The sequence below is a fragment of the Apodemus sylvaticus genome, chromosome 5 (genome assembly GCF_947179515.1).
Source record: "Apodemus sylvaticus chromosome 5, mApoSyl1.1, whole genome shotgun sequence".
NCBI lineage: Eukaryota > Metazoa > Chordata > Mammalia > Rodentia > Muridae > Apodemus > Apodemus sylvaticus.
Window position 1 is genome coordinate 158,093,171 of NC_067476.1, and position 64,060 is coordinate 158,157,230.

General features: G+C 51.1%; 3 protein-coding genes across 4 annotated transcripts; 2 read left to right on the plus strand and 1 right to left on the minus strand.

Annotated features, from left to right (window-relative positions):
* The first annotated feature begins 444 nt into the window (after positions 1-444).
* Positions 445-31,971, plus strand: Rtf2 (replication termination factor 2). Of its 2 annotated transcripts, none has more exons than XM_052184429.1 (9): positions 445-663; positions 4,663-4,757; positions 5,328-5,421; positions 6,396-6,535; positions 6,811-6,889; positions 23,925-24,038; positions 27,512-27,563; positions 27,663-27,755; positions 30,658-31,971. In XM_052184429.1, the coding sequence occupies exons 1-9, from the start codon at positions 595-597 to the stop codon at positions 30,834-30,836; spliced, it is 915 nt and encodes a 304-aa protein (XP_052040389.1). In that variant the 5' UTR covers positions 445-594; the 3' UTR covers positions 30,837-31,971. The 2 variants fall into 2 exon arrangements, with proteins under 2 accessions (XP_052040389.1, XP_052040390.1); XM_052184430.1 differs by having other exon boundaries at positions 30,661-31,971.
* Positions 10,534-15,237, minus strand: LOC127686323 (beta-1,3-galactosyl-O-glycosyl-glycoprotein beta-1,6-N-acetylglucosaminyltransferase 7-like). The gene is made up of 3 exons (XM_052184431.1): positions 14,268-15,237; positions 13,244-13,339; positions 10,534-10,757 (listed from the first exon to the last, which is right to left on the minus strand). Exons 1-3 carry the CDS (start codon positions 15,235-15,237, stop codon positions 10,534-10,536), a joined length of 1,290 nt encoding a protein of 429 aa, XP_052040391.1.
* A 2,544-nt stretch (positions 31,972-34,515) lies between the features above and the next one.
* Positions 34,516-36,119, plus strand: LOC127684715 (protein FAM209-like). The gene is made up of 2 exons (XM_052181583.1): positions 34,516-34,764; positions 35,856-36,119. Exons 1-2 carry the CDS (start codon positions 34,516-34,518, stop codon positions 36,117-36,119), a joined length of 513 nt encoding a protein of 170 aa, XP_052037543.1.
* The last annotated feature ends 27,941 nt before the right edge of the window (positions 36,120-64,060 follow it).

Consider the following 64,060-nt stretch of genomic DNA (forward strand, 5'->3'; position numbering starts at 1 on the left):
AGCAGCTCACAACCATATACAATTCCAGCCCCAGGGAGACCCAAAACGCTTTTCTGGCTTCAACAGGCATCTGCATTCACGCAGGGCACAAGCAGGCCCACCCACCCCACGTCTTCTCTTTTTTAAGTCCGGATTTAAAATACAGGAGAAGTAGCTGAAATGACAGGTTCTGTCCATCTCAGACTTACAGCAAAGCTTGCCCTGGTCTGCAAGAATGCCAGGGACGCAGACACAACATATGTTTTACACTCCTCCCTCAAGCCCAAGCTTACGGACCCAGGGGAAAAAAAAAAGAAGGGACCGCCCACGACCGGAAGTGGACGCACTCCAAAGACGCTCCAGCAAGTCGCCGTGAAGCCACGCCCAACTCCCCCACTACTGTGCCTTGCGCAGTGACTCCGCCCCCTTGCCGCTCCCTTTGGTGCGTCATCAAAGAGCACCGGAAGTAGGTAGAGTTTTGCCCGAGACCCCGGAAGCGACGGCTTCTAGTGTTTGCTAAGGCTTCTGGGTTTTTTTTGTTTTGTTTTGTTTTGTTTTGTTCTGTTTTTTTTTGTTTTTTTTGTTGTTGTTGCGGCTTCTGACTCCGGCTTTGGGATGGGTTGCGACGGAGGCACAATCCCCAAGAGGCACGAGCTGGTGAAGGGGCCGAAGAAGGTCGAGAAGGTGAGTGGGGATTGCGGGCTGCGAGGCTCGGCGTGCACACTGTTCTCCGGCGCTTATGGAGGGTTTACTGTTTGCAGTCACTGAACTGTACCATTAGACTGGGGATCCTCCCAACAGACGCTGTATTGATATGTAAACATTAACGCTAAAAAGGACGGAGACTGGAGAGCTAGTTAGTGGTCTAGCCAGGACTGGGACTTATCTGTATTTAGCAACGATCACAATGATAGATGCTATTTATGGACTTTTGTGTGTTTTGTTTTTTGAGAAAGGCTCTATGTGGCCCTGACTAGCTGGAACTCCCACCTCTGCCTGCTGAGTACTGGGATTAAGGGTGTGGGCCACCAAGCCTTGGTATTTGAATAATACTTTAATTTTTTTAATGTCATATATATACTTGAGTGTGGTATCTAAGGAGGCCAGAAGAAAGTATCGGATCCCCGGGAGCTAGAGGGACAGGTTTTTGTGAACCATCAAACTTGGCTGTTAGACCCAAACTCGGGTTCTTTGGAAGAGCAGTACACAGGCTTAACCACTGAGCCATCTCTCCAGCCTAAAGTTAGTGTATTAAAGTCTCCCCAAACCGTTCCCTTTTGTGAAGTCAGACCCTTATTAAACTCTGTCAGCACTTTACACTCTGAATTGGTGGTTGATCCCAGCTGATGCCCACGTGACTGCAAGCTCCCGCTGTGCGAGTTGGTTTTTCTTCCAGAACTAGCATAGTTCCTGGCACAGTAAATATTTTTGAATAAATGAGTGAACAGTCTGTAAATCTTACAAGACATTGAGCAAATTGTATAGTTCCACACTAATGTAATGGTAGGGAAATTGAGTACCTGAAAGTTAGTTAACACCACTAAAGTGATATGGCCTAGAGTTGTGAACCACTGTTCCCATCCACTTATGTGCATTTCAAAGCTAGTGCTGATGCTGACTGTTTAACAGCATAAGGCACAGGATGCCCTGATAGAGTTCCCGGCAGGGGAGGATTGTGTTTTCTGATCCAGCATTCAGAGAACTTTGGGTGGGAGGTGAATCCCATCCAGTATTGTACTTAAGACGCTGCATGACTTCCTGATACGTCCCTAATAAACTCCATTGGGTCCTGTGTGAACAAAGCTCTGCTTGTCTCTCTGCCCTCCTCTTCTGCCCCTCTTTAGCGCCTTCACACTCTGTTCTCAATACCGTAGACCTTGCCCCAGCGTCCTGAACATTCCTCCTCATAGTGACATCATTACTTTTTCCATTCAGTCCTTACTTGGGGGGAGGGGCCGCTTAAGGCAAGGTTTTGCTGTTGGGTCGCCCAAGCTTGCCTCAGCCACCCGAGTGCTGGGTTACAGTGTGTGCTGCTCTGCTCGCCCTCATCTCTCGGCTCTCCCCACAGGCAGCTGCAGTCTCCAGGCTCACCCCCTCTGCTGCTTTTCTTTTTCTTTTTCTCTATGCTCCCTGCCTCTGTGACTATTGACTATGTATCTCTCTCCCATGTGCCCTGGGGTCCTTGCATGTCTTAGCTCTGCAGTCTCTAAGATGTTTCTGCACATAATAGACATCCACTGAACATGTGTTGAAAGTCTGAGGACAGAGTGCCCTCAGACCATGCCAACATGTCACATTCAAGTGTGCATAAAGTATTCATCTTACTGTCGTTGTCTTGTGCCCAGGGCTGACAAGGAGTAATGGAAGAGTTGACAAAAAACAATCACCCCAAACAAATAAAAACAAAAAACCCTGATCTTAGAAAGAATGATCAGGAAGCATGGTTCTTATTAACCCATTTGTCCAAGTGCTTATTAGATGCTTGTTGTATATACTACTCTAGGCCCCAATGACAAATTATCCCTTCTAGAGCTTCCATTTGTTTTTTTTTGTTTTGTTTTTTTTTTGTTTGTTTGTTTGTTTTCTGAGACAGGGCTTCTCTATGGAGTCCTGGATGTCCTGGAACTCACTCTGTAGACCAGGCTAGCCTCAAACTCAGAAATCTGCCTGCCTCTGCCTCCCAAGTGCTGGGATTAAAGGCATGCGCCACCACGCCCGACTGATAGAGCTTCCATTTGAAATGCCTGTTATGAAGTAATCATATAGATAAGGCAGTGGGAATCTGCCTCTGCCTTGGCACACAGCTCCTAAGTCCCATGGAAATATCACTTGTCCTAAGAGAGATGTGTGGTGACTTTTTTTCTTGAAATACAGTGTCACTATGTAGTTCTGGCTAGCCTGGAACTCTCTATGTAGATCAGGCTAGGCTCATACCAATAGAGATCCATCTGCCTCTGCCTCAAATGCTGGGATTAGAGGCGTGCACAGCCACGTCAGCTCATGGGCACCAGAGAAGCTCCTGGCTGGGGACCGGTCACCAGAAAGACACAATCATGATCAGAGGTTGACACTTGTTTTTCCATTTCTGCTCTTTGTTTTATTGTATTTATTTATGTGCACGTGTGTATGCAGGAACCCAAGGGGGCAGAAAAGGGCATGGGAGCCCCTGAAACTGGAATTGTGAGTCACCTAGCATTGTGAGCTACCTGGTATGATTATTCGTAACCCAAACTGGGTCCTCTGCTAGAGCAGTAAATGTTCTCAAACACTGAGCCGTTTCTCCAGCCCTGAAACTTGGCACGTTTATACCCACTTCATATTCCAGGAAGATGTTGCATAAGGTGTTACCAGGAAGAAGTTATGTTGTATAAGGTGTTAATTTACTGCAAAAGTATGGACATTAATGTTGGTACTGGTGCTGAGATAGATCAGGTAGAGGACCTCTTGGTGTGTGCAGAGTGGTTCGCTCCCTGCCCCCCATTCTGTGTTTTATAAAGCTTGCACACACAGTTTAGTGATGGGTATAAACTTGCTTTGTGTGTGTTGGGTGTTGGTAGGCCTTTATTTAACATAATGCTAATTTAAAACCGTTTACAAGTGCATGTTATGTGCTGCATATGTGGGAGTCAGAGAACAACTTTTCGAGTCTGGTTCTTTCCACTGTGGGTCCCAGTGGTCACATTGAACTTGGGCTGTTCTGTTCTGTTCTGTTTTTTCAGCTCTGAGCCATCTCACATGCTCTAATTTCTTAAAACGTAAAGTTCCAAGTTCATATGCACTATTATGTTTCTTTATTATCAACTTACTTATTACACTGGAGATGGAGCCTCATGTGTGCTAGGCAGATGTCCTGCCCTGGAGCCACGTTCCCTACATCCCAGCCATTTACATGGTTTCTTTTATAATTTTTAAAATATGTTAATTTATTTAGTTGGGAGGGTAAGTGACAGACATGTAGAGGTCAGACAGAGGTCAGTTTGCAGGAGTCAGTTCTCTCCTTTACCATACGGGTCCCAGGGACAAACTCAGGTCATTCTGCATAGAGGCAAGCCCCAGTGCCTGCGGGCTATCACCGGAGGCAAGCCCCAGTGTCTGCTGGGCTATCACCGGCAAGCCCCAGTGCCTGCTGGCTATCACCGGCTCCATTGTTTTCTTTTAGAAGCAGCATCTTGTTGGGCTACCCAGGCTGTCCTCAGAATTTATCCTCCTGCCTCAGACTCTGGTTTTGTGGTCACCACTGCTCTTGGGTGTGGATCATTATCCTGATTTTAAAATTAAACACCACAGTATGTGTATTAGTTGCTGTAATGCTGCTGTAATAAAACACCATGACCAAAACAGCATCTGGAAAAGTTGATTTTGAATTATGCATCTCGAGGCAGCGTCCATGGCGGCAGCTGGCGAGAGGCAGCTGCTGATCCATTTTCATCCCCTCGCAGGAAGCAGACAGAGGGAAGGGTTAGCAGGGAGAGCCTATAACCCCCAAGCCCACCCTCAGGCGGGCTTCCTCCCGCAAGACTCCACCTCTGAGGTCTCATCAACTCCCCAAACACTACCACTGGAACCACATGTTCACAAGGGTGGGCTTGGGAAGGACATTTCTCACTCAGCCACCAAAAGCAGGATTAGACATGTACACATGGCCGACTGAGCTGGAGTGACTGTGTGTGTTTTCTTTCTTAGGTTGACAAAGATGCTGAACTGGTAGCCAGGTGGAACTACTGTACTCTGAGTCAGGAGATCCTGAGGCGCCCAATAGTTGCCTGTGAGCTTGGCAGGTATGGCCCCTTCACATAACCAAGATGCATTTGTTGTGTTGGTTTTGAAGAGAATACTGAAGTACTTGATTGATAGGAGCTGTCCCAAGCAGACTAGTGGGGAAGATGAGACCGCCTTGGACACAGCCTGGACCTTCTTCCTCAGTTGGTTTTCCACTCAGGAGTGAATGCTGAGCTATAAACCCAGAGCACAAAGTGGCCATGAGTGCTGTGGAAAGCAGGGGGAGGCGGAGTGGACAGGGATGACCTGCCTAAAGGGTGGGGGGTGGGGGCTGCTACTCAGCTCCAGCCAGTTTTTACAGCGAAGAATGTGGGCCTAGTGGTTGTAAATCTTCTGATCTTTACTTTGTGAAGGACAGGTGGAAATAAGGACTTACACAGTCTTAAAGTCCTCCACCCTGGCTTTAAGCCGCTGCTTTGTGTGTTGGGGAACAGTTGAAACAGAATGATATCTGCTTTTAGCAGCGCAGAAAGTCAGCCAGGGCGTGCAGCTTTGGGGTCATGTTCCGGTCTCCTCCCGTTTCTCATCCAAAATCATCACCGCAATAGTCAACTAATGCTCTCTTGCAGACTGTACAACAAAGACGCTGTCATCGAGTTTCTGTTGGACAAGTCTGCTGAGAAGGCCCTAGGGAAGGCGGCATCGCACATCAGAAGCATCAAGGTAGGACACAGGGCGTGGCTGAGCTCCAGGGGCCTCTGAGGGAGGTTCCTCTAATAGGATCTGTGTCTTAGCTAGGGTTTTACTGCTGTGAACAGACACCATGACCAAGGCAACTCTTATAAGGACAACATTTAATTGGGGCTGGCTTACAGGTTCACAGGTTCAGTCCATTATCATCAAGGTGGGAGCATGGCAGCCTCCAGGCAGGCGTGGTGCAGGAGGAGCTGAGAGTTCTATATCTTTTATTCAGAGTCAAACAAGAGATAACTGGCTTCTAGGCAGCTAGGATGGGGTTATTAAAACCCACACTCACAGTGTCACACCTGCTCCAACAAGGCCAGACCTCCAAATAGTGCCACTCCCAGGCTAGGCATATTCAAACCTCCACAATCTGTATACATTAGAGACTGAATTCAGCATGAGCAAGACAGCTCAGTGGGTGAAGCACCTGACGGTGCAAACCTGTAACCTGATCCCCTGGGATCTCGGCACTGGAGCTGGAGAGGAGCACCTCTGCGGCTCACTGTCATGCTGAACTGTTGGGCTCCAGTTCACTTAGACTCTCAGAGAGTGAGATGAAGAGAGGTAGAGGACACCCGAGCTGATTGCAATGGCTCATGCCAGGAGCGTATGCTGAAGGACTGGAGACAGGAGAATCACAAGGAAGATACCTGACATTGCCCTGGCCAGAGGCCGGGGCACACACATGGGAGTGCACACACAGGAGGACACACACACACACATACATGTGTACACAAATACATGTACTAAGATTCTGTGCCGAGTGTTGAAGTGGCCTCTGTCTTCGATTGGGTCGGCTTACAGTTCTTTCCCTTCTGGTGCTGCTGAAGTGATGGGCGTTCCATGACAGTGAGTCCTTCTCCCAGGCCAGCATGGCCGTGCTGCCACCTGAGAGCTCTGTGGGCAGGTCCCTGTGCTCATTTCACGTCAGCATTATTAATGCCTCTCCACAGAACGTGACAGAGCTCAGGCTTTCCGACAACCCCGCCTGGGAAGGAGACAAAGGGAACACCAAGGGTGACAAGCATGACGACCTGCAGCGCGCGCGCTTCATCTGCCCTGTGGTGGGCCTAGAGATGAACGGCCGGCACAGGTGAGGGGCGCGGGGGACGGGGGACGGGACTCGGGACGGTCGTGCTCCATGGCTCTGTGTTGTCTTGGGGATGTAGTAGGGCCTGGTGGGAAACAGGACCAGGCGTGGTGGGCTCCTTCCCCAGCGGTCGCCTCTGCACCTAACTGCCCACCCTGCTCAGCTCACTCAGAACAGTGGCCCCGCTCTGCCCGAGGCCCCGCTCTGCCCCGAGGCCCCGCTCTGCACCACGGTTGGGTACTGCTAGCTCAAGCTGCTCTCCCCTGGTCCCTCTCCAGGTTTTGCTTCCTCCGATGCTGCGGATGTGTGTTTTCTGAACGCGCCTTGAAGGAGATAAAAGCTGAAGTTTGCCACACAGTGAGTTTCCACCACACTTCATTTCTTCCTTCTTGGCAGCTGAGGGAGTCACATCAGTGTCTTTCCCTCTGATATTTAAATCCCAAACTTCTTCTGAAAGCATTTAATAGGCCACCTCTTCTGCAGAGGCGCCTCACCGCTGTGGGACATAGTTAAGCACACGCAGGCAATCCGTGGTCACTCTCTCCAGGGCTGAGTTCTTTCTCCCCCACACTGGCAGCCTGGAGCGCCCTGCTCTCCTCAGCCTCACCTGCGCTCCTTCTTTATCTCTGTTGGGGACCTCGTTACCCATCTGATCTCGTCACAAAATTGTGGCATTTAGTGTAGTGGTTAGACAGGAGCCATGGCTGACTATTCAGTGAGTAAGTGTGCTTAGACCTGTCCTGGGTAGTGCCCTCTGCTGATGACCTTTAGTGGGCACCTGTCCTGGCAGCTCCTGTCCTGGCCCTTCCTGGTGGACTGTCCTGAAGGAAAAAATCCACCAGAGTTCTGCTCTCATGCGTGCCCTTTGCACTGGGGAGGCCCGCCCACAAGTATTGATCACTGTGGCATGTGAAGGGAGATCACAAGGATGTGTAGGTGAGGGGGGCGTCGACCTTAGCAGTGGGCAACAAAGGTAACTTGAAGCTTGAGTTCAGAGCTGGAGGGCACAAGGCACCAGCAAAGCCTGGGCAGTCGCAGGGTGCAGCAGCAGGCGTGGCATGGTGACAAAGCCTAGACCAGTTGTAGACAGTCACCTCACATGGAGGGCTGAGGCGACCACCTTGGTGTCCGTGGATTTTCGTCTAAGCCAGCGTGCGGTGGCTCTAGATGCCCTTCACATTAAAGCCCCCTCGGCTCTATGGCATGATCTCAGGAAGCTGATGGATGATGACATCAGTATGGGGTGCTGGGCCAGTGACTGACAAGTCTCCATAGCATGTGCAAGTGTCATGTCAGGCTCTCTTCTTTAAAGAGGTGCCCTTGGGAGGTCAGCTCCATGCAGCTGTGGCATGTAGGAGCCTCCAGGTGAAGGTGTAACAGTGGTGCTACAAGGGAATTGAGGTCTGCGTGACTGACGGTGCCTGGAGAAGGCCCTGCCCTGTGTCAGGTGGTTCCCACTTAGATTCAACCGTGGGGCAGGCCCTGTTTTATCTGCAAGACTGCAAGAGTCAGAGCGCCACCGGACCCAGGACGGCCACGGTGTGAGCAGGGATCTCCCAGTCGTTCACTTATCCCCTACCATCCTAGTCTTCCTGACAGACACTGACTACTGTGACCTGGCTGTTATAGAGAAGGGAAATTCAGTTCACAGTTTGCGAGGCTGGGAAGTCCCAGCAAGGGCGCACTGCTGCGTGTCGTGATGTGGAGGGTGTTAGCATGGGGTGGGGGCGGTGATGGTGAGGGCGGGAGTGAAAAGTCGCAAGCAAGCACGGATTCAAATGTTCATGCTCATCAGGTTTCTGCTCGATCTTCCTGCTGACAGAATCTTCTGTCTGTGGAGTGCCCCTCCCCACCAGTCTCAACCAGGACCCCTCACTCACTGACACTGCCAAATCCTCTGTGTGAAGTATAGTTATGCTCCATGTGGAGAAAGAGCTTGTCCTTTATAAAGAACATACACTGCGACGTTAATTACTGTCATTAACTAACTTCATGAGACTGTGTGACCCCAATGCCTGCCTGCCACAGGCCCTGCTCCCAACTCTACCCTGGGGACGGACTCTGCAGCCATGAACTGTGAGGACTTCACATGTCCCTGTGGTGTGTCCATGTAGCACCTCTCTGGACCCGAGTCTAGTATGTGAAGTGAAGGGTCATTGTGACTCTTCAGAGTTCTTCTTTTTACATCAAAAAAATCTAAACAGGGACATTTTTAAGTTGGGAAATAATTATATTGCTATTAGGAATGAGACTCTGGTTTTCAGTGTGAAGTTTCTGAAGTTTGTTAGGACATTGATAGAAGGTTGGCTTGCTGCTGGAGCCATCCTCGGGTACTGGGTGCCCAGCAGAGAGAGGTGTGGGTGGGCAGTTTCTTCCTCCCATCTCTCCTTGACTTGATGAGAAGGAGAGAACCTCTCTTGGGAAGATTTTATCGGTCAGGCCTGCCGAGTGTACCTGGAGCATCTCACATTTCATTGGTCACTTCAAAGAGCCTTTGACAAGGAGTCTGGCTGGGGTGTAGACTGAAGTGGCAAGGCCTGGTCCTTTCTGCATCACTCTGCCCAGGGCGGAGATGGCACAGCATGCGCCCGCCCTGCTGTGCATCATGAGGAGGAAAGGGAGATGAAGCCACAGGGGCAAGACCAAAGATCGTCAGGTTCAGGCACTCTTGGGATTTATAAATCACCAACAGGACAGTGACACGAGGGATGGGTGGTGGTGGCACACTTTAATCCCACTGTGGTTTGCCAGAAAACACACTGTAGTCCTGCACATCGCCATGCCAGAGGGCAGGGACAGTTACATGGTCAGTGTATAGTAAGGAGAATGGTGCCTACACAGAGATTACTTTAATCTTATATATTTTGCTTAAACTTGTTTTGTCGTGTCTGCCTTTAGGATCTCATCAGTCTGCTAGGCCTTCCAGGCCCCTCAGCGCCTCACTGATGTGATCTCCGTTCTATGTGGGAATCCACCTTGACTGAGGAGCTGATATTTGGCCTTTACAGTGTGTGTTGGTTTCCCTTCTGAGTTCCTACTTCAAACCAGTTGCATGGATGGAGAGGTGGCTCAGTAGTTAGGAGCACAGGCTGTTCTTGCAGTGGACCTGAGTTCAACCCCATGGTGTCTGGCACCATTTGTAACTCCAGTTACAGAGTGCCAACACCTTCTGACTTCCGTGGACATGTGATACATATACATACATGCAGGCAAAACACTCATACATGTAAAATACTAGCATGCCAGTCTTTGCCACCAAGGACATTGCTAGAGAAAGAACACCTATAGAAGTTTCCCAGAACAGCAGCAGAAACAGGAGAGTCAGGATAGAGGAGGGAAGGAAGGGCCTGGACCTGAGGCTCAAGATGGCCAAGGACTTCTGTGCCGTCAGCCTGTACACCAGGGTGTTGGCCACTCGCCACATGAGCTACCTGACTCGAAAACTCTGTAAAAGTCAAGAGTGGCCTCCTCCCTCTCTCTCCACACTCTATGCAGAAGCCCCTGTGGAGGTGGCACGGGCAGTGCAGCTGTGGTCCCTGACGTAGCAGGAAGAACAGCAGATGGCATGCCAAGACAACACAGACTTAGGCAGTATTCTCACGCATGGTTCCTCTGCAGGCTTGTCCATTTTACCCCTAGATGTTTTCCTGGAATTTCCTAGAACAAAGTTGTGCTGCTCTGAGTCCATAGGGACAACTCTGGAGAAGAAGCACAGCTTCCTGTGGGTTTGTTGTGCACCCAGTGCCTCTTACCCAGGATCTCCAGGCCCTTGGGGCCAGACCTGCTGCTGGTGGGTGCGACGTGAACTGGATTGAGCAGGTGGAGAAACTCCGCCTCTGAGAATGTGCTGGGCCTCCAGCTGTTGGCTTGAGCTCACTGCCGCAGCGTTCCTCACAGGTCTCTCCGTGCCGTGTAGTGGAGAAGTCTGGCGGAACATGTCTCTCCATCAGTTTTGAAGTCATTCACATCCAGGAATTGAAGGAGCGATGCTGACAAGTCCCTTAGTGCTGAGGGTGACTGTTGAAGTGGCTTTCCTGGGGGAATTGCCAGTGTGGCTCTGGGGTCACCTCGGCCTGCTGGAGGGCTTTGAGTCGGTGCCGCCTCTCAAGGCACACCCCCACCAGTGGGTCTGCAGAGGGCCCCAGCGTGGCAAAGAAAGCTGGCAGCTGGATGAGCCGAGGTAGGTCTCCCAGGCCGAACACACAGCTGGCCTGGGTATCATGGCCTACGGAAAGAAACAAATTTAACTGCCTGTTTCCCATGAGTTCAATCCCAGGTCAAGTATGGGGGACTTACTTCCTTGAGTGTCAGCTGGGGTTGGGGGGGGGGGCAGTGCTCACTGCACAGAGCTCAAATTAAGCATCATTCTGTAGCTGTTATTGGTCTCCAAGGGTGGATTTTGAATTTACATGGAGGGAATTTCACCTTTGGGCTAGTATTTGGGGAACACTGTAAACAGCATGAGCTGCTGAAGAGTGCTGCTGCACCAGGCAAGGGACTCATGCCTATAACGCATAACCCTGGGAGGCCGCTGAGGCAGGAGGAGTGACACGATCATGAGGAAAGAATTAGTAACTGGGCAGTCTGGTCTAATGAGCCTGGACTCCCAGCTACTAACCTACACTTACATCAAGCTTTACTCAGAAGAACTAAGAGAGAGAGTTGATCATTTCCATGCCAGACCTTTCTGATGGCTAGCCCACAGGCAGGAGAAGCCTGAAAGGCCATGGAGTCAGTCTGAGAGCTGTGCCAAGGGTGGACACTCACACCTCTAACTGCAGCACTTGGGTGAATGAGGCAGGAGAATCATGAGTTTAAGGCCAGCCCAGCTACACAGCAAGACCCTGTCTCAAAAGAAAGGAATATGGTCTGTCCATGAAGGGAGAGGGTTTTGATAGATGCTGTTGTAGCTTCCTGTTGAATTAACAGTGTCTACCTTAAAAAAGAAAGCAAAAAATGTTGTAACCAGACATGGTGGCGTGTGCCTTTAATCCCAGGGGGTAGAGATAGGAAGATCTCTGAGCTCCAGGCTAGCCTGGTCTACATAGTGGGAGCCTATTTCCTCCTCACTGTCCCTGTCAACTGTCAACCCACAGAGCTGAACATTTCCGGCTCTCTGACCTGGCACTGTCAGGACAGTGTGATTTCTCGTCTTTCTGCTACTTTGGCATCAGAGTTGACTTCTGTATTAGGGGTTCTCTAGAGTCACAGAACGTATGGATAGTCTTTATATAGTTACGGAATTTGTCGATGACTTACAGTCTATAGTCCAACTCCCCAACAATGATCAGCAGCAGCTGTGGATGGAAGTCCAAGGATCTAGCAGTTGCTCAGTCCCATGAGGCAAACGGGCAAGGAAGAGTGAGTAAATTTTCCTTCTTCCAATGTCCTTATTTATCTCCTGCAGAGGGTGTTGCCCAGATTAAAGGCTGTAGGTCTCCAGCAGAGGGTGTAGCCCAGATTAAAGGCTGTAGGTCTCCAACAGAGGGTGTGGCCCAGATTACAGGCGTGTACCTTCATGCCTTTAATCCCAGATGATCTTGAACTCGGAGATCTCCTTGTCTTAATCTTCTGAAATTCAGAGCCACTATGCTTCAAGATCTCCATGCCAAGATCCAGGTCAGAAACTTATATTTCTGAGCCTCCAGATTAGGATCATAGGTGAGCCTTCCAATTCTAGATTGTAGTTCATTCCAGATATAGTCAAGTTGACAACCAGGAATAGCCACTACATCCCCTCTCCCCTCATTAGCCTGTCTTTTTGTTTTGGTTTGGTTTTTTGTTTTTTAGATTTGGTTTTTTTAGAGACAGGGTTTCTCTGTATAGCCCTGGCTGTCCTGGAACTCACTCTGTAGACCAGGCTGGCCTCAAACTCAGAAATCTGCCTGCCTCTGCCTCCCAGAGTGCTGGGATTACAGGCGTGTGACACCACCGTCCCGCTTAGCCTGTTTATTTTAGGTCAGTCTTTTAAATGGCTGGGATGTGGGGCTCCTGGCTGCTCCCTGTGGGTCTGGTTTACTGTCTTAGTTTAGAGTCTATCTCCACGCACAGCGTTGAGTGGCATGATGTCCTTGTGTGAAAACTGACGCCGTGCTTAGGAAGCTGCTTGTGGACAAAGGGCAGCACCCAAGAGGGGCGCTTTGCTCTGCCTCAGTCCTCTGTAGTCAGCCTGTGTGGCCTGCGACTGGTACCCCAACATGAGTTCACGCGTGCACGCACATGTGCACACACCCCCACACACACACATGCTTCTGTGGATTCTGCAGAGCATTGGACATCTGTTCACTCATTAGCATTGTGCAGTAAAGTAATGGTCCCCCAAAGCCCTCTGCAATCCTCAGGCAGCCATGTCTAAAGTGAGCTCGGGATGATAGAGGACTGGACTTTACCCTCCAAAGAACTCTGCAGTTTCCTGCACCCCAAGTGTTTGCCCAAGACTGGTTGACCATCAGCCAGGTCCCTCTAGACCTTTCATAACTGGACCCATGAGCTCTCCTTTCCTTCTGTGACTCAAACCTCTGGGACACCGGTGAGCGGGAGATTTCACGGTTCCTGGGGGAGAATCCACCAGAGTAAAACAGAGAGTCTCCTGCAGCAAGAACTGCCTGAGAGCTGCTTGGCTACCTGTCCCTGTGCGCAGAGGACCTGGTGGTGCACATCCTCAGTCCTAGCACTCCTCAGGCCGAGGCCGACTGCTTTCCGAGACTTTACCTGTGCAGCCCGTGTGATCATCTCCTGTCTCTGTTCTCTGCTTTGTGGCTCGAATGTGTCCTTCCCATCCAGCATCTGGTGTGGCACCTGGAGCATCTGAGGGGAGAAAAAAACAGGCACACGGTAGCAGACAGTTCCTGGCTGTGGTAATGCAAGCCGGGCGGTGGCCATTGCCCTTCAGGAGGTACAGTCCCTGTGAGAAAGACCTGTGCAGTGCCTGTCAGTGTATGGGCTGACCAGGGTCCACCCTACCCTGCACTGCAGTCCACACCCTTTTCCCCCGCCTCAGAACTCACTGGATGTGTGTGGTGTGCCCTCAGGACCACGCCGGGGCTCTGCGCTGCATTCCCTCCTATCAGCCCTGGTAGGTGATCCTGAGAGGTCACAGAATCCTCCAAGACCGTTCCTGCTGGTCCCTGTCTGCTAGGGTTATTTATCGACAGCCGTAGGCGGCCATTCTGTGAAGCAGCATGCTGTGAGGGAACCAGTCAACCTGTCTCAAGAGGATGATGTAAACTCACCTAGCGGACCACACCAACCAGCGTTCCCTGGGAAGTGGGGTTGCCACAGACAACATCAGCTTTCCTGTTTGGGGTTTTTTGTTTTTCTGTTTTCTAGTCAAGAACTCACTCTGTAGCTGTACTGTACCACTGTCCCCCTGCCTCAGCTTCCCAAGAACTATGATTTATAGGAGTGAGCCCTTAGCACAATTCTAGGTTTACTGTCCAGTAATATTATTAAGTGAATAAAAAAATGCAGATTTTTTTCAAACATTTATGCCCAGGATTTCCAAAAGATTCTGTTGGATGAGACACAGACAAGTCTAAAATATCTGGGTCGGATAGGACTATGACAAGACTATTTCCCTGACTCCACACTGCCAAAATAAGAGGCCACCCCATATTCTTTGAGTGGAAGGCCTTGTGAGATGCAGGCCCTGTACACGGCCACAGCAAGACAGCTAAAGGAGTCAGCTCCCGCCAGCTTCGTCCCTGAGTGTCACCCACATTGTGAGCTATCCTACCTTTCAGTCGGTTCAGGGTCACCCAGTAATGCTGCTCTGGGCTGTGGATGTCTTTGGACCACTGCAGCATGTCTCTTGCACGGGGATCAGTTAGGATGAACTCTACAAACTTTCTTGTAAGTGCGTAGTGAGCGCTTCCAGAGTAAATTGTTAGATTGTGGGGTGGTTTTTGTTTGAACATTGGATTTGGAGATGTGTAGCTATTTTCATTGGGGCTGGGCTTTGAGGAGCTTTGGACAGTCTTGGGTTTGGTGTTTAGGGGTGGGATCACCCCAGGAGTGATGTTTTTACCCTTCCACCTAGTTCTGATGTAGCGGATGATTTCTTTGTTGGTTTTGATAGGGAATTCCTGTCCACAGAGATTCATGACATAGCGCCATTGAAATGGGGAGTGGACCAGGTCCCTCATGCAGTCAATCTCTGCCTGCAGCCTCCTGAGGTTGTCATGAACCATCTTCTGTGTCTTTGATGAAAGAAAGACATTTCCAAAGCAGTCCACAAAGGTGCGCACGGCACTCTTAAACCTCTTTGGAGCCTTTTCATCAATGTGGATACAGTAGACATTCTGAGGTGCATAAATTGCTCTGAGAAGCCGCACAAACATGGCTAGCTCCTTATGAGCATGTATAACATACGCCAAAGAGAAGTTCCGCTCTTCTGCAGACAGGGGTCTAGTTATGAAATGCAGCCCCCGAGCCATCCTGGAGCAGTTTCCAGGTGTGCGCAGATGAGCAGGTACTTCAGAGTTCGGAGGGGGTCTGCAGAACTGTGCGATTTGGGGGGCCGCCTTCTTCCCGTCAAATAAAGCCAAGCACAGTTCATCTGGGTAGAAACCGCAGTCCACCACAGCCGGGTCAGTGGGTGTGTCCTCAGCCTCCTCAGGACCCGGGTTTCTCAAGTAAAGAAAGATGAAGGCGCAGATGGTGCCGCACGCCACCAGCCCAGCCTTTCTGGTCCGGAGCTGGCTCATGCTTTGAGCTCAGTGTGCTGTCGCCACCATAGCTGGAAAGGTTTTCCCTTTAGTTTCCTAAAGGAATGACAGAACATTTAGAGAGTAGGGTAAGGTCCTCCAGCCCTGCCCCCTCCCCAGCTCTTCTGAAGTGCGCTCACTGTATGCTCTTGAGGGTGTCACTTGGGCTGGGGATGCGGTGCAGTGGGTGCGGTGCCTGCCTGGCAAGCGTGAACCCCAGGTTCCCACGGACCAGGCGTGGTGCTGCATGTCTGTTAGCTCTGCACACGTGGGTGAGGACGGGAAGAGCAGAAGGTCAAGGGCATTGTTGGCTACACTGCAGCTTCCAAGGATCAGTGGCTGGACAGACAGGTCAGATGGGACAGCACATTGGAGCAGAACCTGGTTTACTGGCTGCTTCTTTAGAGGGGCTTGTGCTGCCCCGGCTGTCCGTAAACTTGAGGGTCTACACTTCCTCCTGTCTTTGATGCTTAAGTCTCCGGACTGTTGTGCATTAGGCACAGCTGAGGATAATTTGATGGCTTTAAGTGTGTGTGTGTACACTCTGAAACTACCACCACATCAGGGCAACTTTGCCCTACCTTTGCTTATACGGCTGGTAACTCTTCTGCCTTTCTGCCCCACCTTGCAACAGCCATTTATGTGGTTTCCATGTTCCTGGATTGCTTTGCATGTTCTGTAATGTAACACAGTGGACTCATACAGTGGAGTCTTGGTAGGGGTGGGTTTTCCTATTTTGATAATGATTCTGAGAGTCAGCCTTATCAGTCCCACTCTCCGTGTGCTTATTACAGAGTGACCTCCATCTCACCGTCATGCAGAGTCTATTGTTGAACTGTTGGTGAACACTTGAGTCATGTTTAGTGTCTCATTGTTACAAAGATGTTGTATTGGTTACACAGATGCTGTAATCATTGTGTGCAAGTCTTTGTGGAGACACGTTTTTGTCTGTCTCCAGTGAATGTCTGGTAGTGAAGTGGCCGCCCGTCTCCCGTTTTAGCTTCACAATGGACTGTGCCAGGTCAGTAGTACACCAGCAAGTAGGAGGGTTCCTTACACTCTGCACTAGTCAGCACTCCATCCCCATGGTAACCATCCTAATTGGTTTGTGAGGGGTGATTCCCTGTGGTGTCACTGTGTCCCTGATGAGTATCTCTGCTTAGCACAGCTCATGAGCTATTCCCTATATTCATGTCTTTCTCAGTTACATTGAGTCTGAATCTTTACATAAAGAATTTGAATGACAAATTGAGAGCAATCTTATGGTTACAAAGTTAAACCTGTTGAAATGAGCTGATGAATTGCTTTTAGGCCTTAAAATCAAGGTGTGTAATGACGTCTCTTGATACCACCATGGTCACCTGTGGTCAGCTGTCTAGATTGGGGTAGGAACTTGAACAGGTGCTGCTGCAGCGGAGAGCACACTAATGTCCTGAGAGCACATTAATGAGGCAACTGCTGTATACCTACCATCAGTGTCCTTCTGCACCAAGAGAGGAGAACTGCCGGGTGTGATGTCAGGGGGTCTGCCTGTTCGTGCATCCTGGTTCTTTGGTGCCATAAGTCATATTGTCATGGCGATGGACTTGTAGGGGCTCCTCCCTAAGTCACTGGGGTTGGCAGAGCTCTGAGTTACTCAAGTTTCACAGCCTTGAAAGCTCTGCTTGTCTCAGATGTTCTAAATACCACAATGATTTTCATGTAGCTTCTGATCTCCTAAAATGCTTTGAAATACAAAGCAGCTGCTGTCCCGGGGCCTGCCCACAGATTCAGTCAATGCATGTCAATTGTCGAGTGCATCAAACCTTAGCTTCTCCTTTAAGAAAGAGTTTCTAGAGCTCGCAAGGTCTACCTTCATAAACACTCTTGATAGCTCATCATTTCAAGTCTGGTTCCCAAAATAAATGGCCCTGCCCCAGTATAGACATCCCCAGGATGGAGGACCCTTGTTGAAGGAGTCGCAGATCAAGCCTGTCATAACACTTAGGATTCCTGGTTTCAGGCTTTACTTATTTTTCAGCCTGCTTGGGTTTTTTGAGTCAGAGTCTCACTATGTAGTCCTGACTGTCCTGGAGCTTGCTGTGTAGACCAGGCTGGCCTGGAACTCACAGAGCTCTGTGCTAGGCTTAAGGACTTTGCCACCACACCAGCTGAAACTTGGGAATTTTGACCAAGGTACACAGTGAGTCCTCATGGCTTGGCACACCCCTCCTGGTGGTGTGGGTTTTCCAGAAAGAAGCTTGGGTTCTGCTTGGTTCTCACACTGGCAGAGTGTGCCCCCGTAAACCTGCTGTAGCCGTGCCCTAGGGACTGCTGTTTCAGACATTTATATAATTAAATGAAGACAGTCCCAGGGGTAGCCCAGTGTCCTTCAGGGCACTCCCTGGCCTAAGTGGCTTCCTGCCGTCTGTAGGTGGACGAGAGCGAGGGGTGTCTTTCTTACCTCCTTCTCCTGGTCCTCACCCTGAGAGCCTGCTGTTGAGCCTGAAGGCTGAGCGTAAACCAGGGAGCCAGGCCAGTGGGTGTGTGGGACCTCCCGAGTGTCCCTTCTCCTGATCCTCTCACTGGGGTCATCACCAGCCTGCTGCTTGATTGACCGCAGACCCCATGTGTCACAGCTGCTTTTTGAGCATGGTGACACAGGTCACTGTGGTCACAGCAGGGCAGGTTCTCTTTTGTCCTCCCTGGGCTCAGGACCATGTCCACAGAGCCATGAATGTCAGCTTTTATAAACTGCTAGATATATCATGGTTGGGAGAATGTCAGCCCACAGGTTGTTCATAGATGTGCATCTCGTTCTCAGTGTGCTAATGCCTAGGTCCTGTGTGCTGGCTCCCCGTGTGTCTGCAGAGGCGGGCTCCCCCCGTGGGGTGTGTGCAGAGGTGGGCTCCCCCCCCCCGTGGGATGTGTGCAGAGGTGGGCTCCCCCCCCCCGTGGGGTGTGTGCAGTGGTGGGCTCCCCCCCGTGGGGTGTGTGCAGAGGTGGGCTCCCCCCCGTGGGGTGTGTGCAGTGGTGGGCTCCCCCCGTGGGGTGTGTGCAGAGGTGGGCTTTCTCCCCCTCCTCTCGTGGGGTGTGTGCAGAGGTGGGCTTTCTCCCCCTCCTCTTGTGGCATGTCTGCAGAGGTGGGCTCCCCCGTGGGGTGGGTGTCCCCACAGAGCAAGCACATCTGCCAGTTCAGCCTGAGTAGCGTCTTCAGAGCAGGCTTTGGCAGTGGCCTTAAGTCAGGGTTAAGGCATGGTGGCGTTTTAACACCTGTGAAATGTCATCTGTCACACGCTGTAGAAATGACCCACCATGATTTGCTTTGGTTTAAAGCCACAAACCATGGGACTATTCTTGAGGGGAAAATGATGCCCACCTGTCACACAACGCTAACACCGTGTCTGCAGTCACAGCTGTTCCTGCTGCTGTGTTTATGGTCACAGAGAGCCCTGTTTCCTTCGGAACGCACACCTGCTTGCCCTAGTGCCCACCATCCCCTCCCCATCCTGTTAGTGACACACTCACCAGGTGCAGGTCCCGTTCCTGGAGGAACCTGGGCAGGTGCTGGCCCAGCCACCTCTCCTCTCTGACTCCGTTGCTTCCCTCACCGCAGCTCCTGCTTCTCGGAGTTGCCTGGCAGGCTGGGCTGCCTCTGCGTCCCTGGGGACTTGTATTCTTGTTGATCCTGACACGTTATGGAAAAGACTGCTGAATTTGATCCTGAGAATTCTTCAAGATTGTACACCTGCCAGGAAAGCGGGGTGGGGCATAAAACAAAGCAATGAGAGGTGCTGACCCACCGACAGGCAGAGCTGAGGAGTGCAGTCTTCCTTTATCCTGGGGGTGGGGGTGGGGAGTGGGGCAGGACAGGGCTCAGCCCACAGACTCTGAACCGCTGCTTCTGGTTGGCCTTATAAGTTTCTAAGATCTTGGTCTCATTCCTTATGTGCACTTCAGAGCCAGGCGTGGCAGCACACGCCTTTAACCTCAGCATCCTGCACTTGAGAGAGAGACTGAGGCAGGCTTCTCTGTGATTCCCAGGTAGTCTCGTCTATAAAGTGTTCTTCAGGCCAGCCAAAGGGACGCAGTAAAACCCTGTCTCAAGAAACTAAACCAGACCAAAACAAAAAAATAAACAACAAAAACCCCACAATATTCCTTTTAGAACAGGAGACCAATTTTTCTGACACTTCTATCTTTAGGTTCATGCTGGATAAATCTACTTTCATTCATTCACTCACTCACTCACTCACTCACTCACAAGTTACTATGGGGGAGGGCTCATGTGCCCCTGAGCCTGTGAGGAGGTCAGAGGACACCTTGCAGAGGCCAGTTCTCCTTCCATCATGAGAGTTCTAGGGGTTATACTCAGGTCTCAGGGCCCAGCCCACTGTCCTTACCCAGTGAACCATCTCAGTGGCCCGACAGATGTGTCCATCACATGGTGGCCCCGCCCCCGCTGACTGATTTCTGCTCCACAGCCGCTGCACTGAGCCCGGGAGGGAGAAGTGCCACGCTGAAGGTCCATCCCCTCGAGATTCTAGAGTCCTGAGCTAGATGGCGGGGTGGGGTGCACCGGGTCTTCACCTGCTAGTGGAGCGGCCCTGAGCCCTGAGTGTGTTTTGTGGAGCAGCTGTCAGAGCTGCTGTTGGAGGTGGTCTTGGTGGAGTAGCTGGCAGAGTCTCCGTGACCTTCAGGCCTGACCCTCATCAAGTCCCTGACGGGATAGAGCATGTGCTTGGGTGGTGTCGGGCCTCATCTGTCGAGGCCTTTTCTGTACGGCAGTTTTAGAAGAGCAGTCAAGGGCACCTCACTTCCAAAAGATCCTGCTATATCCTGGGCATATACCCAGAGGATTCCCCACCATGTAATAAGGATACATGCTCCACTATGTTCATAGCAGCCCTATTTATAATAGCCAGATGCTGGAAAGAACCCAGGTATCCCTCAACAGAAGAGTGGATGCAAAAAAAATGTGGTATATCTACACAATGGAGTACTCTTCAGCCATTAGAAACAATGAATTCATGAAATTCTTAGGCAAATGGATGGAGCTGGAGAACATCATACTAAGTGAGGTAACCCAGTCTCAAAAGATGAATCATGATATGCACTCACTAATAAGTGGATATTAGCCTGGAAAACTGGAATACCCAAAACATAATCCACACATCAAATGAAGTACAAGAAGAAAGGAGGAGTGGCCCCTGGTTCTAGAAAGACTCAGTGTAGCAGTATAAGGCAAAACCAGAACAGGGAAGTGGGAAGGGGTGGGTGGGAGAACAGGGGGAAGGAAGGGGGCTTATGTGACTTTCGGGGAGTGGGGGGCCAGAAAAGGGGAAATCATTTGAAATGTAAATAAAAAATATATCGAATTTAAAAAAGTTAAAAAAGAAAGGAAGAAAGAAATGTAAATAAAATATCCAATTTAAAAAAAAAAAAAGAAGAGCAGTCAAGCATGGTGCACACGACTTAGCAGTAGAGGCCAGCCTGGGCTGCCAGTGAGACCTTGTCTCAAGATTTAAGATCTGAGCATGGTGTTCTTGCCTATCACACATGGAAGGCTGAGGCAAGAGAATTGCCATGGGTTCCGGGCCAGCTTAAACTAAGTACTTCTCAGCAGCCTGGGGAGGAGGGAAAACGTGCTCCTCACAAGGTGGCTCAGTCCCCGGGACCTTCTCTGTATCAGCCCTGCCCTTCCCCCCATCGGAGGACCTCGTTCATGGAGGAGAGCTGCTGACTGCTGTGGCGCTGCTCCCTTAGTTTGTCTTTCCTCTTAGCTAAGATGCACCTCTCACCAACATCCAAGACTGGGTGCAAGGAAGCTCTCCCAAGGCCAGAGCATGTGACATGTGACCTGGAGGAGCCTGTTTTGGGGGACAGTCCTACTTAGTTTGGGTCTAAGTAACCAATGTCATTGAGTGTTAATGGGACTTTTAAGGTCTGGAGTGTGGGAGGAGTGCTTCCAGTTTTCTGTTTGTTTTTGCTTTGTGGTCTGGATTTTGTTGTATAATCTATGTTGGCCTGAAATTCCGTGTGTATGTACCCTAGGCTGGCCGTGAACTCACAATAGTTCTGCCTCAATTTCCTTAGCACTGGGATTATAGGCTTAAGATAGCTCATTAAAGGGCTGGAGAGATGGCTTAGCGGTTAAGAGCACCGGCTGATCTTCCAGAGGTCCTGAGTTCAATTCCTAGCAACCACATGGTGGCTCACAACCATCTGTAATGGGATCCGATGCCAAGTAAATCTTTTTTTTTTTTTTAAGCTAGTTCACTTAAAAAAGAAAGGTTACTCGTGTGTATGTGTGTGCTGTTTCCAGAGGCGGTTGCTGCCAGCATCATAAAGGAAAGAACAGGGGCGGAACTGGCAAGGAAGGTCACCCTGAGACCCCAGGATGACAGCCACTAGTGTGAGGCCAAGTCTGGTAGACACAGAGAGTTCAAGGCTACAGAGTTGCTTAGTGAGACCCAGGTTCAAGAGAGAAACACTTAGCAGGCTTTAGGTTCAGCCCCTTTTCAGGGCTGGGCTCTTTTTCTCCACAACCAGAGAGAATGGTCAGCGGGCAGCCTCCTGGCCCTCAGTGGTGGTGTTCGCTCCTGGTGGACTCTTAAGTCAGGGGTGCTAACCCTGCCTTTGCTGGGCTCACTAGGTTTCCTCATCTTGAGAAAAACCTAGAGTCACCTGAGAGGAAGACACCTCAGGTGAGACGTGCCTCTGTGAGCCTGACCCGTAGGCAAGCTGGTGATGGATATGGAAGGGTCCAGTTCACTGCAGGCCTATCACTCCTGGATAGTTTAAGAAAACAGTCTGAGCAAGCAGGGAGCAGCCTTTCTCCATGATCTCGGCTTCAGTTCCTGCCTGACTCACCTCAGTGGAGTGCGGCTGGAGGGCTGTGAGTGGACAGAAGCCTTTCCTCACCAGTCGCTGTGACATGTTGCTCATCGCAGCAGCTAAGGCTGTGCTAGTCCTGAACTAGGAATTCCATCCTTACAAAATTCTCCCTCACAGTCTTTTCTTGTGTGACATGTTTCTGTTTTATTTTGTTTTGTTTTGTTTTCCAAGACAGGGTTTCTCTGTGTAGCCCTGGCTGTCCTGGAACTCTCTATAGACCAGGCTGGCCTCGAACTCAGAAATCTGCCTGCCTTTGCCTCCCAAGTGCTGGGCGTGCGCCACCACCGCCCAGCGTGTGACATGTTTTTATGTCAAGCTTTTCAATTATAAAATCCACTGGTGTTAAAAACTAAGAAGCAGAGAGGTCTGGTGCCTCTGGAGAGAAAATGCAGCTGAGGTCCCAGCAGGGAGGACAGCCCTGCACTAAGGGTCCCGCCTCCTGCACTCTGCACTGGCCTCAGGAGGGTTAGTTACGCCAGAGCCTGCCTCCAAGCCCCTGGGACCTTCCTTCCCACCTCACTCTAGAAAAGTCCCTTTTCAGTCCCTCCCTCACTGAGGGGGTCTCTACCCAAGTGTCGCCTGGTCCCAGACTTCCCAGGGGACCACCTGCTCAGAGGCTGTTCCTCCCCACCTCCCTGCCTGTCATGGTGGCTGAAATAGCCCTCTACCTTTCATGTCATTTCTCTGGAGGCCACCAAGCTCAGGGCTCACAAATATCTTCAGTCAACAACACTCCACAGGGCAGCCCTGAGAGTGGAGCAGGCCCTGACCTGAAAAGTAGCTCTGGGGCAGACCACTCTCAGGCACACACACTGACCTGTGCCCAGAGGTACCAGAGACCTTGGGCCTTCTTAAAGCACAGGATCCAGTTTTTCAGCTCTCTTACAGAGGATGGCAGTGATACCTCTTCCCAGGTGTGACAGTCAGAATCATGTGCAGTCTGTGGAGTCCCTGGGGAACAGAGCAGCCACCTTTGAGGGGCTCTTCTCTGGAGTTAAGCCACCCTTACATCTGAGGAGACTGCCCTGGAGACAGGAACAAACGCCTTGGTTCCGTGTAGGGGAGCCTTGCTCTCTGACATTGTCCTTCTTCCTGCCAAGACTGTAGCATTGAGAACAGCGGATAACGTGAGGAAGGTCCCAGGCTGCTCCATGCCCAGGACCTCATTCTCAGGGAGGAATGGACTTATTGGTGTGGTGGCAGGTGGTCTCTGAGGTGGGGCTTGCCTGCTTCCAGTTCTGTGAATCTGGGCATGCGTGCAGCTTGCAGAGCTGAGCACTGAACTGACAAGTGTTTGTTCCTGCCTCTAGGACACCACGGGAACACCTTGGACGTGGCTCAGTCTTGGTCTGCTAAGATGAGTCTAGGGTCTTCCTTAGAACTTTCTGGAAAGACTGTCGGAAGCTAGCAGATACTTGTTCTTTCAACTAGGGTCTATTGCCATGCCGATAGGTATGCTGTTGGTACACAGTCAGTGGCATGGTCTGGGGGTGGGGAGGATGAGGGAGCTCACACAGTAACCACGCCCCCAGCCACACAGTGCTGCCCCTCAGAGTCTGCTCTGGCCTGGTTAGTCAGAGATTACAGACTCCCAAAAGGAAAACAGGTGTCCAGCTTGGACCAGTATGTACAAAGTCTGATACATGGGCCACCCTGCTGCCAGGCGATGTCACTCTGGGCACACTGACCCAAGGGCAGCTGATCTAAGACACAGGCAGAACTGACAGGAGCCTAGCAAGGCTGGAGGCCAATGGAGAGTGACAGGTGCCTCCCTCCTGTGGGGACTGACTCTCCTTGCTTTTGATCTTCAGTGTGGCGCAGCCTTCCAGGAGGAGGACATCATTGTGCTCAATGGCACCAAGGAGGATGTGGAGATGCTGAAGAAGAGGATGGAGGAGAGGAGGCTGAGGGCCAAGCTGGAGAAGGTAATGAGGGGCTCCGCTTCTGCCCCAGCACCTGCTGCAAACTACCTCGCCGCCTCAGCAGGTGCCGCCCCAGGTACACGGCCAGTCCCGGTCGTGTCAGCCATGGAGGCCTGGCCTCTAGAAACAGATCCAGGCCTTGCATTGGGCTCATTGCCAGACAAGTGGGTGGTCGGTGGATCAAGCACTTGTGTGTGATATGACTGAGCTCTCGGGAAAAGCAGTCACTGAGTTTAGAGAGCACAGGTGGGCTGCGGATGTGGCTCAGTAGTAGAGCGTGGGGGCCTCAGGTCTGTCACCAGTGCAGAAAAGGAGTGCATAAGTCTCCAGAGTCCCAGCAGGTCTGCGGTCCTCCTGCAGTGCGGCCCAGCAGGCTCGGGGTGGGAGCAGGAAGCCAAGAGGTTTTAAGTCACCATACAAAGCAGTGGACTGCATCGAACTGTTTTGTTCTTTTATAGAAAGCTTAGGCTAAAGGTAAACTTGGGCCTACCTTTTGTTTTTACTAAGGTAGAAATCCAGATGCTGCACACCTGTAATCCTATCCTCCTAAGGTCGAGCTAGGAGAGTTGGAAGCCAGCTTGAGAGCCAAGGGCTAGGTGTGGCTTAGTGGTAGAGCACCCACCTCTCATGTGCAGAGTCATGGGTTTGATGCCAGCACTGAACAAGGAAACCCCTCAGGGCAATGCTGGAAGGGTTAGAACTGTAGGTGTGGTGAGTCACACTGACCAGAAACAGCTGCCCCTGAATCGGCCTACGTCTGCCAGTGTGCTCTGAGGTGTGAGGCTGGAGACAGGTGGGGCTTCAGGGCTGTGCTTGTGCCTTTTCTTCATAGAAGAAAGGACAGAAACAATCACAGCACCCATGAGTGACAGCACTTCCATGGTCGTGAGGCTTAGAAAGCTGCTGGTCACACGAGGGACCCATCTCTCAGAAGCAAATCCATCCTCATCTTCTCCTCCATCAGCTTGGACAATAGTGCATGTAGGACATGCTCCTCAGCCCTGGGAATGTGTGTGCATGTATGTGTGGGAATGGTGGAGCTCCAAACGGCTGTCTGTGTGTGCATGTATGTGTGGAAATGGTGGAGCTCCAAACGTCTGTCTGTGTGTGCATGTATGTGTGGGAATCGTGGAGCCCCAAACGTCTGTCTGTGTGTGCGTGTTAGTTCCAAATTAGTTTTCTAAGTTATTCTTCACTTACCATCATAAGAACATAGAAAAGCTGAAGTGTCTTTGGCAAGAGATAGCCGCCAAGGGGATCTGATTGGGTTTTGCTGTCCTTGGTCAGTTTTTTAAAAACACAAGGAGAGACATAGTGTACTAAAAGCAGCAGGAGCCTGTCAACCTCGGCGGCCTAGTGGCTCCCCGAGTGACTGTCACATCACAGGCTTCCTGCCAAGTCCTACAGAGCCCAGTGGGATTGGATCCCCTCTGCAGCCTCCTCAGCAGGGCCTCTGTGAACGCGCTTAGATACTGCTGCCAAGATACAAAATATTTCCCAAATATCCTCACCTGCTGTCAGGGCTGTCTCTGCACACTCCAGCTTTGAATAGCCATCAATGGAGGGAGAAGAACTGGGCGTTCCTCTGGGTTGTTTTGTACGACTGGGGTTGGGGGTGGACACAACAAGATGTCAGGCGTCTTCCTTTGTTACCCTCTGCTCTGTCACCTTGAGACAGGGTCCCTCAGTAAGCCTGAAGAGCACCATTTCAGCACGACTGGCTAACCAGCAAATCCTCAGGGCCCTCATCTCTTACCCGCCACTTCTGGGGCACAGACATGTGCGGCCATGCCCAGGTTTCTGCTGTGGATGCTCCTGTAGGAAGACCCCTCCATAGTCTGTGGGGATTTGGCGTTTTTAGTAACAGCCTTCACAGATTTGTGCGTGTGCATTTCATGTGTGAAGTGAACTGTTTCTTACCATTTTTTTCCAAATGCTTTAAGTCACATTGCATGGATGTCACACATCCAAGGCCACCACCAAGAAAGGCCCTTTGTTCAGTGTAAGAGATGAGGGCCTTCCAAAAATTCTTTATTTCGTTTTACTTTTTTATGTTAGAGACAGGGTCTCATGAAGTCCAGGCTGGCCTCGAACTAACTGGCCCGAAACTCATGATTCTTGTCTCTGCCTCCCCTGTCTGAGACAGCAGGTGTGCTGCTGGCTAGGCTGTGTCTCTCTGGCACACTTTTGGGGTTCTTGTGATTTTTTTTTTCGAGATAGGGTTTCTCTGTATAGCCCTGATAGCCCTCGCTGTCCTGGAACTCACTCTGTAGACCAGGCTCGCCTCAGACTCAGAAATCTGCCTGCCTCTGCCTCCCAGAGTGCTGGGATTACAGGTGTACGCCACCACCGCCCGGCTTTTTGTGGTGTTTTAAAGTAAGTTGTGACCTGCCCTTCAGATCATCTGTGGAGTTAAATGTAATTTCAGGATGGTCAGCCTTCTGGGAGATGAACAATAACTATGTTACCAATCCAGCATCTGAAAATCTAATAACAATAGCCTAGTGTTTCACAGCTAATGTTCTTCGGTGATAGCCTCCAAGGCTGTCAGGGCTGTCTGCACACTCCAGCTTTGAATAGCCATCAATGGAGGGAGAAGAACTGGGCGTTCCTCTCGGTTGTTTTGTACGACTGGGGTTGGGGGTGGACACAACAAGATGTCAGGCGTCTTCCTCTGTTACCCTCTGCGCTGTCACCTTGAGACAGGGTCCCTCAGTAAGCCTGAAGAGCACCATTTCAGCATGACTGAATAGCTCGTTTGATAGCTCTGGAACTGAGGTCTCAGAGTGAATGAGACTCCGTGTGTGTTCGTGTGTATAGAATTAGTTGTTGTTTACCTGCTGTTTTGTGTACGATAGTCACTGGAGATAGTGACCTTTTTAATGTTTGTACTGTGGTGTTGGAGATCAAACTCAGGGCCTCCTGAACTGAACGGTGCCTCATCACAGAGCAACCTCTCTTGAGTCACTGAGCCCCTCTGTGTGAGTTTGCATGGACTCTGCCTTTTGTGTGGCATAGCTGCCAGACTGTAGACAGATCACCTTCAGACTGTCAGGTCGTCAGAGGGACCCCGTACCTAGGCAGACCCACTGACACTGAGGTCCGCTTAATCTGAGCACACCCACTCACCCCGTGTCAGCTACTCCTCTGTCTGTGCTGTAACACCGTGGCCAGCGGCAGCCTCCAGAGGCAGAGTTTATGTTGGCTCCCAGTTCCACAGGGTGAGAGTCCATCGTGGCCAGGAGCCATGGCTACAAGAGCAGGGAACTGAGAGAGAACACCTCCATCCACTGTCAGGAAGCAGAGTGAGCGAACTGGGGTGAGGCTGTACACCCCAGTAGTGCACCTCCACTTGCTGAGGGCTCCCTAAACTCCCAAACAGTACCACCAATTTGGGATCAGGTGATCAAATAACCAAGCTGGGAGTCTTTCCCATTCAACCACCACACCCTCTAAAGGTTTCTTTCTTCTTACAGAAAAAGAAACCCAGGACAGCCGAGTGTGCTTCAAGGCCGGGCATCGCACAAGGTACGCACGCCCTCAAGACCCTGTGCACAGTTTGTCCACGTAGACCAGGCCTGGCTCTGCTTTGGCTCAGGTTTGTTCTGCTGACTCTGTCCTCTCCAGACTCTGCAGGGCCATCAAAGGGGAAGGCTGACAAGCCTGAGGCGGACCCTGACCCCAGAGAGAAGAGAAGCGCCTCGGCTCCCAAGGGCTCAGGTGGGTCTTACTAAGAAAGTCGGAAAGCCAGAGCGAAGGGTGGGAAAACGTAGACTTTCCTGGTCATCCGCCGGTAGCTCTCATGTCCTTTGGATTAGAGTACCCAGAGGTTCTGGGCACAAAGCCCGGTTCTCACTGTTGTGCAGGCTTAGGGTGCCATACCATAGCAGCACACAGAGCTACCCTCGATGCCTCACACTGGGAAGGACTAAGGCACTGCAGGCACACTGTGTGGAGGGCTTGGGCACTGCAGGCACACTGTGTGGAGGGCTTGGGCACTGCAGGCACACTGTGTGGAGGGCTTGGGCACTGCAGGCACACTGTGTGGAGGGCTTGGGCACTGCAGGCACACTGTGTGGAGGGCTTGGGCACTGCAGGCACACTGTGTGGAGGGCTTGGGCACTGCAGGCACACTGTGTGGAGGGCTTGGGCACTGCAGGCACACTGTGTGGAGGGCTTGGGCACTGCAGGCACACTGTGTGGAGGGCTTGGGCACTGCAGGCACACTGTGTGGAGGGCTTGGGCACTGCAGGCACACTGTGTGGAGGGCTTGGGCACTGCAGGCACACTGTGTGGAGGGCTTGGGCACTGCAGGCACACTGTGTGGAGGGCTTGGGCACTGCAGGCACACTGTGTGGAGGGCTTGGGCACTGCAGGCACACTGTGTGGAGGGCTTGGGCACTGCAGGCACACTGTGTGGAGGGCTTGGGCACTGCAGGCACACTGTGTGGAGGGCTTGGGCACTGCAGACACACTGTGTGGAGGGCTTGGGCACTGCAGGCACACTGTGTGGAGGGCTTGGGCACTGCAGGCACACTGTGTGGAGGGCTTGGGCACTGCAGGCACACTGTGTGGAGGGCTTGGGCACTGCAGGCACACTGTGTGGAGGGCTTGGGCACTGCAGGCACACTGTGTGGAGGGCTTGGGCACTGCAGGCACACTGTGTGGAGGGCTTGGGCACTGCAGGCACACTGTGTGGAGGGCTTGGGCACTGCAGGCACACTGTGTGGAGGGCTTGGGCACTGCAGGCACACTGTGTGGAGGGCTTGGGCACTGCAGGCACACTGTGTGGAGGGCTTGGGCACTGCAGGCACACTGTGTGGAGGGCTTGGGCACTGCAGGCACACTGTGTGGAGGGCTTGGGCACTGCAGGCACACTGTGTGGAGGGCTTGGGCACTGCAGGCACACTGTGTGGAGGGCTTGGGCACTGCAGGCACACTGTGTGGAGGGCTTGGGCACTGCAGGCACACTGTGTGGAGGGCTTGGGCACTGCAGACACACTGTGTGGAGGACTTGGGCACTGCAGACACAATGTATAGAAGGCTTGGGCACTGCAGACACAATGTGGAGGCCTTGGGCACTTCAGTGCCTTCCTGTGCTCAACCTCGGGTCCTTTTTCTCTACTGGCCTCTTTCGCCAAGTGGCTGAACTGCCCTTAAAACTCAGTGTCTTTGCTTGAAAGAAGACGGCATTTACATCAGCCCGGTGGCAGAGGTGGTCCAGCTGTGAGTGCCAGGCCAGCCTGGGCTGCATGCTTGAGTTCAGGCCAGCTTAGGTCACATGGTGAGTTTCAGGCCAGCTAGGGCTATATACTGAGACTGTCTCAAAAAGAAAAACAGGGCAGGAGAGCAGGCTTAGCAGTTCACAGCCATAGTGCTCTTGTGAGAACCTGAGTTCTGCTCCGAGCACCCAAGCTTACCAGTGTAACTCCATCTCCAGGAGTCCTGACAGCCTCTTCGGGCCTCAGCAGGCTCATGGACATACATGTCACACAGTCACACAAACACACACTGACATAGACCTGACAGCCTCTTCGGGCCTCAGCAGGCACATACACACATATACGTACACATCAGTCACACAACATGCACTTATATATACATACAGACAAAAAAGAAAACCAAAAAAGGAAAATCAAATGCCTGTCATCCCAGCTACTCAGGAGCTGAGACAGGAGGATCAAAAATTTGAGGTCAGCCTAGACAACTTACTAAACTCCTCTATCAGAATAAACCATAGCAGGGAGCAGGGCCGTAGCTCAGGAGGAGAGAACTTAAGTGTGTATGAGTTTCCAGGGTCAGTGCCCAGCACTGCAGAAAGGAAGTAAGGTCACAGTTCTTTTCCAAGAAGAGACGCACAGGCAAGAGAGTGAGATTTGTGTTCTGTCCAGCATTGATAGTGGCCATCCTGGCTTCAGTCAGCATAGTAGGCTGGCCAGAACAGGCCCCTGGGATTTCTGGGCTCTCTCTGTCCTTGTTCAATGCCAGCCTGAGAGGACCAGGCCCTCAGCCTGAGCGCTGAGAAGCTGGGACAGTCTGGTGTTCAGCAGGGCCTTAGGTGGCTAGGGCTCTGACTGGCTTTCAGGAGACACTAGTAAGAGTCTGGGCTTCAAGCCAGGCACCGGAGGCAGTTAGAAAAGTCCCTCCAAGTTCAAGGCCAGACTGGTCTACATACTAAATTCTAGACCAGCCAGGACTACATAGTAAGGCCCTGACTCAAATAATACATCGTAGGTAGGAAATATAGCTCAGTGGTTAGAACACTAGCCCTGGGATCGGGATACGGTGTGAGGCGGTTCTCACAATCCCAATGGCCAACAATCCCAATGGCTGACAATCCCAATGGCCGAAGGATCTGAAGCCAAGGCCGGTCTCGTCTCTGTTGCCAAGTGAGTAGTTCAAGGATGGCCTGGGCTGCAAGTGTCCCCGGGCTGCAAGTGTCCCCGGGCTGCAAGTGTCCCTGCCCACCTCCCCACCCCACCCCCTGGTCTTCCACTTCTTCCCAAAGAGCAGCAGGACGTTGGGAGCATAGCGCAGTGGCTGCCTGCCTTGGTCCCTTTAAGACTTGGACGTTTGCAATGATCTGCAGCCCCAGCCTCACAGGTTTGGCTTTCTTTTCCAGCAGCTAACGGGAGTGCTTCTGGGAAAGCTGGCAAGCCCCCGTGCGGGGCCCTGAAGAGGTCCATCGCAGACAGCCAGGAGTCCGAGACCTACAAGTCCATCTTCACCAGCCACAGCTCTGCCAAGCGCTCCAAGGAGGAGTCTGCGCACTGGGTCACCCACACATCCTACTGCTTCTGAAGCGGGCCGGGCCCCACCCCGGACTTCCCCGGGCCACTGTGCCACACTTGCTGGGTGTGGCTCTGTGCTATAAAGCTGTCCTCTGCAATCCTCGACCGGCGTGGTCACTGGCTGTGAGATCCTGTGGGTCCTGGGCGTGAGCAGTGGCTGTGACGACCTAGCAGCCTGTCCACAGGCCGGGGCTCTCGCTTAGCCTGGTGCCTCTGCTGCTTCTGTTAGGTGACAGACTCCGCTCCTCAGTGTGCACTCAGATCATTTTCTGAAATCTTAATGGTCAGGGGAACTGCCCTGGACTCAGGGACAGGCTTCCAGCAGCCTTAGACCTTGTTCCTCACAGGGTTTTCTTGCCTGATACAAAGACGGCAGAGAGGAAACACGCCTGACTGCTGCTACAAGCTGTCGCCCTTTTCTCTCTTCCTTCTCCCTCTCCCTCCAGTGTCTTGGTGAGAGCAGCAGCCACGTGGGCAACAGCGGCTCCTTTTCCATCCCTAGTTAAAACTGGAACTTCTGCGACCCTTCATGGGCTGTGACAGATTGGCCTCTGTAGACTGGTTCCAAAACCCTGCTTCTGGGCTGGGCAGAGGGCTCACTCAGCCGATAAGCAGTCGCTGTGGGCACTTGTGGACCAGGGTCTGGATCCCAGAACCTTTATAAAGCCCAGTGAGCGCAGCAGCTGGCCTATGACCCCAGCCCCTGTAAGGTGCTGAGTTCAGGGTTTGAGGAGAGCCTGCCCCAGATACCAGCTGGGGTGCCGTGGAGAGATTCCAGGGTCAGCCTCCGGCCTCCACACATGCCCACAAACTTGCAAACACTTAAAGCCCCTGTTCCAAACCAACATGGTGGCACGTCTGTAATCCAAGCCGTCAGAAGACTGAGGCAGGAAGACCACCAAGATATCAGAGCTGGCAAAGTTGCATAGCAAGACCTCACCTCAGCAAACAACCAGGAGAGCACCTGCTCCCGCTGCCCGCTGGTTTCCTGCTTGCAGGCCATGAGGCTTGGCCCAGTACACTTGCGTGTGTTCTGGGGCAGTGTGGCCACTGGGGAGTGTGCAGCAGGACAGAGTGAGCACTGGCAGGAGAGCCTGCCAGGGCCTTTGTACTCAGAAAAGTGAAATAAAGGTGGTAGAAATGTCTGGGCGTTGGTTTTGCATTTGAAACATGGCCTCACTATATGCATGGCCTCAAACTCAAGATCTTCCTGTCTCACCTCCCAGGGACTGGGATTACAGCTGAGGATGTGGCTCCCAGGGTAGACTGCCTGCCTGGCCCACACAATGCCCTGGCTTCTGTCCCCAGCATCACATAATCTAGATGTGACAGGCACCTGTCGCTCCAGCACTTGGGATGTGGAGGCAAATGGATCAGAAGTTCGAGGCCATCCTTGCCTGGGATACAATAGACCCTGTCTCTTAAAAAACATGAATTTTTATTATCCAAAACAAAGCTAAATTAACTATTTTATTTCACTGAACTATTTTTAATACAGTGAGAACTACTTTAGAGGGTTTCTGGTGTTAAAGTCTCCTAAAGTTACTTTATTTGGCTAGATTTTTTTTAATCAGAAGACTTTATTGAGGATACAAACAGTGTAAAGCCCAAAGCTGCTGTCATTGAATTAGCATACCGCCATTTCCCTCATCCCATCTTTACCAAGGAGATGTAGCCCTCGGAAGCTGTATTTTACTAATTACCTTTAAATTTTTGGTGATTTGAAAAAAAAAAAACTTGGATATTTCTCAGCTTTGAAACTTTTATGTCTTCAGATCTGCAGCCTCAAAAATGTCCACAGACTTGTGCCTGGGTTTATATGATTCCCTCCCTCCCCCTCTGCCCTCTCCACAGAGGACCCCTCCCCACAGAGCACCCCTCCCCACAGAGCACCCCTCCCCCTCTGCCCTCTCCACAGAGCACCCCTCCCCACAGAGCACCCCTCCCCCACAGAGCACTCCTCCCCACAGAGCACCCCTGCCCACAGAGAGCAGGGGTTTTTTGTTTGTTTTTGAGATCCCTCCCCTGAAGGTTAACACGGGCATGGCCTCCTGAGGGTGGGCCAGCTTGTGGAGTGAGTGGTCCCATGGTCTGAGAAGCCTTGCCGCACCAGGCCAGTAGATCCCTAGGGCCCTAGAGCAGGGCTCCACCCACCTCCTCAGTGACCCCTGGCCCCAGGGAGAATTTCTTCTCCAGGACCTTTGTGCTTCTGGCTTTCCCCCTGGTCCTGGTCAGTGAACACACCGAGAGGAAGGGGATTCTGGGATTCCTACACTTTGGTACACATGAATGTTTTCAGCTGAAATCAAGTGTGCCAGGTGTGTCGTGGGTCCATCCTCAACTCGAAGCCATCTTCCCATAGGTGTCACCACACAGCTGCCAAATGCTAGATCCGACTTCAAAAGCAGTGCCTACAGACATGGGTACCCTGCCCAGCAATACCCTCACCGTGGGAATTTTCACCATCTTGCTCAGGGCCTGCCAAGGATGACCCTCCAGACAGGCTACATGCCACCCCTAGCCCACAGCCATAACCACCAGGGCTGCCTGCGTCAGTAAGCGCTTGTAGTGGTCTGGATGGAGGGTCTGGTTTCTAACTGAGCAGGAGGGCCTGAAGCAGTATCTGGTAGGAGCCCCACAGAGCGGATGCTCTGCCCTTGGGGATTGTCCCTGCGGCTTGCTGGCCCCTTGCCTGGAGTCTGTAGAAGCTATGTCAAGCTCAGAGGGCAGCGCACCTGGAGGCAGCATGAATGTTAGCAGAAAGTCATTACTCCGGGCTCAGTCTCAACAAGATCCCTCCAGGGACCTCGAAGGGACAAGTGTAGGCCTTATGCTACATGGGTGGTCCTGTGTTATGCTCCGTGTCACCTCTGCAAACGGCTGGCTTCAAATACATTGAGTGTGTGTGGGTGTTAGATGTGATGTGTGTGTTTGTGTGTGTGATGTATGTGTGCATGTAGCGTGTGTGTTGTGTGTGCGCATTAGTGTGCGTAGATGCATATATGAGCATGTGGAGACCGGAAGTGAGCCTTGGTTATTGTTCTTCAGACGCCGTACGTCTTGTACTCTGAGATGGTCTCACTGGCCCAGAACCCGGGCAACCAGCAAGTGCACATTCAGGCTGTCCTGCCTCCCCGGCTCTGTACTGCAAAGGCTCACCACAACTAGCTTTTTAATGCATGTCCTGGGGATTAAACTCAGGCCCGTGTGCTTGCATAATAAACACTACAAAGTCAACTCCCCAGCTCCTTGGGTGACAGTCCCCACACACTTAGATGTCTGGCCAAAGGAAAGACCTCCATGAGCCCTAAGAGCGGCCTGTGGCCGGTAACCCTATTACTCACTGGATCTACCTCTGAGGGGCCCCTTGTCCCTGCAGCCCACCACTGTCTGGATCAAATAAATGTCCCTGCAGTGTGCCAAGCTCAAAAAGAACATTCCAGCAAGGAGACAGGATCCTCTTTTCTTGTCTTCTGGAAGTTTCTCCTCCCAGGAAGTCCTGCCTACCGGGCAGGCTACTTGCAGTGAGCCAGCCTCAGTCTTCTTAAGCTAAAGGCATCACAATGGCGGGGCTGTTGGCTCAGGGCCCTCTGTGACATCACGAGCCCCCAACACTAGCCCCTCAGGCTCTCTGGCAGCGCGGCAGGCAGCCCCACCATGAGCAGTTCCCCGGGCCAGCTCTGCTCACCATGCGGACGCTGACATGGCTCCTGGTCTTGCCCCTGTGCGTCTCTTGTGCCTGCGCCTTCATGTTTTCTTCGCTGAGGGAGAAAACCAAAGAAAACCCGGGGAAGGTGCCTTGCGGGGGACACTTCCGGATTAGACAGAATCTTCCAGAGAACGCCCAAGGCTGGCTTGGGAACAAATGGCTCTGGCTTTTTATCGTCATTATGACATATGTGATACTGAAGTTTCGAGGAGATGGTGAGAAGAATAAGGTAAGGATGGCCTTGGTCACACCACGGCCACTCACTCTCGAAAACACGTAGTCAACCCGTGTCTGACCTTGAGCGATGGCCAGAAGTTCCTGTGGTGAGCTTGCTTCCTCAGTCACAACAGTAGTCCCCACACCCACAGAGGACGGGACAGCTTGAGGTTGGCTCCTAAGCAGCTCACATTTCCCTGTGAAGTGAGCTTTCTTTATTTTCTCTCATTGTGTTCATCTCCCCGACTCTGGAGCTCACAGCACGTTCCGTGTCAGAGCCGCTCAGGGGCCAGGCTCACACACTCCAGGCGAGGCAGGCTCTATGCTTTTGATTCACCGCAAATTTCTGAGCCAAAGGAAATTTTATCTTGAGTAAAGGGAGTGTGAGGCCCCTACTCGGATAAAGAGTAGTGACCGATGTTCCCCAGTCACGCAGCCCTTCAGGGATCGGAGGGACAGAGGTTCAGGCTAAGACAAACCCAACATTTCAAGACACTGCCCAGGGGCTGGGAGATGGCTCAGTTGGAAAAGTGTGTGCTGTGCAGCCTTGAGGACCCGAGCATCTATCCACAGCATGATGAGTCAGGCATGGTGCTACGCCCCTGTAACTGGAGAGCTGGGGAGGTAGGAACCTTGTTAGACAGCCAGTCTAGCAGAATTCTGAGTCCCAGCTTCAGTGAGAAACCTTGCCTCAGGAAATAAGGTGAAGTAGGAAGACACCCAGTATCCATTGACCTCCCCCACACACACACACGCACACACATACACATGACATTCTGGCTAGAGCAGAGCCTGCCAAGCTACCTATAAAGGGTCAATGGAATCATTTTCAGCTCTGCAAGCCACATAGTCTCTGTGGCAGCTACTTCCTCTCTGCCACTTGAGCCTGAGAACAATCACAGCTAATAACTGAGCTTGGCTGTGTGCCAATAAAACTTTATTTACAAAACCAAGTGGCGGGCCAATTTGGTCACAGTCAACCAACATTCAGACTAGGTTTGTTATTGTGTTCCCTCTTAGATGAGCCTAACTTTTGGAACTGTGAACTGCGTCGGAGCTAGTGAGGCCACTGGAGTCATTCACCCTGAATATCTCTCTTGACAGGAGCAGAATCCTCCCGGCCTCCGAGGCTGCCAGTTCCGCTCTCCACCAAAGAAAGCTCAAACTATTTCCCCCAGCAAAGACTTCACCTTCAATACTTTAACCCAGCTCGAGATGGAACTGGTGAAATTTGTGTCCAAGGTGCGGAACCTTAAGGTCTCCATGGCAACTAGCAGTAACGCCAGGCTGCAGATCCCAGATCTACCCATGGACCCATACAATAATGTCACAATATATGAGATATGGGGGGAGGAGGAGTCTGAGTGAAGGGGTGTATAGTAAAGTATAAGAGAAGACAAGTCTAGTATTGACAGACAGTATCCAAACTAATAAAGACTATTCTGAAGAAAGACTCCCCCACGTAAGATCTTTCTCCCCTCCACACCCCCTCCTTTTTTGTTTTTGTTTGTTTTGTTTTTAACTGGAGTTTAAAATGCCAAGTCCCAGTAGCCTTGGCAGTCCTAACTGTCTCCCCTTCCTGAGTCCACAGACAAGCACAGGGACATTTCTGAGAGCAAACGCTGGTCCTGGGTGTCTGCCAGGCTCCAGAGTGTGCAGGCAGGCGCTGACAGTTTCCTGGACACTCTTGGTTTCTGTATACTATCGGCAGCTATCTTATCCAAATGTCTAATTTCATCCCAAAGTCAAACTTCGTGGGTTTAAAGTGACTCTGCCAAGAGAGGCCGTTCTGGAACCTGCTTCTCCTACAACCGGGAAAATCTTTATTCATTCCATCCCACAAACTCTTTTTTTTTTTTCTAGCAAACTAGCAATTACATGTGGACTTTTAGAGTCTAGAAACAGCGAGTTGTAACAGTGTATCTGTTCCAGTCGGCTTGGAGAAGGTTGGTGCACCGCACTCAATAGGGAGGGGAAGAGATATGTCTATGACTTGGGCTTAAGATACTGAAAACTAAACAAGGACTCTTGAGTTAGTCTTTTCAAATGTATTTTTATGTATGTGCCTGCCTATGGACACAACAAGTATGTAGGTGTCCTCGGAGGTCGCTAGAGGTCGCTGCAGTTACAGGTGGTGGAGAGTGCTTTTAACAGCTGAGAGGTTTTTTAACGGCTTACTGTAGTGTCAGGATGGGAACCTGAGAGGAGCACGAGTTATTTTCACAGCACAGGTACGCTCGCGTGCACGTGGAAGGATCCAGATGGGCAAAGTAGGAACGATATTGAGAGAGCTAATGGTAGTTTCAATGTTTCAGTATGAGGGTATCTCAGATGTTCACCACACCTGTAGCTGCCAAGGTATACAGCTCATTGGGCGAACCTGGCCCACTGTCTGGGTTTGTGTGGCTTTGAAAGCTACTCATTGTTTTTATATTGTCAAGTGGGTTCAAAAAAAAAAAATCAGCCATGCCGTGGTGGCGCACGCCTTTAATCCCAGTATTTGGGAGGTAGAGGCAGGCAGATTTCTGAGTTTGAGGCCAGTCTGGTGTACAGAGTGAGTTCCAGGACAGCCAGGGCTACACAGAGAAACCCTGTGAAAAACCAAAATAGAAAGAAAGAAAGAAAGAAAGAAAGAAAGAAAGAAAGAAAGAAAGAAAGAAAGAAAGAAAGAAAGAAAGAAAGAAAGAAAGAAAGAAAGAAAAAGAAAGAGAGAGAGAGAGAGAGAGAGAGAGAGAGAGAGAGAGAGAGAGAGAGAGAAAGGAAGGAAGGAAGGAAGGAAGGAAGGAAGGAAGGAAGGAAGGAAGGAAGGAAGGAAGGAAGGAAGGAAGGAAGGAAGGAAGGAAGAAAAGAGAAAAGAAAGAAAAGAAAAGAAAAAATCAAATCAGACACCCCATGTGGTGTGAAAATGACAGATCAGGGTCTAAATCCTCCCAGTGCCCAGCCACACGGGCTAACTTAAACGACATCGGTGGTTGCTTTGGTGCCCGTCAGGGCAGCCAGAATGACTGCACCAGAATGGGACACTTGGCAGAGCTGACTGGTCTGGCCCAGGAGAAACTTGCTACCCTCTGGTCTGTATTCCACCAGTGGGAACAGTCCGCCCCATCAGCAGCCTTTCCCGGGAGTGTTAGGAGATGCCCTGGTGGTCCTTGGGAAGGAAATTGAAATGTGAAACATGTCAAAGGTCAGGTGGGTGACAGCCTCTAGGACCCAAGAAGGGTTCCAAGTGACAGAAAGTGGGCCTCTCACCACTCAGCCCAGGAGATGGATCCACCACAGGCCCTGGAAGAAGGAATAGAACCTTGAGGGACAGCAGATGCTGGTCCTGTCACAGCCTCGGGAGACGCTTAGTAGGACTTCTCTGGCCTGTGGGTAGCTCTGCCCTCAGAGGGACAAGCTTGGCCTTGTTCAAGCCGTGAGGTTTCTGGCATTTTCTTACGTAGCAACGGAAAACAAGCCCGGTGTGTGATGTATGTGAAACGGTTAGAGTTGCTTCCACCTGCCGCTCCTGGGGCACACTCAGCCCGCCTTTCCCCGACCTCTGCTCCCCGAGCCACAGAAATGAGGCCAAGAAAGAAACAGCCGAGTACCTGGAGAGACTGTCCCTTGGGGTCAAGATCACACACTTCACCCAAACCAGCCCTGACCCACAGCCGTCTGCGCCTTATTCTGAGAAATGATGGATCCTGGAGCTGGTGTGAAGCTTGAGTGGCTGCCTTGTGTGTGTGAGTGCTGGGTTTGATCCAGCGCTGCACAAACTGGGGTGTGGCGCTTCCTCAAAACTTCATCTGTATAGTAAGGTCAGGGCCAGCCTAGGATATTATGAGCTCCTGTCTTTAAAAAAAAAGGGGGGGGGGAGAAGGAAAATTTAAATTAACAGAATGTTACCAAGGCAGTAAGCCCCCCCCCCCCAGCGCCCTTCATTTCTCCTGTGGGAGACTTAAAGCACAGCACCAAGACAGGAAATTGACATTAATCCAATGTCAGCAGAATCCTGTGCTCTTTTGTACCAGCAATCTGAGGTACCACCTCCCGGGCCGCCTCCACGGCCACCTCCACAGCTACTTCCACTTGAACCTCAGCAAGATAGACAATAAAGCAAAGCAGTAAGTACCTATAATATACAAATTATAATAAGCAAATTCTTATGGTGCGGGACGTTTCCCGTCTGGATTTAGCCCACCCCAAGTATCTCCCACAGGTCACATGGCAACCCACACCCCTGCTGTGGCCTTAGGGGCTCCGGTCTCCTCGCTCTGAGACCGGTTTGCCCCTGGCTATGCTGGCCATAGCTCATCCCTACCTTACGACCTTTGAACCATCCTCCCCGCAAGTCCTCCCCAGCTGACATCAAGAGCCTTGTTGGCATTCTGGTCTCCAGTCAGCGGCCCCAGTGAGGCCTCCCAGGAGTTAGCAGAAGGAGCCCCCTGCCTCTCAGCACTGGCAGACTCTGCTCCCCTGTGTCACTGTCTCCCCTGTGTGGAACCAGGCTTTTGTTGTTGTTGTTGTTGTTGTTGTTAATTATTTATTGTTATATCTGTAGCTGTCTTCAGACACTCCAGAAGAAGGCGACAGATTTCATAACAGATCTCCGTGAGCCACCATGTGGGTGCTGGGATTTGAACTCAGGACCTTCAGAAGAGCAGTCAGTGCTCTTAACCACTGAGCCATCCCTCCAGCCCCAGGTACTCATTGGACTCTTCCTGCTCGCCCATTCCCTCCACAGGCAATGTTAAGAAGCTGGGCTCAATGTGAGACTCTCTGCAGACTGTGGTGTCCTGTGGGATGTCACCAAGGCTCCAATAGCCAAAGTTTTGGGGAAAGTTTCCCCACCCCAGGAAGCACACCTCTCTCCCTCCCTCTCCCCCCTCCTCCTCTCCCCCTCATACTCCCCCTCCTTCTTCCCCCCTCCCCTTCTCCCTCTCTCCCTCCCCCATTCCCTCCCCCTCCCTCTCCTCTCTCTCTCTCTCTCTCTCTCTCTCTCTCTCTCTCTCTCTCTCTCTCTCCACTGCTTCCCAGGCATAGCCCTGAGGACAGCCAGTCTCTACAATCTGTTTTCCGTCCTGTGCGTTTTACTCTAACCGTGTGTCTTTCCTTCCACATTTGGAGGCAAATGTGCCGGCATAGTCTCTCTCCCTTCACAGCTTTCCTAAGAACACAGCTTGTTTTTCCCTCTGGCTTCAAGGCAGTCCGTGTATGTGCAGGTGCCTCTGACTATCCCACCACACCCATCTTCAGGGAACCTCAGGGAGTTTCCAAGCATTTGTTACCACAAACACCTTGTACATGTTTGGGGTGGGTGAGGGTGAACCGCCCAGACGGTCTCTTGAGAGAGGAAACTCTGACAGGCATTTCCACATTACCTTAAGAGGTAGTGTGCCTGTCTGCACTCTCACCAGAAATATTGGAACAGTTGTATGATCAAGCATGGGGTTGCATGTTTGAAGACAGGTTTGTTTGACACAGCAAAGTCCCATTAGAGCTAGCGCATGAAGCTTGCAGTTGCTTATTATGGCCACCAGGTGGCAGACAAAGCCTATTGGAACAAGAGAACAGTTTCTGAAACCTGAGCTGGAATCTTGGGGGGGCCTAAGGGAAGGTCCCTGTCAGTTACCATAGAAACTGACCATGTGTAGACGTCTTAGCTTTATTTTGTTTTGAGACAAGGCCTGAAACAGGCTGGACTGGAACTCATTTTGTAGTTCAGATGGCCCTGGACCTGTGATCCTCCTGCCTCGGTCTCTTGAGTGGTAGAATCATAGGTGTGGGTCACTACACCTGGCTTCCATCTGGGTTGGAGGTGGAAGATCTCAAACCGGCTGTGCAGCTGAGGGTGGCCTTGAACACTGAACCTCATGCCTCTGCCTAAACAAGGGCTGGGGTTACAGGCCTACCACCAGCCAGGCTCCGAGGTTTTAAACAACAACCCACAGTCATTTGCTTAACGACTCAATAGATATATAGCTATTCTAGATACTGTGAATGAGACAAAAGAGAAGATAGAACACTACGGAGAGCTGGCATTCTGCTGGCGGGAAACAGAGGCCATAAACAAACACGGAAGGGCTAGCGGGTCACCCTGAGGTGAGGTCCTGGGTGTCATGGCCTGGAGTGAAAAAGAGAAAAACCCCGCAAGTCCAGGCTGAGTGTATGATTTGCCTGGCAGTCCTCAGACTCTGGGTTCGGTACACATACACACACACACACACACACACACACACACACACAGACACACAGACACACACACACACACATACACACATACACACACACACATACACACATACACACATACACACGCACACATACACACACACATACACACATACACACACACATACACACACACACATACACACATACACACATACACACATATACACACATACACATACACACATACACACACACATACACACACATACACATACACACATACACACACATACACACATACACACACACATACACACACATACACACATATACACACACATACACACACACATACACACACACATACACACATATACACACACACATACACACACATACACATACACACATACACACACATACATACACACATACACACACATACACATACACACACATACACACATACACACACACATACACACATACACACATACACACACATACACACACACATACACACACATACATACACACACACATACATACACACACACACACACACAGGTAAATTCTCCGCTGACAGTGTAGCTCAGTGGTATAATTCTTGCCTAACAAGCTTGAGGTCCTGGGTTCCATCCCTGACAAAACCAACAAAAAATTGATTTACACTTTAAGGGCTGGAGAGATGATGGCTCAGCGGTTAAGAGACTGAAGGATCTTCCAGAGGTCCTGAGTTCAATTCCCAGCAGCCACAAGGGGGCTCAGCCATCCGTGATGGGATCCGACGGCCTTTTCTGGTGTGTCTGAGGATAGAGACTGTGTACTCATACTCACACAAAATAAACCTTTTTTTAAAAAAAATTTTTTTTAAGCTGAAATGGCATGTGTCTGAATGTTTGCACCTGTTCTGAACCCACTACAGCATCACCTGGCCCAGGTTGGCTCGTTGATGTCCTTTGTCGAATTTGCAATGAATAACTGCTCCCTGCCCCGCCCCCCGCCCCCCCTGCAACGCTGAGCCAGATAGCGGAGGAGGGAGGACGCCAGGCCCCTTATCTATAGACAGGAACCGTGATCCTATCTGCTCCCTTCCCCAGTTTTTCTGCAATGGTTGACTGGAAATAGACACACGCGCATATCCCAAGAGATTCACTCACTTCTGTCCCCAGACCTCACGGAGGAAGCCTGAACCGTGGAAGGAATGGTGGCTGGCACTCTAGTTCCCTGGGGTGTCATGGGTCAAGTGAAAACTGGGGAGACCTCCCTAGGAGAGAGGGGCAGGAAAGTGGAGGAGCAGATGGGTCAGACAGAACTTGGAGACCAGGACTCTGGTGCAAACAGGAGACTGAGCTCCTGGGGCAGGGCCCCCTCACAGGACCTGATGCGCCAGTGGGTCTCAGGGCTGGCTGCCTTGAGGCATCTAAAGCCCCATTTCTTCCTACAAGGGCACCTAAGCTCCTCGACAATGCCCGCTCCCTTAATCTCTGGGGCTCGGAAACTCTGGTGAGGGGCTCCCCAACAAAGCTCACAACCAGGGTAGGAGCCAGCCCGTGAGGAGCACGCCGGAACTGGGCTTACAAATCAAAGCAGAGGCATTGGGTCTGCAGAAACCTTTGAACGCCAGGAGGCCGGGGGGGGGGGGGGGGGGGAGCCGCTGCTTGAGGCTCTCTCTCACACACACACACACACACACACAGCGCCTCTGAGACTGGGAAATCTGGCTTGGACCTGCTCAGCCCCCAAGCCACTTCAGGTGATCTTGTTACTCCAGAGTCACCCTCTCTCTCACGGGTCCTCCCTTTTCCCAGTCAGAGTCCTTTGCCTATTTGTTGTTGAAGAAACATTCAAGTTTTGTGGAACACGCCTGAAGGTCAGCCCCAGGGTGGATGAGGCAGGAGCATTATAAGCTTGAGGCCAGCCTGAGCTGGAAAGCAAGATAAGATTCAAAGAGCACCCCAGTGTGTAGCTGAGGGCTGAGGTGAAGAGGCCGGGAGGACAAGGTTGGGGATGCATGCAGCCTGCTGCAGACAGGACAGCGAAAGGGGTTGGGGCTAAAGCTACTGCTGAGGGCACAAACCACAGGGTAGGAGCAAGAAACCCCGGTGGCCATCACTAAGACCAGAAAACAACCTGGTCACCTTGGAAGGCAGTGTCGAGCGTCCTTAGTAAGTTAAAAATAGAGAGCTGATCAGAAAGTACCTGGCGGAGTCTCTCGTGTTTATCTTCAGGGGCCGGTGAACCCTGGAGGCCAGGAACATAGAAGAGACAACCGGTTAGGGAGGCGCAAAGGAAGGGCGCTAGACAGAAAATTAGAAGGGTACGGACCCCGTTAATCCCAGCACTGGAAGGTAAAGGCGGGTGGACTCAAAAAAATAGGAAAATGGCCTTTTGAGGCAGAATTTTTCTGAATCGCCAAGTCTGAGGCTAGCCTGGTCTACAGAGCAAGTTTTAGGGAAGCCAGGGATATACAGAGAAACTGTCTTGAAAAGGAAACCAAAAAAACCAAAACAAAAAGCAAAACAACAACAACAACAACAACAACAACAACAAAACCACAGAGATTACCCTGTCTCTGCTTCCCGAGGGCCGGCACCAAGTTTGGCCTATTCTTGTGCGTATGTGTGTGTGTGTGTGTGTGTGTCTGTCTGTCTGTCTGTCTGTCTGTCTGTGTCTCGTGGTTACCTATGCTCTTGAAGAGGCCAGAGGAGGTTGTTGGATCCCCTGGGCTAGTTTTACCTGTGTTCGGTTGTGAGCTCCCTAAGGCGGGAACATAGCTTCCAGTCTGTTTTTACTTTTTAAAACAGACAGACCTGGGGCTGGAGAGATGGCTCAGTGGTTAAGAGCACTGACTGCTTTTCCTAGAGGTCCTCAGTTCAAATCCCAGCAACCACATGGTGACTCACAACCATCTGTAATGAGATCTGACGCCCTCTTCTGGGGTGTCTGAAGACAGCAACAGTGTACTCATATACATAAACTAAATCTTTAGAAAACAAACAGACAACCTGATCTGATGGTGGGCCCTCTCCCTGCCTAGAAGGGGTGACTCGTGGCCACTCTGGACCCTCCTCCATAGTAAGTGTGGTTGCCCTGGGAGACACTGAATCTTTACATCTGTACCCTCCCGCCTGCCCCGCAGCCCCTTGGCGTCTCTTTTCTCAGCTCCCTTGGCAGCCACAGTCAGTCTGTTATGTGAGATTCCATCTTCCTGAGAGGAAGACCTTGTGTGCTTCCACCCCTTGGTGGCCCCTCCCCCGCTCTTCCCAGCCACTGACCACGTGCCGTCCGTCTGTCCTTCCTCCTGACATCTCACAGCATATGGTCCTTTATGTCTCTAGCATGTTGGTGTGGAGGGAGGAGTCCATTCTTCTAGGTGACGGGTAATACTCCACTGTAGGGATAAATTTACATCTTAGTTTTCCATCTGCCCACTGATGGTCATTTGGGACTTTTGGCAAGCACCCTATGTAGCCCAAGCTAGCCTCAACAACCAGCCATGTAAACCCAGCCTCCTGGACTCCAGAAGTACAGACATCTGCATCCTGTTCAGCTGGCGCACGCACTCACGGTTTGACTGAATCACCTCCGCAGTGATCATGTGATTACACTGCGCTTTTCCCGCGTCTAAGCCTCACTCCTGCTCACTGTGCGGTCGGCTCCCTCCATGCCAGCCCTGAGAGCCCTGACTGTTCCTGCTTGCGCCAGTGTAGACTGCCTGTAGCCCCCACTCCACCAACTCAGGCCTCTGAGAGGCCCTGGCAGGACCCGGCTCCCTCTATTCAGAGGCAGCCCCGCAGCTCTGTCGGCCTCTGGGTCTGTAAGGAGGGAGGCTGCTGGGCCAGGGCTGCACTGCGTGGCACTGGCGTGTGGGAGGGGTGGCTGAGAGGGAAGCCACTGTCCTCCAGAACCCATTCAGAAGACACACACCCCCTGAGTCCACTGAGCCCCAGTGCACAGCAGTGCAACGCTGCCCATGACTGTGCAAGAAAGCTGGGCCCCAAGGCCCAACTCCTTTACCTCCATTTTACTTTACGTTTCTGTTCTGGAAAGCATTTTCCAGGTAGAGCCTGGCATCGGTCCCCATCATCAGAGAGAACGGTTCTCACATGCCCACATCTCAGCCCCAGGACGCGAACATTTCTGATACTCGGGTCTCATATAAAATGATTTAATGTTTTACAAAGAATCGACGTACAGTCTCCATACACTTTTTGAAACTGGGTCTCTTATAGCCCAGGCTAGCCTTGAACTCCCTAGGTAGCTGAGGCTGATCCTGAACTCTGACTCCCTGCTGCCACCACCCCCAGAGTGGGGGGGGGATGCAAGGTAACAAGTTCTCTGTTAACTGAGCCACATTCCCAGCCCCTGAAGGTTCTAGGATGTTCTCTGCCTGTCTCCTAGTGTCCGGCAATCCCTGGTGTCCTGGGGAAGAGAGCTACCAGTCTCTTCTTTGATGGCTACAAGAGCTTCTTCTCCATAACTCTCCCATGGGGTTCATCTCTTGGGGGTCTCCTCCTGGGTGTCTACGTCTCGTCTCTTGTAAGAATGTCAGTCAGGTTGGATTGTGAGTGTGCCCACCCTCAGAGTGACACAGGGGACTTGAACTTGGGGTCCTGTCCATGAGGAGCCTTTGCCGTCCGCTATGTCTCTTTGAAACCAGGAGCCAAATTGTACCTCTCTTCCCCAACGCTGTTTCTGTGCAACATAGTTTTGCACAGTGAAATGGGACATTAATATTGGGGGCAGGGGGCACAAAGGGGCAGGAGAGATGACTCAGCAGCTAAGAACCCTGGCTGATCTTGCAGAGGACCTGGGTTCGATTCCCATCACCCATGTTGGGTCTACAGGCCTCAGGAACCCCAGTTCAGAGGGGACTGGCTGGGAAGACGAGTGTTCTACTCTCAGGGAAATGGATTTGGAGTGAGACTGATCCCAAACGCTGTCCCGGACAGCAGGAAGCAAAAGCCTGGGGAAGGCAGTGGGTCTGGTCCTCTCCGAGAGCACAGCTCAGCTGACCTCCCTCAGCCCTCGGGGATGCACACACACACATACACACACACACACACACACACACATACACACATATACACACACATAAACATACACATACACACACACATACACACATACACACACATACACACACATATACACACACATACACACATATACACACATACACATACACACACACACAAACACACACACATACACACATACACACACATACACACACACACATATACACACACATACACACACACATATACACACATACACACACATACACACACATACGCGCGCGCACACACACACACACACACACACACACACACGGGTCAGTGTGGGCAGGAAACACAAGCCAATGTTCTCCACATTCCTGGCCTAAGCCCCAAGATCTCATGGTCCCAAATCTAGGTGTGTGTCCCCCCAGGATCCTTGCCAGGGCTCCCAAGCACAGGCTTGTTTCCACAAGGGGACATGAGTGGGCCATCCTCAGGGACAGTCATTCCTTCATCTGGGTGACATAGACGGAACCTAGCTCTTCTCATGGCTTAACACCAGCCAGGACCTTAAGAGTTCTTCACACGTGGTCTCAATTGGCCAGAAACAGTAAATATTTTATGTGTGCTGACCGACCCGACGGAGCAGCCAGCCGGCTGTTTCTGTCACCAGCACAGCGCTGGGTGGGTGACATGCTGTTTGTTGCTGTTCTTGAGGCCATCTGGGGGGGGGGGAGCAGTCTGCCAACACTGCCATCCATCCTTTGTTGTTCTTTCCAGCACTGAGGATCGAACCCAGGACCCTGAGCACACCAGGCAAGCTCAGGCACAAGCCCAAGAACATCTTTCAAATCTGTAGATCATGCACCCCACACTCGTGCACGTGACACACACTGCATTTTGTGTCCCTTCCATGACACTTTTCCCAGTATCTCCGAGCCCTGTGTGACATGCCAAGCCCAGCCCTTGATGTCTATGCTCCGGCAGGCAAAGAACCGCGTATATCTAAGTCTCTTCTCTTAGCCTTGCAAGCTATAAACCAGGCTTTGATGGGCTTGCCCCCACCCCCACGCGCTGCCCCGTGCTGCCGTGCACAGTGGTCTCCCGGTCCCCAAGACTGGGTCCTCTGCTCATAAGGCTGCGACCCTGAGCAGCTGCTCGCTGAGAACTCTGTGAAATCATCTCTCCCTGTAATTACAGTTTACAGCAGTTTACTGGGGGTAAGGAATTTCTAGCTTGCCGGAGGCCGCTATAGATCCAGCTGGGCTGGGGGAGGTGATGGGGAGGGGGAGCAGGTGGTGAGATCCAGGAAGCTGCTCCAGCCCAGACAGAGCAGGGACCAGTTTTTCTGGTTCCTGGGCTCTGTCAGAGGCTTCCCTTAGTTTACCTTTCTTAGGAAGCAGCCACCAGGATTAGCTGGTGACTGGAGCTCCCTTGGGGCCCATAGAGAAGTCACTCTAGAAAGCATGGCCTCTTAGGCCCTTTCTTTCTTTTTCTTTCTTTCTTTCTTTCTTTCTTTCTTTCTTTCTTTCTTTCTTTCTTTCTTTCTTTCTTTCTTTCTTTCTTTCTTTCTTTCTTTCTTCCTTCCTTCCTTCCTTTCTTCCTCTTTCTGTCTTTCTTTATTTATTATTTATTTATCTTTATTTATTTATTTATTATATGAAAGTACACTGTAGCTGTCTTCAGACACACCAGAAGAGGGTGTCAGATCTCATTGCTGGGATTTGAACTCAGGACCTTCAGTAGAGCAGATGGTTGAGCCATCTCTCCAGCCTCTCTCTCTCTCTCCTATCTCCCTCACTCCCTTTCTTAGTAGAAGATAAACCAGAAGCTTTGTGCCTGTCATCTTGGATTGGTGCCACGGTCACTACTGTCTGCTCCAGACCGAGAAGGGCCGCTCACACCAATAACGGAGCCTTCCCGCATAGCTCCGTTCTTCATCTTTCACGGACACGCCCCGAACATAAACACCACGCCCCCACAGGCTTTCAGATGCATTCGTGGGTACTGGGGGGGAGGAAGGAAGATGTGACTTGTTTTCAAGTTTCCCAGATTTGAACCGGTGCTGGCATGTGATGCTGTTGGAGCCCAGCAGCTTGGCTGCCGGGAGCGCATCTCCTGTGGGATGCAGACAGGCTTGTTAGGGATGCTACAGCTGCCCCCCCAGAGAGAAGCCCCGGAGAGCCGAGTAGCTGGGGCGCTTAACTGGGGCAGTTTAAGTGTCAGGGAGAAGGAAGCAGGGACCAGCTGTAAACTAAACCAGCCAAGCCAGGTATGGGGCATAACAGAACCTGCAGTCCCCACTGCCCCGGCAACTGCAGCAAGAGGATCATGGGAGCCTAGGAACCAGTTCTTCCCTCAGCCAAACATTATGTCGCATGCCTTTAATCCCAGTGCTTGGGAGGCTGAGACAGGACAGACGGTGCAAGCTCCCGGACAGCCTGGGCTATGCAGTGAGGTCCTGTCTAAACACAAAAACAAGTTGCAGGTGTAGCTCAGGCAGCAGTGCTTAGCACCGCCCTGGTCCCCTGTAAAGTTCCCAGAGGATGGTGGTCTGCTAGGAATGTCAGCCGGTAGAGTCACTGAGACTCTACTTCCAGCTGTGAGCAAGACCAGTTTTCACTGGCACTGTGCATGCGATTCCCAGAACAGAACATCCGGTGGCCTGGGCTGGTGTGCAGCTCACACAGTAGAATGCCTGCCTTGTGTTCACAAGGTCTGTGTTCGATCTCTCACTGCGTTAACCACAGGGCGGTGCCTGCCTGTAAACCCACACCGCGGAAGAAGAGGCAGAAGAATCAGGGGTTCGAGGCCAGCTCGAGGCCAACCTGGGCTACATGAGACTCTATCTCAATAAAGAAACGGATAATAAATGGAGTTCAATCCATCTGTTCACAAGGACAGAGACAATTAGAAGCAATCAAAACACCATCTTGCCTCCTCTGTGGAGAGTCAGGACAAGTATGCTTTGTGTTTTGTTTTGATTGGGGACAGGGTCTTACTGTGCAGCCCTGGTTGGCCTGAAATCCACTACATAGACCAGGCTGGCCTCGAACTCTCAGGGACCAGCCTCTGCCTCCTGAGCCCTGGCAGCTTATTCTTGTAATTAGAATTCAGCCAAGTGTGTAGGTTCCGCAGAGAAGCTCTCGTGAATGTCACCGGTCCCTAACTGTGGCCTCCAGGCCACCACAGGGCCTTCACCTGCTCTGCCTCTAACACCAGCAAGGACCCAATGGTCCCTCTGCCCTGCCCCCTCCCTGCTGGCTTCCTCTTCTCCCTTGAGTCCAGGCCTCTGTCTCTGGTCCCTGTCACCTGTCCTCAGGCCTCCCTGAGTCCCTGACTCTTGTCCCAGCTCTGTAACCTTGCTTTCTCACGAGGCACAGTTCTCTTTCTTTTTAGATTTATCTATTTTTTATCTACATGAGTGTACCACAGCTATCTTCAGACACACCAGAAGAGGGCGTCGGGTCCCATGACAGATGGTTGTGAGGCACCATGTGGTTGCTGGGAATTGAACTCAGCACCTCTGGAAGAGCAGTGATTGCTCTTAAGAGCTGAGCCACCTCTCCGGCCCTGCACAGAGTTTCCTGGTCAGTGGAACTTCTCTTGACTGGGCCCCCTCCGTGTGGAATGGAGTCCTCCCAAACCGCCCTTAACTCACTGGGCCCACAGAGTGTGGAACCTGAGGCAGCCGCAGCTGGGCCAGGCCACCTTACCACAGCTGTAGTTTTCAAAGTAAAGGGGTCAACGTTCCTGTCCTTTATTGAATTTACTCCAAGTGTAAAGCCCGGGTTGTGTGGACGTTTTCACGGCTGTAGGGTGAAAGGCTGTCAGGCTGCAGCCTTTGAAGTCAGAGAACATGTGTGGTTGGGGGGGGGGGAGCTCGTGGTGGGCCACAGGACACCAGGAAAGGGGTGGGTCAAAAGGAACAGTGGCCCTGTGACTGTGTATGTGGGGGGGAGAGAGTCCGTCCACCGCGCGTCCCTCCCTGTGGCTGCACCTTGATTCCATCAGATTACATCATGTGGCTCCTGGCCCACAGAGCCATCCTAAAATGAAAACCCAAAGGGTTCTGTGACTTCCCCTTCTTCTCACACTGTGCAGCAAGGCCTGCAGGGCCACACCAACATTTAAATTTAAAAATTAGAACAAATTTTAAAAGCTACTTAGTTTTAATTATTCTATTTTTTTGTTATTCTATCGTATTTTTATTTAGCTTGAGACAGTGTCTCCTGTAGCCCGGACTGGCCTCAAACTCGATTAGGATGGCCGTGACCCTCTTGTGCTCTTCCTGCCTCCACCTCCTGAGTTCTGGAATTGCGGGTGTGTAGCTCTGCACTTGGTGTAACGTGTATTTTATTTTTAGCTTATGTGCATGTTTTTGCCTGCAGATAGGACTGCATCATATGCATGCAGTTCAGAAAAGAATGTCAGAGCTCCTGGGTACTGGGATTCGAACCTGTGTCCTCTGGAAGAACAGTCAGTGCTCCTAACTGATAAGCCCTTAGCATCCGTACTTTAAGGGCAAAGTCTGGCTAGAGAGCTGCTCAGTAGCAGGAAGTTGCTCACCACGGAGTCTGTGAGGAGCCGTGGGTTCTAGCTCTGACGCTGAAAGGAGGGACAGGAGAGGGAGGAAAACACCTGCAAGCCAAAAGCACGGGGTCCAGACTAGGCCTGGACCTGTAGTGCCAGGACTCTGTGGGCTGAAGCAGGAGGATCTCAAGGCTAGCCTGAGCTACACAGTGAGACCCTGTCGCCAAAGCTGAAGGGACAGATATGGTTCAGAGGTAGAACATTTGCCTAGTGTTGCTTTGTTTTGTTTGCAGGTTCATGAGTTTGAAGCTTAGCATCACAGGAGAGAGAGAGAGAGAGAGAGAGAGAGAGAGAGAGAGAGAGAGAGAGAGAGAGAGAGAGAGAGAACTCACCCATTTTCACATGTGTAACTTCCCTTTTAGAGCAAGCTTTCTCCCACTGTAAGCAGCTGGTCTGTCAACAGACAGCATTCTATGCCTTATGAGCTATTTAGTAGGCTCGCTGACCGGTGCCCACCAGCTCCCCACATCCCCCCAACCCCCAGTGTAGCATCCAGATGTGGCCCTGGCATTGCTGAGTATGTTCTGGAGTTGAGGAAACTGTTTCCAAAAACCGCTACACTAGAAAGGATGGAGTAACAGCCCCAGCTTCTGAGGCAGGAGGATCAGGAGCCAGGGAGAGATGTGTAGTGAACTCTGAGGTTGTTCTCTGATTTCTGTCTCACGTGCAGGAGCAACCTACAACACAGAAACGTGGAAATAGCTCTGCGTGAGTTCACACAAGCGTGACTAAACAGAACATCCTCAGAGCTTCACAGAGGACTCACAGGCACTGTTGATATTCCAAAGATCAGAGAAAGGCGGAGAGGCCTGAGTGACTCTGAGCAGAGGCTCAGAGTGAGTGGCTACTGAGGCAGCGTCCTTGCTGTCCTGGGCACTCCATACAGTGATGATGAATACCACAAAGGCTTGCATACCTAGAGGACGGAACTGCGGCCTCGCTGCCTTCTCTGAATTAAAACAGAGCAATTGCCCCTTCACAGACCATTTGACTCCTTTGCTGGGTGGCCTGGGTTCTAGGAATGAGGCAGCGCTCCGCGGCACGTCTGTAACATCATCTGGGAATCAAAACTTGCTCGTTCTGGGCTGGGGAGATGGCTCAGCGGTTAAGAACACTGACTGCTCTTCCGAAGGTCCTGAGTTCAAATCCAGAAAACACATGGTGGCTCACAACCATCCGTAATGAGATCTGATGCCTTCTTCTGGGGTGTCTGAAGACAGCTACAGTGCTTACTTAGATATGATAATAAATAAATCTTAAAAGAAAAAGAACTTGCTTGTTCTAATTTTCTCTGTTGATGGAAGAGGTAAAAAATGTCCTTCCCAGGCTGGGCAGTGGTGGCACACGCCTTTAATCCCAGCACTGGAGAGGCAGAGGCAGGAGAACCTCTGAGTTCAATGCCAGCCTGGTCTGTAGAGGGAGTTCTGGGACAGTCAGGGCTACACAGGAGAAACCTGTCTCAAAACACAAACAATGGCAACAAATTCAAACCAAAACAATAACCAAAAAATCTCCATATTGGCTAAAACTAAGGACATAAGGGACTTTACACTGTCCCTTTGATGTGGTGATGAGCCTCTTCCTCAGCATACAGGGTAGGAGCCATTGTTGTGACTGACTTTGGAAAACATGATCTGCCACACGTGAGTCTCTCTCTCTCTCTCTCTCTCTCTCTCTCTCTGTGTGTGTGTGTGTGTGTGTGTGTGTGTGTACATACTTGCCTACACACATGTGTTCCCGTGTATTCAGGAGCATATGTGTGTGCGTTCATGTTTAGGCCAGGGGATGGCTTAAGTGTCACCCTCAGGAGCCAGCCACCTCCTTCCTTTGGTACAGCATCCCTCACACGCCTGGGACTCACTGATCCAGCTAGGGTAGCTAGCCAGTGAGCCCTGAAAACCCACTTCTCTCTGCTTCCCCAACACAGGAATCACAGGGGCATGCCAACATGGCCAGGTTTAAATTTATTTAAATTATGCCCAGCTTTTTTAAGATTTATTTTCTTTTTTTAAGATTTATTTATTATATATAAGTACACTGTAGCTGTCTTCAGACACATCAGAAAAGGGCATCAGATCCCCTTACAGATGGTTGTGAGCCACCATGTGGTTGCTGGGAATTAAACTCAGGACCTCTGGAAGAGCAGTCAGTACTCTTAACTGCTGATCCATTGCTCCAGTCCCAATTTATTTATTTATTATATATAAGTACACTGTAGCTGTCTCCAGACACACCAGAAGAGGGCATCAGATCCCATTACAGATGGTTGTGAGCCACCATGTGGTTGCTGGAATTTGAACTCAGGACCTCTGGAAGAGCAGTCAGTGCTCTTAACCACTGAGCCATCTCTTCAGCACCCCTGCCCTTTTTTCTTTTAAACCTAGGTTCTAGTGACCAAAATCAGGTCCTTGTGCTTTCAATCAAGCACTTTTATTGCCTGGGCCATCTCCCCAGCCTGCTGTTTTAAGTGATAGTAGGTAGCCTGTCCTGCCTAGATGTTAGGATTTAGATCCTAAAGGCCATGCTGGAGATGTAGTCACCAGCTTGTGCTGCACTGGGGTGTAGCAATTAAGAGGTCAGCCAGGTGGGCGAAGGTAAGGTGATTGTAGAGGGTTCTGAAGGGCATGTTAGAGCTCTGGATCCTTCCTGCCTCCGTCTTTTGATTCCTCTGTCACAAGTTCACAGCCTTGGTGCACAGACCTCACCACAGGCTCACAGACAGAGACAAGCGACCAGGGGCTAGACACTGAAACCAAGAACAAAGCAAACCGGTCTCCTTTTAAGTTTTAACCTCGACTATCTTGCCACAGCTACAGAAGAGTTGGCGGATACGTTAGTAGCTAATGCCAGTCACTCTGATTCTTGGAATTCCATAGATAAGAGTCGAGAACCTTTCTGCCTGGCCAGGGCCTGGAGGGAGCGTTACAAAGATTTCAATCAGAATGATCCCAGGAGAGGATTCTGTTGCATACAGCTTAAGTCATGTAGGTTAAAAAAAAATACAGAAAACACTAAAATGCTGACCTGCCTATAGAATTCTTAGGTTCAAAAACTGTCTTCCTAATAACTCATTTTACATTTAAAATGAATTTCACTTCTCCCCTTTAAAAATATTAACCTATCTACCTATCTATCATCTATCTACTTATCTAATATTTATTTATCAATCTACCATCTATCATTTACCTATCATTTATCTATCTATCTATCTATCTATCTATCTATCTATCTATCTATCTATCTACCTTGTGAAATAAGATCTCATGTAACCCTACGTGGCACCAAACTCATAATGTAGCCAAGAATGGCCTTGAATTCCTGATTTTCCTGCCTCCACTCCCCAAGTTATGGGATTCCAAGTGCATGCCACCATGCCCAGCCAAAGCCTTTATTATTTTATTTTATAAGAGTTATTTTAATGTGTGTGTGTGTGTGTGTGTGTGTCTACATGTCTGAATGTACACCGCAGAAGAGGGCTCTGGATTACAGGCTGCTATGAACCTCCGGGCATTGTGCCTGCTGTCCAAGAGGTAAGCTCTCTGCCATCATGCCTAGGGCTTGTTGTCACATCTCTGTTCTACCAGCATGGACTCACGCATCTGGAACTATAAGCTAAAATAAACTCCATCATCTTTAAGCTGCCTTTGCTCATGACATTTCATCAAAACAACAGAAAAGTAATGAATGCAGAACTTTGGTACCAGGAGTGGGGCGTTGCTGTGAAGCATCTAACCATTATAGTTTTTAGAAGAGTAAAAGAAACATTAGAAAAAAGCTGGGTAGTACTGTGTCTTAGTTAGGGTTTTACTGCTGAAAACAGACACCACGACCAGGGCAACTCTTATAAGGACAACATTTAATTGGGGCCAATTTACAGGGTCAGAGGTTCAGCCCATTATCATCAAGGTGGAATCATGGCAGCATCTAGGCAGACATGGTGCGGGAGGAGCTGAGAGTTCTACATCTTCATCTAAAGGCTGTTAATGGAAGACTGACCTCTAGGCAGCTAGGATGAGAGTCTTAAAGCCCAACACCCACAGTGACACACCTACTCCAACAGAGCAACACTTTTTAATAGTGCCACTCCTGGTCCAAGCATATTTAAACCACCACATGGTGGTTCGCATCTTTAGTCCCAGCACTGAGGAGGCAGAAGCATGCAGATATCTGAGTTCTAAGGCAGCCAGGGATACACAGAGAACCCCTGTCTTGAGGAGAGAAAGGAGGTAGGGCAGGCTTTGAAACTTTGAACTAGAAAAATGAAAAATTGGACATTATAAGTAGAGATTAAAGGGTCATTCTGGTAGAATTCCAGATCCCAGCAATGCTAAAAGCCTTGTGGACTGTGGATGCTCAGTTCAAGAGGTTCAGACAGGGAAAAAAACTAGCAATTGAGCTGTAGGCCATCCGTAGGATGCTTTGACCAAGAGTCTGCCTGCCTGCTGCTCCTGACCTGAGAATCTGCTGAAGCTCAGTTTGAAAAATGATACAAACTTAAACGTCCCATCCCAGGTATGAGCTAGAACAGAGGCTGTGGCTGTTAAGGGGATTAGTGACTTTAATGGTCTGACTGGATCAAATGGATAGGTCCTCCCATGACAAGATGTCACACAGCACATCCAGTTTGTGAAACCAAAGGCCTAAATCGTTTTCTGTTTCTAGAAAGAAACTGTGAAAACAAACAAATGAACAAACAAAACCAAAAGCTGTTGCCAATCGAACCATTTCACTGATGGAGGAAATTCCAAAACATGATATTGAACTGTGGCGTGGTGGTTATTAATTAAGTCTTATTCAGGTCTCAGTGAAAGAGTGCAGCTGAGGCAGGAAAATATACAAAATGTACATTTTGGGGGCAAACGTACTGAGAAGAGGTGCTTCCTGGCAGGTCTGATGACCTGAGTTCCATCCCCAGATGCCACAAAGTGGAAGAGAAAACTGACTCTTCAGAGTTGTCCTAGGAGCTCCACATACATGTATCTACATAGACACATACACAGAGAGACAGACAGACATACAGATACATACACACACATGCATATGCACACATTATACACAGAGACAAATATACACATACATATACATAGAGAGACACATACAGACAGACACATATGTGCACAGAGACACATACACAGACACTCACACACACATACACATGAAATAAACATACCCTGCATGGTGGTGTGTACTTTTAATGCCAGCACTCAGGGTGTAGAGGGAGGTAGATCTCTGTGATCTACATAGTGAGTTCCAGAACAGTCTGGGCTACACAGGGAGACCCCGTCTCAGAAAACAAAACAAAAAGAACCCACGTTAACTTGTATGCTATACTAGTTTGCTTGCCAGTTACAGAGATAAAACACCACAGTCAAGCCAACTTAGAGAAGGCAGGGGACAGCAGCAGCAGGCTTAGATCTTAAACCACAAGTGAGAAACAGTGAGCCCCCTTGAAATGGTATGAGTCTTTTTTCTATTTTTAATTTATGTGTATGTGTGTGTGCCTGAATGTGTGCATGCATGTATACTGAGTGTGATGTTGTGTGGTATGTGTGTGTAGTAAGTGTGTATATGTGTAGTGAGTGTGTGTGTACAGTGAGTGTGACTATGGGTTGTGTGTCAGTGAGTGTGTATGCAGTGAGTGTGTGTGCAGGGTACATATGTGCAGTGAGTGTGTGCACACAGTGGGTACATGTATAGCAAGTATGTGTGCAATGAATGTATGTACAGTGAGTGTGTGCAGTGTGTGTGCAGTGTGTGTGCAGTGTGCACTGTGTGCAGTGTGCATGTGAGTGTGCGCAGTGTGCGTGTGCAGCAAGTGTGTATGCAGTGAGTGTGTGTGCAGGGTACATATGTGCAGTGAGTGCACACAGTGGGTATATATACAGTAAATACATGTGCAATGAGGGTATTGCAGTGAGTGTGTGCAGTGTGTATGTGAGTGAGTGTATGCAGTGTGTGCAGTGAGTGTGTGCAGTATGAAGTGTGTTACAGTGAGTGTGTGCAGTGTGTGTAGTGAGTGTATGTTCAGTGAGTGAGTTTGTGTAGTAAGTGTGTGTGTAGTGAATGTGTGTGCAGTATGTGTGCAGTGAGTGTGTATGTGCAACGAGTGTATTGCGATGAGTGTGTGCAGTATGTGTGTGCAGTGAGTGTATGTGCTGTGAGTGTATGTGCAATGAGTGAGTGTGTGCAATGAGTGTGTGTGCAGTGAATGTGTATGTGCAACGAGTGTATTGCGATGAGTGTGTGCAGTATGTGTGTGCAGTGAGTGTATGTGCTGTGAGTGTATGTGCAATGAGTGAGTGTGTGCAATGAGTGTGTGTGCAGTGAGTGTGTATGTGCTGTGAGTGTATGTGCAATGACTGAGTGTGTGCAGTATGTGTGGGTGCAGTGAGTGTGTGTGTAGTGAGTGTGTATGTGCAATGAGTCTATGTGCAATGAGTGAGTAGGTGCAGTAAGTATGTGTGTGTGCAGTAAGTATGTGTGTATGCAGTGTGTGTGTGTGTGTGTGCAGTGAGGACGTATATGCTGTGTGTTTTGCAATGAGTGAGTGTGTGCAGTATGTATGTATGCAGTGTGTGTGCAATGAGTGGTATGTGCTGTGAGTGTATGTGCAATGAGTGAGTGTGTGCAGTATGTGTGTATGCAGTGAGTGTGTGTGCCGAGAGTGTGTATGTGCTGGAGTATATGTGCAATGAGTGTATGGGCAATGAGTGAGTGTGTGTAGTATGTGTGTGTGCAGTAAGTGAGTGTGTGCAGTATGTGTACATGCAGTATGTGTGTAGTGTGCATGTGTACGCATGTGTGTGTGTGTGTGCATGCACTATGTGCATGCAGAAACCTACACCACCATGTTTGCATATCTTGGTTCATTTCACACTGCTGAAACAGAATGCCTGGAATCACTAACAACGACTAGGAGAGCATCTGTCTTGTTGGTTTCCAATGATCTATGCTTTGTTTTTCTGCTGTGCTGGGAATGTAAGGCCTGGGTCACGGTAAGCACTGCACACACTCACTGTGCTCTACCCGGGGGACCTGGGATGTGTGTGAGCAAGAGGCTAGCCTCTGCCTGGTGCATGGCCAGAGGCTTCCAGCTAAGCTGTGGTGTGGAGGGCACCACAGGGGGGCAGAATGAACTTTCCAGAGCAGGTCTCTCCACCCTGGCAGCCCCACCCTCCTCACACCCTCCTCACAGAATCCTAATCACCTCGCAAAGTCACACATGGGAATCTCATTAACACACAATTTAGGACTCGAACCTGCAGTACATAGACTTGTGCGGGACACACTCAAATTCTACTGTCCTGGTGTGAGGTGCTGCTGGAGATGGCTGGGCGTGGCCATAATTAAAGGAGCACTTGGGACATTTTCTGCTCATTTTAGGATTGTGGGTAAATTCAGTCACAACCCCAGAGGGGCTTCTGGCTCTGTTTGTGGCTTTGCTGTTGTTCTTCTCAAGGTCAGACACAGAGGGTGACCTTAGGCGCCGCCTCATCCTCCGGCCTCTACCTGCGGACTGCTGATGGCTGCCACACGCTGCCCACCAGACCTGGCTCTCCCTGCTGAGCCACATTCCCAGCAGTCTTTCCACAGCTCCATCTCCCAGGTGGGGAAGCAGTAGTGTGCAGTGTGCAGGGCCTGGAAACCCCTCCTGAGATCTCACAGCCGCGGGCGGGCGGGCGGGCGGCCCAGCTTCTCAGCCCAGCAGCCAGGCTGCAGAGACAGACTCTGATCCCAGCCGCTCCGCTCTGTCGTCCTTGGCTCTCAGAGACACAGAGGGCACAGGATGTGTGAGCGAGCTTGGTTCTCCCTGCCGCGAGCTGCGAGCCTTGACAGACACCGGATTGGGATTGGAGGTTCTCCGTGGGAGGTCAGGTTCCTGCTGCTCCCGATTTCTGGCTTGGGAAGTCAGTGAGTCGCAGGCACCCTGTTGTTAACTTCTCCAAATGGAGTGGAGGAGAGGCTGTGACCTCACCTCGGGAACTGCTCAGCAGAACTTGGCAAAAGGTGGGTGGATGAACACACCACTCCGGGGCCAGAAGCTGCTCTGGAAAAACACCTTGACATTGAGAATTCATGGGTCCTCTTCCCCCCTCCCTCCCTCCCCCCTCCCTCCCTCCCTCCCCCTTCCCTCCCTCCCTCCTTTAAATGAGTGGATACATTTTCTTAAGTAGCTAGGTAAACTAGACAGGAAAAAAGCTCAAGAGTGTCAGAGCTCGCGGGATGAAGGGAGAATCAGATCCTTTGTCTGCTTCTCCTCCTCTCTGGCAGAGACCAGTCCTAAAGGGTTGCTGAAGAATTCCTTGGAAACCGGTTTCTTTGGCTTCCCTCTGTCGGGTGACCTCCACCAAGCACCTCCATGAGGAAGTGGGTGAGGTTTGCCAACCTTTGAGCTGGTGAGTAGGCTTGGCAGAGAGTTGGGGCTCTAGGCAACATTTCAGGTCATGTGATTCAGACCCCAGAAGCAAGACACGCTTTTGACCCTCACTAGGGGCAGGGCGGGGCAGGGCAGGTGACCACCCCAGCCTAGGACCTCAGGGTGGTCCTTCCATTAGCTCTTTCTCCTGGTTGTGCCCTAGTGAGCTGCTGGGTCTGGCAGGGACCTCCTGGGTCCCCACATTTTGGCCTTCTTCGGGGTCCTGGTCTCTACCTTTTCTCTCCCTCTCCTGATCATCTGTTGCTCTCACACTGCCACTCCTTGGCCTGAAGAGATGGTTCTAAAGGAAAGCCTGCCCGGCGGCGGCGGCGGCTTCAGCTGCTCTCCATCCTGCACCACAAGCATTTCTTCACCTCCCTTTAGACAGAATCCTCACTATGGCCCTGTCTTTCTCTCTCTCTCCCCAGGCTGGCTTCTGTCCATCGCCCTGTGGTGGACAGGGTTAAAAGTCAACTTGATACAATCTAGAATAGCCTTGGAAGAGAATCTTTTTTTGTTTTTTTGTTTTTGTTTGTTTTGATTTGGGTTTTTTTTTTAAGACAGGGTTTCTCTGTGTAGCCCTGGCTGTCCTGGAACTCACTCTGTAGACCAGGCTGACCTCGAACTCAGAAATCTGCCTGCCTCTGCCTCCCAAGTGCTGGGATTACAGGCGTGCGCCACTACCACCCAGCACCCAGCGGAAGAGAATCTTAATGCAGGGTGTCTAGATCAGATTGGCCTGTGAGCGTGTTCGAGGGAAGTGTGTTCATGGCCGTATCTGATGTGGGGAAGCTCAGCCCACTGTGGGTGGTGCCAGTCCCTGGCTTTAGATTCTGGACTGTATAAGAGAGGAGAAAATGGGAGCTTCACGGTGATAGGCATTCATGCTCTCCGCTCCTGACCGGATGTGAGCCCCACAGTAAAGGAAGCCCTTTCTCCCCCGTGTTGCTTCTGTCAGAGTATTTTATTGAAGAAACTGGAAGGAAGCTACAACGTACCTTTTCCAGCCTCACACTCGAGGTGCCTCACAATTCTTTTATATTTTCTTTAATAAAAGAAGTGTGTGTGAGTATGAGTGTGTGTGAGAGTATGTGTGTGTGTGAGTGTATGTGTGTATATGTGAATGACTGTGTGTACGTGAGTGTGTGTGAGTGTTTGTGAATGAGTGTGTGTGCATTTTTGTAATCAAGTGTGTCTGAGTGAGATGAGTATGTGAATGAGTGTGATAAAGTGAGTGTGGGTGCATGTGTGTGTTTGAATGTGTGTGTGAGTGTGTGTGATCAAGTGTGTTTGAGTGTGTATGTGTGTGTGCATGCATACACGTATACCTGTGAGATCACAGGACAGTTCTGTGGGACCCTCGTTGCGCCTTTATTTGCACTTCAGAGGTTGGACTCTGTTCCTCAATCTTGAGCCATCTCAGCAGCCCGCATACCTCACAGATCTGTCACCTGTTTGTCATTCCTGTGGCTGCTTTCTCAGGCTGTCCACATTTAGCACATCCAGAAAGAGAGCTGCTGTCTCTTCCCACCTCCAGTGAGTCCCCGTGTTCTTCAGGGCAGCTGCCCCCACTCTTCTGCCAGATACCCAAGCTGTCTCCTCTCCGCTCCCCTCCCCCAAACCCCATCCCAGCAGGCAGTGGCAGTTGTGGCTGCCTAGGGTGGCCACGCTTTGTACCATGGGCCAGCCATCCTCACATCCCACATCCTCACATCCTGTTGAGCCTGTGACTATCTCCCAGACACCCACCAAATCTGGCTTCTCACAGTGTGGCCATTGAAATCTTGCTAGAATGTCAGGTAAATCCCTTTCCAAACCCATCCTGTGCTCCTGAGAAAGACTGACCTCCCTAGCTCGGTTGAAACAACCTCCATTCTGCCCTCCAGGCCTCTCCAGACTCCAGGACCACTCACGCCTGAGAATACACTCTGGGGCGGGGCTGGTCCCCAGAGCCTTGGTGTCTAGAATAGGCAGGTTCCTTCTTAACTTGCCCTCTACCCCCCCTTCTGGTTAATCCCCTCCCATTCCTCTGTCCCTGGCTTGTCACTTCCTCCAGACTCTCCCGACACATCTCTCAAATCAAAATCAAGTCAGAGGGAGACACTGAGTCATCTTCCCCTCTTCCCGGAGAAGGATCTGGAAAGCCGGGTTTGCATAACAATATCTGGCCTTGCCCTGGGCCTTCCTTTCTGCAGAGCAGAAACAGAAAGAACACACAACTGCTGTTGCTGCTGCTGCTGCTACCAGAATGTGTGTGTCTGTGTGTATGTGTGTGAATCAGAGATCAATCAAGTACACACTTTGTTCGCACATCAAACCCTCTCAAGCAGAGTTTCACGGACCCTGGGTTTGTCTTTCTTCTCAATGGGTGGTCAGTTTTTCCAATGACAGATTGGAGAACCTTGGTGTGCCTTTTGTGTATTCCGTAGTTACCCGCCACTGCGTGGGCTCTGAAGTATACCCAGGGTGCCTAGTCTCGCCTGTGACATCATGTCTGGTATTTGAGATGGCTTGAGCACACCGTCAACGTTGACTTTATGTGTGTTGTGTTTCATAAAAGAGAAAAAGGAGCCAAGAATATGTTTGGTGAGGGGGAGGAGGTGCCTCTGCAGGCCGGGCTGAGACAGCCCTTCCCTCTGGAGGGACCAGACCCAGCACAGGGACAGTACAGAATAGAGGTTATTCAGGGCATGGGTGGGGGAGCTGAGGGAGTAGAGATAAAGACAGAGAGACAGAGAGGTGGGGGGAGGGGTCAGAGGGAAGAAGGAGGAGGAGGGGGAGGGAGGAGGTGAAGGGATGAGGGGGAGGGAAGGTAGGCCAGAAACACACACACACACACACACACACACACACAGGGATGAAGAGAGAGACACAGAGAGACAGAGAGGGAGAGAAAGGGAGAGAGAGAGGAAGAGGGAGGGAGGGAGGGAAGGGGAGAGGGAGGGAAAGAGTGAAAGGGAGGGAGGGAGAGAAGGGGCAGAGAGTAAGAAGGTAAGAGAGGAGGGGGGCGAGCAGCCCCTTTTATACTGAGTCAGACACACCTCCCTGTTGCCAGATAACTGTAGGGCGGAGCCTAGAAGGAACGCTAACAATATGGTTTTGAAATGTTTATCTCTTTATTTTATGTATATGACTCTGGATGTGTATCTGCACCCCGTGTGGATGCAGCGCCACAGGAGACCGGAGAAGGCTCTCAGATCCTCTGGAACTGGGGGACAGATGATCGCGAGGCTCTGTGTAGGTGCTGGGAATTGAAGCCCGCTCCTCTGGCAGAGCAGCTACGCCCTGACGTGCTGAGCCGGCTCTCAGTCCCTGTAAGGCTGACTTCACGTCACAGCCACTGTGTTCCAAGCGTTTCACAGACACTGGGGGGGGGGGGGAATTATGGGTAAATAATGGATGGAGTTTGAGGGATGAAACTGTTCTTAGCCCAGCCCCCTCAGAGCTGTGTGTGGGCAACCTCCAGTCAACCTCTACGCCGGCGTTCCTCTTTCGCTCTTAAGGTCTCGCATATCCTGAACCGTAGCCTGCCCCTCTTCCTCACGGATAGTTCATTTTGTCACCAAGCACAGGCCAGACATGCCTCCCACTTGGGGAATCACAGAACCACAGTGGAACAGGACTGGGTTTGGGCGTGCCCATGGCAAGCCTCCCTTATCAGCAGAGGCTGCTCAGTCACAGCCCTGATAACGAGGGAGTATGGGGGGCAGCAGAGCCCGGGCATGCTGAAGTCCAAGATGCTTCAGTGTATCGATTGCCTGACCCTGCTTCATTCTGTTTGACTGTGTTAAGATCACTGTGTGGGGTGTGGCCCCAGCCAAGTGGTGCCTGCTTGTAATCTCACCCACTCTTGACAGAGGCAGGGGGCTCGCCACATGCTCAAGGCCAGCCTGGTCTATGTAACAAGTCTCTGTGTCAAAAAATAGAGAGACAGGTTTGGCTGAATACACCTCTCTAACCCTAACACGGGGGAGGCAGAGCAGCAGCTCCAGGGAGTCGGAAGCCAGCTTGTTTATGCGATGAGGCCCTGGGTCAAAAAGAGAACCGCAGAAGGAGAAAGGGGAGGGGAAGGGAGGGGAGAAAAGGGGAGAGGAGAGGAGAGGAGAGGGGAGGGAGAGGAGGGGAAGGGGAGAGGAGAGGACAGGGGAGGGGAGGAGGGGAGAGGACAGGACAGGGGAGGGGAGTAGGGGAGAGGAGAGGACAGGGGAGGGGAGGAGGGGAGAGGAGAGCACAGGGGAGGGGAGGAGAGGGGAGGGAGAAGAGGGGAAGGGAAAGGAGGGGAGGGAGAGGAGGGGGAGGGGAGAGGACAGGGGAGAGGGGAGAGGAGAGGGAAGGGAAAGGGAGGGGAGAGGGGAGGGGAGAAGAGGGGAGAGGAGAGGAGGGGGGAAGAGGAGAGGAGAGGGAGAAGAGAAGGGAGGGGAGAGGAGGGGAGAGGAGAAGAAGGGACCCTGACCCCCTTTGTGACACCTTCCCGTGAATGGAAATGCCTTACAAGAAACTCCTAACGCTAGTCCTCCATCTTGTGGTCAAACTGTGGTATTGCACCCTCCCCATGCCTAGGGCTCAGGCTTGGAGGGAGAGGATTTGAAGTCAGTGTGAGGCTTCTCTCCAAAGTCCCAGTGTACGCTGAGACCAACCCCTGGTCCTCACAACCCCAAGCCTTAGTTTCCAACGATACAACTGAAGACACATTTCTTAAAGACCCAAGGAGAAGAGAATTGGAAGCCATCACCATGTCTCAAGAAAGTGTGTGTGTGTGTGTGTGTGTGTGTGTGTGAGATCTTTGCGTGTCTACATGTATATGTATCTGTGTATATATGTGCATATATATATGTACATATGTGTGTATCTGTGTGTGTATATATATAGTGTGATATATATATATATATATATATATATATAGCACGAGTGTGTGAAAATTATTTTTTAAAGGGAAGCTGAGAACATCTTTCTTCAATCTCCCCCTCAAAACAAGAAAACAAAAATACCCAAGGAGTTTGGCCTCGAACTTACAGTGACCCTCCTGCTTCTGCCTCCTGGGGGCTGGGGTTGCGGTGTACCCAGCTTTCTTTGCATTTGGGGGAGCTGCTGGGACAGAACCTGTGGCCGCATACACATCCCCTCCCCAGCCTCGTCCT

Coding starts and splice junctions, on each gene's coding strand:
- LOC127686323 (XM_052184431.1), bottom strand. CDS start 15,237: ATGAGCCAGCTCCGGACCAGAAAGGCTGGGCTGGTGGCGTGCGGCACC. Junction 13,340..14,267: donor GACCCTGAACCGACTGAAAG/GTAGGATAGCTC, acceptor TTCTCCCCTCAG/ATGCTCCAGGTGCCACACCA. Junction 10,758..13,243: donor TGATCACACGGGCTGCACAG/GTAAAGTCTCGG, acceptor TTCTTTCCGTAG/GCCATGATACCCAGGCCAGC.
- LOC127684715 (XM_052181583.1), top strand. CDS start 34,516: ATGCGGACGCTGACATGGCTCCTGGTCTTGCCCCTGTGCGTCTCTTGT. Junction 34,765..35,855: donor GAGATGGTGAGAAGAATAAG/GTAAGGATGGCC, acceptor CTCTCTTGACAG/GAGCAGAATCCTCCCGGCCT.
- Rtf2 (XM_052184429.1), top strand. CDS start 595: ATGGGTTGCGACGGAGGCACAATCCCCAAGAGGCACGAGCTGGTGAAG. Junction 24,039..27,511: donor TGAGGGCCAAGCTGGAGAAG/GTAATGAGGGGC, acceptor TTCTTCTTACAG/AAAAAGAAACCCAGGACAGC. Junction 27,564..27,662: donor AAGGCCGGGCATCGCACAAG/GTACGCACGCCC, acceptor TGTCCTCTCCAG/ACTCTGCAGGGCCATCAAAG.